Source organism: Sceloporus undulatus, chromosome 4 (assembly GCF_019175285.1).
Source record: "Sceloporus undulatus isolate JIND9_A2432 ecotype Alabama chromosome 4, SceUnd_v1.1, whole genome shotgun sequence".
NCBI classification, from domain to species: domain Eukaryota; kingdom Metazoa; phylum Chordata; class Lepidosauria; order Squamata; family Phrynosomatidae; genus Sceloporus; species Sceloporus undulatus.
The window spans coordinates 100,895,695-100,967,783 of NC_056525.1; the positions used below are offsets into that span (position 1 = coordinate 100,895,695).

General features: G+C 39.7%; 3 protein-coding genes across 7 annotated transcripts in view; 2 read left to right on the forward strand and 1 right to left on the reverse strand.

Moving 5' to 3' along the window:
• Nucleotides 1-3,611, forward strand: part of SAMD13 (sterile alpha motif domain containing 13) — a 43,231-nt gene extending 39,620 nt beyond the window's left edge. Inside the window, exon 4 of one of the 2 annotated variants that reach the window (XM_042461327.1) lies at nt 2,365-3,611. In XM_042461327.1, the coding sequence (XP_042317261.1) occupies nt 2,365-2,508 (144 nt within the window). In that variant the 3' untranslated portion in view covers nt 2,509-3,611. The remainder of the gene's footprint in view (nt 1-2,364) is intronic. The other variant, XM_042461325.1, reaches the window with a different exon arrangement.
• A 3,316-nt stretch (nt 3,612-6,927) lies between these two features.
• Nucleotides 6,928-55,670, reverse strand: LOC121930000 (uricase-like). 4 transcript variants are annotated; one of them, XM_042466130.1, is made up of 10 exons: nt 39,893-39,989; nt 36,872-37,018; nt 25,398-25,466; nt 20,872-21,090; nt 19,413-19,529; nt 18,914-18,992; nt 15,378-15,567; nt 14,414-14,537; nt 11,780-11,863; nt 6,928-9,759 (listed from the first exon to the last, which is right to left on the reverse strand). In XM_042466130.1, exons 4-10 carry the CDS (start codon nt 21,010-21,012, stop codon nt 9,619-9,621), a joined length of 876 nt encoding a protein of 291 aa, XP_042322064.1. In that variant the 5' UTR covers nt 21,013-21,090; nt 25,398-25,466; nt 36,872-37,018; nt 39,893-39,989; the 3' UTR covers nt 6,928-9,618. The 4 variants fall into 4 exon arrangements, with proteins under 4 accessions (XP_042322064.1, XP_042322062.1, XP_042322065.1 ...); XM_042466128.1 differs by lacking the exons at nt 36,872-37,018; nt 39,893-39,989 and adding an exon at nt 55,554-55,670; XM_042466131.1 differs by lacking the exon at nt 36,872-37,018 and having other exon boundaries at nt 39,893-40,015.
• On the forward strand, nt 31,870-46,332 carry DNASE2B (deoxyribonuclease 2 beta). Its single transcript, XM_042466127.1, has 8 exons — nt 31,870-31,989; nt 34,890-35,067; nt 36,483-36,564; nt 38,118-38,279; nt 38,485-38,685; nt 39,896-40,276; nt 44,164-44,264; nt 46,131-46,332. Exons 1-6 carry the CDS (start codon nt 31,880-31,882, stop codon nt 40,228-40,230), a joined length of 1,068 nt encoding a protein of 355 aa, XP_042322061.1. The 5' UTR covers nt 31,870-31,879; the 3' UTR covers nt 40,231-40,276; nt 44,164-44,264; nt 46,131-46,332.
• Nucleotides 55,671-72,089: the final 16,419 nt, after the last annotated feature.

Genomic DNA, 72,089 nt, shown 5'->3' on the forward strand with positions numbered 1-72,089 from the left:
GCGCAGCGCAAAGGGCCCGTCTGTATCAGGCCATAAACACCAAATGAATGCTCAGCCTGTAACACCAAGCCCCCTAGTCAGCACAGCTGGTGGTGCAGGATGCTGGCAGAAAGCACGAGGTGAAGATGTTGCATCTCCTTGCTCTTTTCCATACTTCCTCTAGCAAACAAGACTGCAGTTAAATCCCACAGGAAGTAACGAAGGAGGATGGATGTATATAAAGCACACACAAGACTGTAGATGCATATTTTCCCACTTTCTGGACACTGTTCAAAGTCAGATATCCAGGTTTTATCTTGCATCCTTAAGGCCTGACTGAAAATACCACCTGGGTGGAAGAATATCATGCAGCATCTGATGCCTTTGACATGAGGACCCAAAAATAATTTAAATTTCACAAACAGAATCCAATCACAGCTTTCCAGATATTGCCAGAGGATAGTGATGGATCCTTCCATCTCTTTTGGCAAAGGATTATTCACATTATGTGACATGCCAGGCCAAATGTAGCCTCTCAGCTGTGTATGACGATTCATTGGGTCTTAGTTTTTACACTCTGCTGGGAATACCAAGAACAAGATTATCAAACAATAAACAGACCATGCTATATATGACAAGATATATGGATAAGGTAAATTCCCTGCATTTAGATTATTCACGGATCTCATTCATTCTGAGGGATCCTGACCAGTATATGAAACTTTCAGAAAAATTGTCTAGTCCTATCCTTGCTAGGCTTTTCCTATGAACATTGCCATCTGTGAAATGTGTCTGAGTGGTTTGATGCTTACTGTGTAGCAGTTTCTGGGACTTCAGCAAACTAAAAACCATGCACATTTTATGTATGGAAAAAGCCATGTAAAGAAACATTTTGTGATATGATTTATTTAGTTTTGGGGCTACAGTAGTTATTTATAGGTATATTTCTTGCTTTATTAATGTTCTTTTCTCATTGACATGTTTTGTTCCTTTATGACTTGACAGCATAAATAATACATGTCATGCATGCAATCTCAAGGATCTGACCACACAGCAGTACAGGCAGGGACAAGCCTCTAACTGGCTTATTATCTTTATACAATACTCAGTTACCAGATGCAAAATGTCAGTGCCAACTTTATCCCATATGATTTTTGCTCACCATAGCATGTGCTGCCATTAATTTTAATTGGCAATATACTCAGGTATGTATCATTAAAATACATCTTGAATGCTAAATTGATCAAGAAGATTAAGGTTAATTTTAATATTAGCTGATGTCGCAGCTTTGTTTGCAAGGGTTGGGAATGTCAAAAAAGAACATGATGTGTATGTCATTGATTTTGTTATTAGCAGGCTGTTTGTACAATCTCATCTGTATTGAAGTGGTACAAATTGTGTAGCTAATGCCTCTATCACTTATGGTATCCAAAGCCATAACCCACTTTTCTTAACCAAACTTTATGACTCACAGAATCAGCCTTGGACAGATTCACTTAGGAATAAGCAGGGCTTGGAAAAGTTGCTTTCTTAGATTATAATGGCCATGCTAGAAGACTCAGGGAGTGATCATTCAAAAGAGTTAACTTCAGAATAAATTCAGGGTCTACAGTCAGAACGGTGGCAAATTGAAAATCAGTAGGAGCAGGGCAACGTTGTTGTGATGGGGAGATAATTATACAAAAATTTGCCCTGAGCAAAGTCATATTGGCCCATTTTCTTATCATGAAAGTAAGCCTGGGTCACTCTAGGTCTCACTTTTGTGACACTACACAATCAGTATGTCCGGTTCAACTGGTGATGCAGAGGAGAGGATCTCCCCCCTCAAAAATAGTCAGGAAAGAGATTTCAAGAAATCAGCTGATAAATGGTGAGGACTCTAAAAAAGTGGGAGTTGTTTGATATGACTTTCAGTTGGAACAGTCTTTGTGTTTTCCTTGATTTCTCAGCCTTTTGCATTCACAGGGCAACCCTCTTCTTTCTTTAACATAACTGGTTAAGCCAAAAGAAACAGACCAGAGTGTGTAGCACCGAGACAGGAAAGATCAGGAACTGCTTTGGAAAAAGCCAAGCAGGAAGTCCTTTATTTATAATCTCCCATACGCTTTCATAGCACCTGTGAGAATGAACTGGAACCTAACCAGTGTTCATCCCCTTAGTGGGAATGAAGTTGTGCCCATAGGGAAATATTTAGTTCTAGCCGGTTAGGAGGAGGAGGAAGTGGCATTTGGAAATTCTAAGGAACACGAGGGCCTTTTTAGTGGCAGTAGGATGCTGATTCTCTGATGACCTCAGTTCCCGTTTTGGGTTTCATACCTTGTTGAAATTTATGTCACTGCCTTGCTTTTCTATAGTGTTGTACTTATTCATTAATTTCTACCTTAGGAAATCGATGGAAAATCTTTACTGTTGATGACAAGGAACGATGTGCTGACTGGACTTTCATTAAAACTTGGACCTGCCCTGAAGATCTATGAATATCACATCAAGCCTCTACAGACACAACATCTCAAGAGCAGTTCTCTATAATGGACTATCCTACTGGGACCATGTTGTATCTCTGCTGTTCAAAATAAATAAGCTACATTCGTTTCATATTGATGGACCTTTATAAAAAGACAGTATGTGCACATAGAGAATTTAAACCAAATCGCACTGATGTAGTTAATATATGTATATCCTATTGGATAGCTTTAGCAATATGCTATATGGTGATAATTGAACTGATGGGGGAATAGAATTTCTCATTGTTCAGGTATGTGACCAGCTAAATATTCTTTTCTAGAAGAGGCTATATTTAAAGGAAAGGCAAGTAAAAAAGAAGAGTAGTACTTAATATGAAAGCTAGGCAGAAGCACTGATTTTTTAAAAAATACTGTTTAAACCTCAATATGCTAGCCGCCATACAAATTATTTTGCCCAAAATTCATTGGAACACAATATGCCCTTTCACAATTCTTCGTTATTTTAGTGGTGTTTGAGACCTATTTCACAATGGATTTTACTGTAATTTGAAAAGAGCTTTTATGTTTGGCTCAGCAAAAGATCCCGGTTTTCAAGCTACTAAAGTGATTCCTCTGGTAATATGAGTAAGAGATTTTGAATTGGCCTCCCCCATCTCTTTTTTGTAGAGGGATTCTAGTTTTGATTAAGGTTTGTTCACAGCATATTGAAATGTTTTAACATGGTGCATGCCGAGTAGGCTAGCATCTTTTGATGGCAGCACTTAAAGGTTATGGCATTCCCGCTGTTGTTTCTAGGTTGTGCTAATGTTTGTTGAATTTTAAAGGGCCTTTTGTGAGAGGTACATTTTTAACTGTTTGCATTGCTTTGTGAGAGAAAGTTTGTTTTGTTCTTGTTCTAATTTATAACTTATTGACTAATAGTTTTGCTGAAGAAGTGTAAAAATTGTAAATCTCTGCATATTTTTAAAATACAGTGTTCTGTGGTGCTGTAACAAATTATTTTGCTATGTGACTTGGCTCATGAGCCCAACACCAGTTTCTGAAAAACTAAAGAATGCTGGGTTATGACTGTGAATTTCTGTTAAAGGAAGACTCTAGTTCAAGACTTGTTCTGTCAACAACAATGTTGATATACTTCAATTAAATTTGGGTTTGAACCTTTTTTCATTGGGAAGGTTTTGTCAGTCATTGTATACTTTTTCCACCAATACTGGAGACAGCAAGAAGCACCTTAATACAGTGAACAGACCATCTCTTCCTTTCAAGAACCATTTCACATGCAGAAATTAAGCAGGTAAGATATTTGTCCACTTTCTGTGAGTCCATGTTGGGAGGAGCTTCCATTTTGAAGAAATTTACTTTGGGATTCATACTAATCAGCTTGCTGTTAAGGGTACAGGAGCCCTGTCTCAAAAAGGTGACAGCCCTGCATCTTGATCCAAACCACAGTTTTCTCAAAAGGGAATCACCAGAATCTCCTTTTTGAGTGTTTGCCAACATCAGTTTTCACGTTATTGGAATAATGATTGAAAGGACAGTCTTATTACTATGTGTGAGTGGGGTGGAGGCATGTGTGGAGTAGTGGTTTGAGCTTTGGAATACGTCTCAGTCTGGAGATCAGGGTTCGATTCCTTGCTTGGCCATGGAAACCCACTACATTGGGTGAGTCACCCATCTCAGCCCCAGAAAACCCCATGATAAGGTCCCCTTAAGATGTCCTAAGTCAAAACTGACTTGAAGGTGCACACAACAAGCAAACACCAAATATATAACTAGTGAGGGTGAATTGCTGGCATGTTAATATTCAATGTGTGTGACATTTTTGTTATATCATTGCTAGGTGAATTTGCTCTTGGTCCATGCTAAATAATATTTGGTGAAATTGCCATAATTTTAAGTTTCCCCTTCAAAATGAAAACAAGAATAATACCCAGTTCTTCAAAATGATAAAATTGTTAAATATACTTAAGGTGACTAAATGGGCAGTTATCCTCTTAATATGAAAATAGTTACCTCAAATCAGACAGTAGTCTGCCCTGCTTGCCTCCACCTTTTGTTTCTGTTTGTCACTTTTGACATTTTATGTCAAGTGTGACAAAATTTTGGTAGCAAATGTATCCCAAAAAAATCAGCAGGTTTTACTCATGTCAAGTTCATAGTAGTTTTCCCTCTTGATTTGGTGGCGTGCCTCAAATTCTGGGCTACACAGATAACTGACCCAAAAATGGCTCCTATACCTCAGCAACTATAAGAAGCAGATTTGCCATACTTTCTTCATGAAACCCTATAGATGTACAGTATTACTGACTTATTTGCAGTAAGAGATATACTAATCTAGGATTGTCCTCAAAAGGAAATGTCACAGAAGACTGCTGCAGGCCTATCATTTTCCAAAGATGAGTGGTGGGTAGCAAAAGGATTGGCGTGTTAGTGGTTAAGGAAATCTATCTGGAGAAGCTTAAATTTCCTTGAGTCTAATCAGATTTGTATCTTTGTGAAAAGGAAAGTGGAAGCAAAAGCACAACTCAGGCTGCTCCCTAGTTAGCTGTAAAGAAAAAGAGTTTTATGTATTCAAGACCAGTTTTCCATTCCATAGGCAGTAACATGGCCACATATAAAGTGGTTAGGGCTAGAATACACAAGTGGTACCTTTAGCAACTATAACCAGAGTGGGAGGCTTCTGTTCGGGGTTCCAGGCATACCCTCTTTCTGGGTACTGCATTCCACTGTCATCACCCCTTTGGTTTTCTATTGTGTTTTTCCTTTTGGCAAGCAAGGTAGCCTTCTTTCCTTGCCCAGCATGCTCAGTCTTCATCTGGTTCATTGCAGCGGTGGGACATGTTTATTTTATCTATTACAATAGTTATGTTCTTGTATACATCTGGAGATCTTGGGGGGGGGAGGGGGCGGTGGGCTAAGCTTTGCCTTCTACCAAAGTTTTTGGAGGGGATTGTACTTCTGCAAACCCGCTCTCAGTTTTACCTACACCTTTTTGGGAAGGATAAAATGAATGGGAAGCAAATTCCTCTCTGAACTCCTGAAGGAAGGCTGGGATAAAATGCAAGAAAACTTGGGAGTGCAAATCCATGGCCATTGTCAGAAAAGTTCAAACAGGAGCATCCATCTAGTGAAGTATACTCATGTTTTCCCTACCTATGGCACACCAACAAACAGAGCAAATCTCTTGTGGTGCATCAGCTTTTCAAAAAGCATTCTATAATGTGAAGACATCCTCTTCTGTCTGTGGCAAATGACTTGAAGGGGGGCATAGGATGTGTTTTCACCATATGTGCCAACATTTTGCAGATGAAAACTAGAAAACATGGGCAAGCAACATCGAAGTGTTGTCAAAATGGTAAAAGTTATTAGTGGAGAACAAACAAGGTAAGAGAGACAGCAGCAGTGTGCTTTTGCCTGAGTCTACTGGAAAGGGCAGTAGACTGCTCCCTTCTTGCCTCTCCCACCCACACTAAGTGAATTGTGTGCAAACTACTTTTGCACTTTGAACTCATTTTGTAGCAATTGAAATAAGCTGTGGACAAAGGAGGAAAGTGTAAGGAGAAGAAAGAAAGGGTCATTTTGAACATAGCTGAAAATGTGAGATGGCAGAAGATCAATTGGGACTGTCTCTGCCAAATAGGGATACTTGGAAAGTATGTTGCTATGTGCTGGGCTCCTGTGAAGGTTTCAGCAAAGCAATAGAAAATCAACGGTGTTTCTGACCTTTCCAAAGACTACACAAAGATTTTAAGTGTGAGACTGGAGAGGAAGGGTAAAGGGGTAAAAATCTATGTGATGGGTTAGTGAAAGGCAGGGAAAGATACCTAAAAGTGGTATGCAAAAAGACTTCTGTTCCTGTAGTCAGTTCCCCTTTTCTCTCACTATTTAAGAGGGTTTGTTGAAGGCTTTTGGTTGAAGCCTAGCCCAAAACCTGCCCTAGCAAGGTCAGTGCTCCTGGCAGAAAAGGACTGTCTGCATGTCTATTGTCAGATCAGCATATAACTTTAACCCCGACTATTGTTTTTATCTCTACAAGACGAGTAATTAAATATACTGACCCATAATTGTGTATAATACAGTATGTTTATATTTTGACACCAACAGAGTTTCATATTTAATTCAATAAAATGATTCAAACTGTTTTGTCTTTGCTCTTTATTCACCCCAAAAGATACAGAGAAACCTCACCACACATCAAGTCATACTAAAGAAACAGGAAATCTACAATCCTAGTGTAACAAGCAGCTTTCTGGTTGGATCACGGGATGTAATAAAGAATTGAACAGGTCAGATTATTTGGGGTCCTTTCATGCCACACAATGATGGTGCTGAGTTCACCATAACTGCCATGGTTGTAAAACTGTAGTATCCTGGAATTTGCAGTTTGGTGAGGCACTAGAGCTTCCTGGCTGAGAATTCTAAACACCCATCCTAAAACTGCAAATCTCATGGCCATGGCAGTTAAAATGCAATCATAGTCAACTTCTGATACCATCACCAAAATCAACGACACCACATATTGTCAAAAAGGCACCTTTCGGTGTAGCTTTTGAAGGACAGGGAAAACTTCAGTCTCACTGAAAGGTCAAGATTTTTATATCAGTACCACCTCTCTCAATATGGTGCCCTCCAGATGTCTTGAGCTAGAACTCTTGTCAAGTCCCAGCTAGCATGTCCAAGTCTGAAACATCTGGAAGATAGTGGGTTGAGGAAAGATATATGCAGATTTTATGTGTTTGTTTTGCACAAAGGAAACGTTCCTCAATTGCAAAGCAACCTAGGTTTTAATATAGAAAAATGAGGAATCTCAGTGCAAATGTAAGAAGTATTCAGAAGGAACAAATCAGAAGAACTAAGTGTTCCTTGCTAGAGATAGTGGTTTTATAGTGTGTGTGTGTGTGTGTGTGTGTGTGTGTGTGTGTGTGTTCAATGAACTGGACCCCAAACAGTAGTTTATTAGAAGTAATTTGGAGGCTTAAATGGAATTATGCCTTGTTTCATTGGAAAATCCCCTTTCCCCCCATTCCATATCTGATAACAAAAGGTATTGTTGTTTGGAGGGAACGTTTTCCAACCAGTCCTGTTACAGAGAGTTGAATTTATATTGAAAAAGAAAACTACTAGAATTTTTTTAGCAAGCAGACTGAAAGAGCATGGGTTATTTATATAAACTATTCTTGGAGAAAAACAAGGGACAAGATGAGGATACTGCAAAGATGCAAAAAAGAATAGTACACTAGCAGTCACATAGGAAATATCCCTTAGTATCCCTTAGAGTAGAGAATAGTTCCGAAGTGTGCATTCATATTCATTCACACACATCTAGCCAAAGTGCTCTGGATAGATTATCAGTTTGGGGATAAGATATTGAAATTTGATAAGGAAGTGGGATTGAAATTCAGGATATAACCAAATCCTATAATTGCATTCCTTTGGCAAACTGTTTAAGATCCCACAACAGAGAGATGCCATGTCTTGTAGGTTACTCTTTGAAATTTATATAAATAAATGATGAGAACAAAAGGAAAGGTTTGTTTGTTTTTTGCTGTCTTGGACCATGTTTTTCCAGACTAAAATCAGAGCTTGAAAAATGTACTTCTTGGACTGCAAAACTCGGCTGTTGATTTTGGCAGTTGTGATCCAAAAAAGGAACTTTTGTGCTTAAAGTACATGGCTTGCTTGGGAAGCTGAAAAAAGCCTCAACTGATTTTTAGTCTGCACCATAAAGGCAATTTTCAATTAATTTCTGCTGTCTTGGACCATGCTTTTCCAGACTAAAACCAGAGCTTGAAAAATGTACTTCTTGGACTGCAAGACTCAGCTGGAGATTCTGGCAGTTGTAATCCAAAAAAGTAACTTGTGCTTATAGTACATGGCTGGCTTGGGAAACAGAAAAAAGCCTCGATTGATTTTTAGTCTGCACCATAAAGGCAATTCTCTATTATTTTCTGTTTTAGATTTTTTAAAATTGCCCATGCTGAAACTTTTTTGTTGAGTCTGCTTGCTTACCATCAGACACTTTTAAATGAAGAAACACCTTTAAATGTTTGAGGATTATTAAAGAAAATCTACTTAAATCTATGAAGGTAGCTATGGCATGACTGATTACATAAGCAGATACAGTTATTGGCCTTCCCACACATGCCCTAGGGGTCTGTAAATCAGAGGAGCAAAATTCAGGAGTAGTGTAGTCATCACATTATGTAATTATCAATTAGTCAACACAAACTTGGATGTTGTTCTTATAACTAAGTTACACCATATATGCAAAATGCAATACTACTGCTCCCTTTGCCTCACTTAGCAGTTGTAGACTGAACTTAAATAGGCAGGATAGAATTTTATTTTTATTATTTATTTATTTATTTATTCAGAAGAATGTGCAGTTCCTCAGCTAGCAGAGTTCATTATAATGCGCTTTGGGGGGGGGGGGGGGTTAACATTGATTAAAAAGATTTTGTTCCTGTTCTTTTTTGGAGATCCATGCAAAATTTGTTTGTCCTGGAATATTTTCTGTCAGTTCCTAGTATAATCAGAGACTTTTTATACCAGCACCCCACGTCACTTTTATTTTAACCCATTTTAAATTGGAAAGAACAGGAACAAAATCTGAAACTTTTCAATCGGTGTGGACATACCCCTTACTGGAAGTCAAGGAATCACGCTTGTAAGTTTTCATAAACTTTCTCAATATAAATAAGAATATCTTAAGAGTAATTGCTTCCAAGAAGAAAAAATCAGGAGGCTTCACATGTTTAAAAAAAAAAACCCTGAAAGCTTAGAGCAACTAATTCACATAGGAAGCCTGCTAAACTATTGGAGCTGGATCCAAACACAACCCTGGTTAGAGAAGGCTCTTTGCAATCAATGGAATTTAAATGAATTACAACTGACTTCAGTCCCACTGGTTCCAATGATTCAATTTTAAGTACACCCAAATCCAACTCATTGTGTACCAGAGAGCTGTTCTGAACATTTCTAATTTGGATTTTCAAAAGAAGCAAAAGGAAATGCACTGTGATGTTAGCATATGGTTTCTTGTAGGCTACCTTGGAAAATGCCACTTGTATCTACATGTTGAGCTAGGGCATTATGGAAGGAAAGAGTAAATCATGCATGCTGATATGAGATCATTTTTTGCTGAATATGATGATGTATAGAGGCAGTTGGCAGCTTAGTTTTTCTGGGCTGACTTCCATCCAGCGGAGCAGCGGGATTTGCAGTCTGAGGGATCTTTGCACTCTTCTCCTGGGACCTTCTTCCTACCCATTGTTGATGCACAAGCCCCAAAGGGTGTATCCTGAGGTGTATAAATCTGTACAAGAATAACACACAGGTAAGCAGTTGATCTCCCATCACTATATTAAGAGAAAACCTACACAGGCTTCTTGGTACATAGCTCCACTACAGATTTAAACCAATTTCACAGGTTATGGCTGAGGTCATGGATTGTCAGGCATAACTGCGATGACAGAGTTCCATCATCGTGGTTATGTCTGACAATGCCACCTGCACTCCCATAAAAAACAACAACAATTGATGGAATCTTTTATGAAAGATATGCATGTGTATGCACTATAGTTAAGGTGCTGTGCTGTGATTCCCATCCCAGTCACCCCAATCACCAAGAAGCAGTTGCTGCGTTGAACAGGGGTCTGTTCCTCATCGATCAGGAAGCAACTGATTGCCATTTCCAGCCCCTCCTGTGGGCAGTCGCCAGTGCAACAGACAGAAGCAGGACCCCTGTCACAATTCCCCTCGTGCCAGAGATCACTCATGCAAGGGGAGTGGGACTTTGACTCAGCTGCTTGCTGACCAATAGTGGAACAGACTTTCATCAATCTCAGTGGCTGCTGCCTGGTAAGTGGGGAACAGAGGGACTTTAACGGTCCCTACACCATCCCTAGAGCAGTGAATAAGTAGGGATCATGCATATGAACTAATCACAAACATATAATTCTAGCTTATGCATTCATAACTTCCTTCGTGAATCCCATCCAACATCTGCAGTGCTCTTCTGTTCTTGGTGCATACTTAGAAAATGCAGCTGGAGAGACCCCCTTGCAGTTAATGTGGGGTAGAATCATGCAATCAAAGGAGATTATCACACGGTAAGGCTTCCATCCTCCTCCTGTGATTAATTCGAATTTAAAGCATCCAAAAAGTGTGATTGGGGTTCACACCCCCAAGCTTTTCTCCTGTCCTTCTCTCATCAGTAAATTGCAATTGCCAACCTCCCCGTGTGATAATCTCCTTACCGGTGTACTTGTTCAGTCAGTAAAGCATCACGGAGCCGTCATTTGACAAAAACAAGATCTTACGTTATTGCCAAATGGTAGCTCCATGATGCTTTACTGATGGGACAAGTGTGCTGGTTGTGATTTACGGACGGGAGAAGAGTGGGAGATATGCACGGGGGTGTGAACCCCAATTGCACTATTTGGATACTTTAAATCTGAATTAATCATGGAAAGAGGATGAAAGCTTTCTGTGTGATAAACTCCATAGAATCCTAGAGTTGGAAGAGACCACAAGGGCCATCCAGTCCAACCCCTTGCCATGCATGAACTCATAAACTCATCCCAGACAGATGGTCATCCAGCCTCTTCTTAAAGATCTCCAAGGAAGGAGACTCCACTACACTCCAGGGGAGTGTGTTCCACTGTCGAACAGCCCTTACTGTCAGGAAGTTCCTCCTAATGTTGAGGTGGAATCTCTTTTTCTGTAGCTTGCATCCATTGTTCCAGCTCCTGTTTTCTGGAGCAGCAGAAAACAAGCTTGCTCCCTTCTTAATATGACATGCTTCAAATATTTAAACAGGGCTATCATATCATCACCTTCTCTTCTCCAAGCTAAACATCCTCAGCTCCCTAAGTCATCTCTCTTTTTTAAAAATAATTTATTTATTTTTATTTTTAAACTACATCATTTGTACAGTTTCCAAGGCTTCTATCTTCTCTTTCTTGTCTCTAATTACTTAAATCTCATCCATCAGCTTTGGGAAGGGGGGCGTGGGAAAGATAAAGTAAATCAATATTATATTCGGCAAAAAGAAAGTATAAATTAATTGCATCTTTCCCCACCCTAAGTCGTTTCTCATAGGGCATTGTTTCCAGACCCTTCACCATTTTAGTTGTCCTCCGTTGGACACGCTCCAGTTTCTCAACATCCTTTTTGAATTGTGGTGCCCAGAAACGGGGGTCAAACTGGATTATTTCTGTAGTGAAAATGCAGCCTTAGTCTAAATCACAATTCTAATTATCCTAAAGTTTAGCATTATCACAAAATACTCTGAAATATCTTCCTATTGGGTAAAGAGAGCTGGATTTCCTCACCTCCTTGTCATTACACAATCCCAATTTTTCTAGAGGTGTCACTGAATAGTGGATGTTGGAACAGATCACTTCTACTTCAGCCACCTGAAAGGACAAAAAACATGGACCATTATGAATTCTTAAGCATCACTATAACCTTGCACAGTAGGAGAATATTTATTCTTCTTTCCTGGTTTACGTATGTATGTGACGACTTAACTAGGCGTTGCAAGAGAGAGATGGGGTTCCTGTTTCCTCCTTGCCTTCTTTATAAGACCTATGTAAACAATGAGTGAAAATGTGGTGCCCTTTCCCTATCCCACACATCAATGAGTGTCACATTTCAGATTTGTCTCACTGTTACGAAGAAGTGACACAGTGAAGGCAAAGAGACAGAGTGATGGCAGCTCATGATGTTTGAAATTCAATAAACTTATAACTGTATTCACATTTGGTTCTCATGTTTTCCCTTGGTTTTCAAATGGAAAGGTTCCTCTCATTCCCACAAGGGGCCAAGATATTAGAGGAAGGAGAGCCAAAATTTTTGCTAGTTGTCCCTTTCCTTTGCGGGATCTGGAACAGCATGTGGATTGCACAGTGGGCCTGAAAGAAGTAAAACCTCAGAATTCTGCTTTCCTCAGAATTTTTACTGCGCTGTTCCAAGAGCAGAGTTTTGCTCAGAGTTAGATCTGAACTCAAAACCATTTTTAGCTGTTTAATTTTTTTTAATATTGTATGGTCATGTTCAATATGTATGTCTCCTTGAGAGAAGGCAAATGAGAAAGAAAGAAGGTAGGCAAGAAATTAGGGAAGGAAGGAAGGAAGGGTTTGGTGAAACCCTCATGAAGTAATAATAAAAAAATGGTTAAGGATCACCTATAGAACAGAATTTAGCATAAATCTAATTACAAAACCCACTGAATCCCTGGGAATATGGCAACTAAACACTTACTAAATTCCATTGGCTCAGTTGATTTACTCTAGTTGGGATTAGCTGTTTCCCACACAAAGATTTCACATTTTGAGATATATTCTATAAAAAGTATTGGCTGAAATCATGTATGATCTTTGACTCCATGTAAATTTGCATGTACTTAACTAAGTAGCAGAGGTGCTAAGAAACGCAGTTACTAAATTGTGAAGATGCACAATGGGACACCAGCAAGAGTGCCCAATGTGCACTGGGGACGATAGCACATTGGTCCCTTTGCCAGCTCTGCTGTGTAGTAGTTACACGTACATAACAGCAGCCCACTACTGGATATGGATGTTTTGCATCTTCTCAATTCTTTTTTCTCTAGATGCAAGTCCACTTACAAGCACACAATGGAGGATATCTCACGACTGAAATTGGAAGTATAATCCAGTGTCATCCTGAACGGAATCATGCGTATTTGTGTTATTGCACAAAAGGTTACCATACCCAAACACAATCACGGGTCAACCCACAGTTAAGTAAATTCGGTGAACTAGTGAAGTCACAAACCCTATTCCTAGGTAACCTGGCACTCAGTGCTCTGTTGTTTGGTGTAATGTGCATGTCTCCTTTGGTCCTGGTTCTCCCCCACATACACACAATTTGGAGGGGGGGAGGGGTTCCCATGAAGCCACGCTGCAATTCCGCTTCAATTTTGCTTCCGCTTGTCCTTCAGCATTGCTGAGGGGGGGCTGCTGCCTGCTAATTAAGAGGCACGGACCGGGAGCTCTTGGATAACCATTATATTCACGTTTTTACATGACAAGAGTGAATATATGCTTGTTTTAACGTGAACAGAGCATGTTCTTTCAACCATTCTTCCCCCTCCCCCGCCCCGCCAACCTCTTTTGTAAATTGTGGGATTCCTTGGTTCCCCTCTCTCATTCACCTAAATATGCTATGCTCCAGTCATCTAGAGTGTCACTGAGCATGCGCAAGGGTGCCAATTCGCAATTAAGAACCCACCAATGTGATGGCTTACGTCACACAGAATCTGGGTCGCGTTCGGGGAGACCATTACAGCGAATTTAAGGTGTGATAAGTAATCACGTAATTACGTGAATTTTCAAATTGACCTCACTATCTTCTCTTTCAAAATTGAAAGCCTCCCATCCCGTTTAATAAACTCCAATGTCTCAACAAGATTCTAGCCATTAGTTTTATGTTATGGTATCATAATCCCCTCACTTTATTCCCTATCAGTTAAGAAGTGGGATTATATCTGAGTAGTAGAAGAATGATAAACAGTATAGTGGTTTGAGTATTGGATTATAACTCTGGGAAACCAGGATTCAAATCTTCACTTGGCCATGGAAATCTACTGGGTGTCCTTGGGGAAGTCACACTCTCTCAGCCTCTGAGGAAGGCAGTGACAAACTCCTTCTGAACCAATCTTGCCAAGAAGACCCCATGGTAGGTTTGACATATGTTGGAATGAATATGAAGGCACTCAACACATTCAGTAGAAGACCATAGGCCTTCCATACCAAAACACCCACTTTGACTGCCTGCCATTTTCAGTTCTTCTAGATTTGAACTAGCAGGGCCAGAAAAGGTTCCATCTAAGTACATAGGGAGCAAATACCAGTCAAGTTAAATAGCACTGAGCTAGTGGTTTGACTTGACGTAATGTCATCTCCTTGTACATTGTAATTTGCCAAAGATATAAAGACACTGACCTCTGGAATTTTTTCTAGGATGTATTCCTGAACACAGTTGACTGTCTTCTGATAAGAAGGTGAGTAATGACCTGTTTCAGGTGGTCCAGCAAAAGCATCAAGGGCACATTCATGCGCAGTTCTCCTTCAAAAGTAACATGTAATAATTAGATTTAATCAGTGCAACAGATGTCATTTTTCCATGAGATGGCTCAAGTATAAACTTGGCAAGACAACAGTCATGGGTCCTGCTTGTTTCACTCCATCTTTGAGTACCTCTTCTCAATTTTGTATAAAAGAGAGCATAAGGGCAATACTGTATGAATTTGCAGTGGCATTAGGCAAGTGAGCAATTGTACAAGTACAGTGTGCATGTGATGGGAAGGCTTTCCATGGGTCACATTAAGCATGCTAAAGAAGTGGGAATCAATAATGTGTGATGATGAAGTATTGTTGCAGCTAAGCATGTATGGATCTAGTCAAACCCTTGGAAATGGTCAGTGGTATCTCCAAGTAAGAGTAGGGTGTAAGCACAGGCTGACATAGGAGAGGATAGAAGTATAGTTGTTAGTTCCAAGTAGAGACTACCCATTTAAACAATTACTGAATGGTAAACCAACATGGAAACAATTGGTGATGCAAAGGGTCTATTCTAGATGGGATTAGGTATTGGATTGGTTAGTTGTCCCGATGGTTTGGACTTCAATTCCCAGAAAGCCCAACCAACATGGCCAGTCTGAGAGATTATGGGAGTTATGGTCCAAAACAATTGAGAAACAAAGTGAATCAGGCAGGGAGATATTGTGATTTCCAAACAGGCTTTCCATTAAAGCCTCCCTTAAAAAAAGACCTTAGATAAATATTTTCTTATTCTCTCCTTCACTGTGTTTTCATTTTTTCTGGTTACTTGACTTCTCCTTCATTTTGGATAAATTTCACATTCCATTAAATAGAAAAGGTTCCATGCAGAAGGTTTTTACTGTACCATATGCAATCAAAGTCAAGGGTTTCAGGGCATGCACCATAACACCACTTTATCAACATTTCTACAGACAGCACTCTATCTGCCCTTTCTGGGAGTGTAGTGTATTTATCCTTGAAGAAATTTTGAAAACCAGATTGGGTTGTTTTCATAATTTTCAGATCCTTGATGCCAGAAGAAACAATTGGAGGACCTGCAATTTGAGCGAGAGAGAGAAAGAGAAAATGAACAATTTACAAGAGGAAGTGGTCAGTTCTCCCTACAATAAATAATTTAAAATAATTTGGGATGTGATACGGTCCCATAGCCATAAAAATTCCTCTTCAAGATCCAATGACATTTGCAGATTAATTCAAATTACGTTCAACGGGACTTGTTCCTGAGTAATTGAAGTCTAGAATTTCAGCCTAAAACTACTTTTCCTATAGAAATTCACTGGCATCACAGTATGAATACATTTTAATAGTATATTTTATATCCTAATTTAATACATACTGTATTTATTAAACCAATATGCAAAGTAAGTTGGTAAAGAAATGCTTGTCAAATTCACTAAGATTCATTTTAAACCATTTTTTGAAGTTGGAAGCTCCCCGACTTCGAAAAAGTGTTGGCTGAGCGAGGCTTCAATCCGGGATGCAGCTGGTGGCGGCATCCCAGCTAGATAGGTGGTGATTTAGGTATGATAACATTTGGGAGCCACTGGATCCTGAATTCAAGCCAGAAGAGGTAAGGTGGAATATTTGTTAATAAACTCCTTAGGGGCTTTTACAGCCAGATCAGGATAGTTGCAACCGCATGTTGCAGCCCTGATCTGGCCTTTCCAACTCCTTTTTGCACCCTGGAAAGGGCACGATAGCTGCGGTGTCACGGCATTACGGCACTCCTTTGGCACTGCATTGTGTGGATGCAGTGCCAGAGGAGCACTGTGATACCGTGTGCTGTGTGCATGCAGCGTCATACCACTCTGGGAGTGGAGCCAGGCCATGCATTGTGTAGACACTATGTCCCAACTCCGCCCCAAAGCCAGCCTTTAAGGCCCGTCTGCACAAAGCCTTAGTTAATTTTATTAGGATCTTGAAATTACTTTGATCCAACAGCTCATATTTTTCAATGTTTATTTTAAGAATATAAGAAGAGTATTGCTGGATCAGACCAAAGGCCTGTCTAATCCAGACCTTGGAAAATTATTTTGGACTCTTCCAAGTCAGCATAACCAGATCTCTATTTGCTGGGAGATTCTGGGGACTCCAATTCAGAAGAGTAATTTTTCCTGGCTCAGATCTAAACCACACTCCTCTGTCTAAGTCTGGCCATTCACATTACTATGGAAAGCAGGACATTACAGTGCAAAGGTTTTCATCATGGAATATGTTTTTTCCTTGATCTTGTTAACTTATGTCTGTTTCAAATAAAACAACATTGGTATAGAGTTTTTCCTTCCATTAAAAATGGATGAAAACTTTTAATGGATGAAGACCTATGCTATTTTATGGTTTGTAAATGGTCTTTTAATAAAATTTAATGGCTAGAATCTTCTATGGCATTTACAAAATGTGTAACCTGGCATTACGCATGAGGATTAGTTTAGGGGCTACATAAGGACCAGGAAAGTCCCCCAATCTACACTTATCTGGAGACAGCTGCTGCAATTGACAGAGGTCTGTCTCCCTGTCGATTAGGAAGCAGCTGGTTGATGGCCCCACCCACCCCTTCGCATGAGTGATCTTCAGCCTGAGGAGGAATTGCAATGGGGTCCTGCTTTTGCTTGTTGCAATGAATGGTGTAACTAGGGTTGCCATTACCCAGTGTGGTAATATATGATTTCACCACCATCCCTGTTGACCTGTTCCCATACCACACCATGCAGAATCCTTACTAATGTTTTTATGCTAATGTTATTCATAAATCCTAACTGAATGTAATGATAATAGCTGTGACATAAACAATTAGCAAAATTAAAATTATATGTTTAAATTACAATATAATAGGTTTGCCTTAGGGTGGCCATAAGTCAGACGGCACACAATAATAATCATACACACAGCCTAAACGTATTCACATGTACTGTATATATTCATGTATAAGTCTAGAAATTTGGATCAAAAATTGACCCCAAAAAACCTGAGTCGACTTACCCATCGGTCAATGTAAGTACTGTATCTGAACTCTTATTGAAAAGAAGGAACCATCCCCTGGCGAAAAGCAAAAGAATAATCTGTCCTGGAAGCACCGACACCCCCTCTACTCTCATCCCTCCAGTCTTAAGAGTGAGCACAAAGAATTATGTCTGCTGGAATTTTGTAAGTTCTTTGACATTGTTTTGCTCTGCTTCATCCTTTACAACCTTTGCTATATGCCTCTAAATTTCACCCTTGGCTTATCCATGGGTCATAGCAAAATCCATAATTTGGACCCCAAAACTTGTCCTCGACTTATACACAAGGTTGACTTATAGTCGAGTATATGCGGTACATTGTTTCATATGGTTAAAGTGAAAATTTGGTAAGATGTGATGTTTCTACCACCCCCCCCCCCCCCCAGAGTGTCACCTGCTGCAGCCCACACCCCCTGCACCTCCCTAGTGATGCCCTTGGTTGCAATAGGTCAAAGAGAATGTATGTCAGGTAAGATCTGATTTTGAAAGCTGTGGTTTCTGCCTTGTACGTCCTAAATGTGAATATAACTGACATTTCACTCTTGCTTGTGTCCACTCAAAGTAAAGCCCACTGAGTTAGTAGGATCGCGGTCCATATTAAGTGCATCTTATCTCATTTCTCTTTTCTCAGAGAAATAGAAAATGTGCTAACAAGGAACATGTGTATAATCTTAAAAAGAACTCAAGCAAAAATCTGTATGATATTGTGTGTCTTGGGCTATTTATTTGTTTATTGAGCAAAAAATTATTTTACAATGGGAAACCTTGGGGCAGTCACTGACTCTCAGCCTATCTTATTTTGCAGTGCTGTTATCCAGTTGTCCCTCCACATTTGCAGCTTTGATTTGTGGATTTGATTATTTAGTTCTGATTAATATGTTCTCTAAAGGAATCTCTAGGTCCTCCAGCACAACTCTGCCAGAAGCTGTCCATAGAGCTGTGCTGGAGAACCTATAAATTCCTAGAGAAAACGCTTCTCTAGCCATTTGTAGGTCCTCCAGTATGATTCTATGATCAACCAGATGCTGACCATAGAGTTGCACTGAAGGACCTGGAGATTCATAGAGAGGTGTTCTTTTAAGTTAAAAAAACCAGTATTTTTGTATTTGTGGTTTATCCACATTCACAAGGGCCCTTCACTCCTAACCCCAGCAAATGTGGAAGGACCACTGTACTGATACAAAAAAGAAACTCCAGGTACACTACCAGGAGCTTCTTGGAGGAAGAGAAGAACAGTGCCTTGCTTCTCCTTTCCAGCTTCCCCACCAGCCCTTTGCTAAATATAAACTCTTGAAGAGCTGAAACTGCTCATCTCTTTCTCCAAACAGAGAATAAAAAATTAAGACAGTACTGAAATAATGGATGACAACATTTGCCTTACCTTCCTTAGTCTGTTCCACTTCACAAAATCGAACTCCTTCAGAGCTATAGAGAAAAGCATGGACATGTGGTGTACCATCCTAGAAATTAAGAATGAGACGGAACATTTGAAAGTAAAACTGCTTAGCTGCATGGTGGAAATTTTAAAACAACAGAGAAAGTAACAGTTCAATCCCACAAAATGTATTAAGTGTCTCATGGCATCTCAAAGAGTCAAGAGTCAGATTCAACTAACGGGCTGCACTCTATAAAAGCTTATGACAAATAAAAGTAATTAGCATTTAAGGTGCTACAAGATTGTCTGTTGGTTTGGCAATAACAAGCTTACACAGTGAGTACCCTGTAAATAAATATTTAAAAGGATCCAGCACCATGCCCCCTCAGAAGTAGTGTCACCTCCAACTGACTTTCACATCCCTTGTTTGCTTACTACTTGAGTGTAGCTGTAGGCAATTCAGGCAGAAACAATGTTATGACCCAAATGTCAAAATCCATTTTACCTTTTCTAGCCGGTGCCATGGCACCTGTTGGATAAAGGCATTGCAGTATATCACATGGCAGAAAGAGTTAATGAAGTGATCACAGATGTTAAGGCCCAACTGCTCTATTGTCTTGACCTAGTGAGAAAAACATTGTGTTATGCATTATCTGGTTCTTACTTGCAGAAATACTGAGAAATGGCATCCTACCTCATTTTATTTTCAGGTCTTTACAAATGTGTGGATGTCAAATTTTAAATCCACCCAATGACAAGGGTTCTGTGGGCAGGTTACAAAAAGCTAGAAGAAAGCAAAAAAAATCCCACACTATACATGTGTCCCTCCACATTTGTGGCTTTGACCTTTGCGGATTTGATTATTCACGGATTTTATTAATATGTTCTTTCTAGGAATAGCTAGGTCCACTAGCGCAACTCTGTTGTCAACTTTACCCAAAGGTCGCACTGAAGGACATAGAGATTCCAAAAGAGAACACTCCACTGGGCATTTGTAGCTCCTCCAGAGCAATTCTATGGTCAATGTCTGGCAGATGTTGACCACAGAATTGCACTGGAGGACCTAGAGATTCCTAGAGAGGTGTCCTCTCAGGTTAAAACATAAGTGTTTTTGTTATTGTTATGTGTGGTTTTTCCACATTCATGGGGGTCCTGTGCCCCTAACCCCAGAAAATGTGGAGGGATGAGTGTACAATAAAAATAGAACTGCACAGAAAAATATATGATATGAGCTAAAAATAACCCTGAACATTGGCTTTTAACACATTTTTAGTCATTAAAAAATAATGTTCCTGCTTTTCTTTTTTGTTTTCATCTTTCTTTCTTTCTTTCTTTCTTTCTTTCTGTTTCTTTCTCTTGTTTGTTTGTTTTGCAATATATTGGTGGCCAGTTTAAATATCAGACAGAAGCCTGTTGGGGCATTGAGTCTTTTGAATTATGTCTGCAGAAATTAGAAACGCATAGTTGCACAACATCCGTGTCCAGTACAGGGCTGCTGTTGTGTTGTTGTTTGTTGTTATGTGTGTTCAAGTCATTTCCAACTTATGGAGCCCCCTAAGGCGACCTTATCATGGGGTTTTCTGAGGCTGAGAGTACGTGACTCACCCAAGGTCACTCAGTTGGTTTCCATATCTAAGTGAGGAATCAAATCCAGATCTCCATAGTCGTAGTCCATTGCTCAAACGATTATGCTGCTTCTATGTTACTACGTAGCTAAGCCAGCAAGAGTGCTTGATGCACAACGGCAAAGTCAATGTTTGCCATTTGTCCATAATAGTATTCAGTATATGTGGATCAAATTGTTCTTTTTCTTTTTCCTATTTCATATGTGTTTTTTTAAATTTGCTCCAATTCCTGTTATTTTCTATTTAAGCATTGATTCTGTAACTTATAGGGAAGTGGACGATGCATCATAGTGAAATAATATATAGCTATCAGTATAAGGATAATATTTTCAAACATACCCCATGTATTTTGGCCAAAGCTTGAATTGTATTCTTTATGGTGTCCGTGGGGATGACTTTACAGTTATCAGCATGCAGGTATTCATTTACAGAATCCAGTCTTATATGTACAGAGATTTCTAGTTCTTTAATGCAGTGCATGTTGCCTTCCCTTGCAACACACAGGAGTCTCACTCCATTTTTTCCATATTCAGAATTCACATATTCCAGATCCTGACACTGTAATGAAAAACAAACACACTCATTTTTACTTTTGTCAGGGTTATCATACTCAGAAAATTGAATGAGATGACAAAACTCCTTGAAGCTACATCCACACATGATTAGAATCTTCATGTCATATTACCAAATACATTTAAGCCAGCATCTTGTTCATGATACATGCAAGCTAATCTCACCTTATGCTTGCATATGGTTTTTTGTGGGGATGGCGGGGGGGGGGGGGGTGTCATTGCAGAGATTGATATATCCTTCCTTCCACCACAACAACCCAAGCCATCCTAGGACTCACCATGTTTCTGCTATAGTTACTCCCAACAGCCTTTGAATTGGTGGTGGAGAACATGGAAAAGCCAGACACAGACGCAGTGAGACTTCTGGAGGACCCTGGTGGTTCTTAGTGGAAGATATTCTCGGGACTATATCTGGCCATAGGAACATGGCTAGATGCTTCTTCAATCTCTCTTTCCTCCCACTCTCCACCAGTCATGGAATGACCAGGCAGGCTATCACAGTGACACAGTGAACCCTATGGCTGGTGACAGGGGAGTCATGATAGAGTTCCACATGTCCTTACACTACATGTAACCATACAGGATCTTGGCCACCGAATTTCAAATCACACTTACAAGAATGTGTATTATAGAATTGTATAGTCCACTTTACTTTTTCTAACTCAACTCAGCTCTGATTCAACCAGAATACACTGACATCTGCCTCAAATTATTACACATTCCATCTGGTTTAAGGCACTGTAGGAAACCTGCTTAGCTTGTCTTCACAGACCTTATAAGAGAGGTATGACTCCTGAAGCACTGGAGCTGAATCTGGTCATCCTGGTGTTTCAAACTGGCCCTCTCAGATTCATTAGATGGCCTCATTCTTTCTCATGACATGCCTGTTGTGTAATTTCCCAATTTCTATACATTCCCTTTGCCCCATATTCCTAATGGCTGAAATACCTCTCCTAAGACTTAATTACTGGCAGCAAGAGCTTTATGCCAGTTTCCTCCACCTTTCCCATGGGTCCCTGCCACCACAAACAGAAATTGGCCCTAGCCCTACAAACACATTATTTGTGTGCACATCACTTAACACACTCCAGCTGTGTGTCCATCCTCTACAACATGTCCTCACCAGGCCATACATTGGGGTGAAATGAGGAGTCCTGTTTTATGTAAGTAGGTGCCCTATTAGGCACTATACATATAAAGCTCACTTCAGAAATCATGCATGCACACAGCTGTGCCTAAAGATCTTGTTCACACTACACAGTATGTAGCACTTTGATACCACTTTAACTGTCAAGGCTGCATTCTATGGAGTCCCTAGGGTTAGTGGTTTGGTGAAGTAATACGGTTCTCTGACATAGATTTCTAAATATTTGTATAAATACCCTAGGATTTCATAAGATAGTTAATGTAGTATCAAGAGTGCTGGTGCCTCAGAAAACTACAAATCCCAGGATTCTATAGGATGGAGCCATGGCAGTTAAAGTGATGTCAAATTGCACTATTTCTACATTGTATATGTACCCTGGGTAGAATGAAAGAGACATATGACATATGTTTACTTAAGAAACAGTTAACTACACTCTACAAACCTTGTTCTTACTGAGACAACCTGCCTAACTGCCAGACTGAAGCTGCACAGAGTTGAAAATTATATAAAGATTGATAAATGCATTGTTTGGAAGGATGTGGGCAGTTCTCAATGTGATGGAAATAATTTCTCCATCACCAGTTTCTGTGGTCCATCTTCAGCATGAATCTCATTTCTTAAATATATTAATTGCTTTTCAGTTGCCATGTTGAAAGCCAGTCATAAAATAAATGCTGACCTAAAGCCAACAGCATAATTAATATGGATTTTAATTACAGAAAATCAAATGCCCCTTAATTCAGTTTTGTACAGTTGACATTGCACTCCTCTCCTTAAATGACTGTTCTTTTAATATCAGTTGTTGAGGAGAGGAAACAGAACATCAACCTCCATCCTCAAAATGGAGAATGGATTTGGAATGATTCTTCTAAAAGCCAGATCTTATCCAGGCAGGACTGAATCAAAAGGAGAATTTTCCATGATTCATAGCTTTGCATGCCACTGGCAAAGGGCATTATGCAAACATTTTAACAAGAGTTTTGCTTTGGTTTTCCGCTGAAGGGTAAGTTCCTCAGTTAGCTGTTTTCCTCTGCAAACCTTCACTTCTGAAGACCTGAATCAATTACCTTTACTCTGTGAAAGTACTTGATTAGCTTCTCATAGTCAACAAATTCATAAAGTTATGAAGATTAAACACTATTTCCCCTAATTTGATGCCCTCCAGATGCGTTGGGCTACAGATCCCATTATTCTCAGACAGCACAGACAACTGTGATGTTGGAAAGTTTAGCGTAACATCTCTTGAAGGTGTCAGAGTGAGGATGGCTAGATTAGAGGTTATCCATTCTGAACCTCTAGGACAGGATTAAAAAAATTATATGACTAAATTGAATGAAAAAACATTTGCCTGCCACCTTTATTAGAATTAATGCAGTTTGACACAACTTTAACTGTCATAGCTCAATGCTATGGAATCCTGGAATCTGTAAGTTTGTGAGATATTTAGCCTTCTCTGTCAGAGTACTCTGGTGCCACAACAAACTACAAATCCCAGGACGGAGTCATGGCACTTAAAGTGGTGCCAAACTGCATTATTTCTGCAATGCAGATTAAACCCGCAGTGCTGATTAGTGGCACTAAAGCGTAACTAGCTTTATCTGGAATAAAGACTGTCTGTGGAACTATTAATGCTTTATCTTTAAAGTCTGGTCAGTGATATCACTGTGGTTTTAAACACATAATTATGAACCAATCTGCAATAGCTCGTTCATCTATATTAATGCCAAACCAACATGTATATGTAAATCAGCTCTACAATAACCTAGTAATCAATAGGGTCAGCTTTGGCATTAGACAGAGTGGTAGAGTGATGTTCTTAGAACATGTAACAAAATGACAGCTTTAATGACCTGAATGGGAGAGGTGCCATTTTTTTCTCAATCAATACAATGCACTGGGACATCCCTGGCTATCAAGACAGCTAGGCTTATTATAAAAGAAAGTGAAGCACGACATGCTCAGAAGCAATCAGTGACAGGGATAACTGAAGGATACACTTGGCTTTGTACAGAATGCTTGGGACCAGAAGTGTTTGGGATTTTGGAATGCCTGTATTTGCATATACATATATAATGAGATATCTTGGAGAGGGGTCCCAAGTCTAAACACACGATTCATTTATGTTTCATATAGATCTCATTCACATAGCCTGAAGCTAATTTTATGCACAATATTTTTAACAATCTCATGCATGAAATAAAGTTTGTGTACACTGAACCATGAGAAAGCAAAAGTATCACTATCTCAGCCATCCATGAAAAATTGTTTGATTTTTGGAGCAATTCAGATTTTGGAATTCTGGATAATTCTGGATCTTGAAGGTCTTCAGGAAAAGTAAGAGGAAATCTAGCTCAGTGGTAGAGCACATGCTACATGGGTAGAAGATGCCTGGCTGAATCCCCACATTTTCCAATTTGAAAGACTTTTGACAGCCATTACTGGACATAAACAATAATCGGCTACATAAATAAAACAAAACAAAATCCGACTGATATATGGCAGTTTCTTATGATGAAACCAGTTGATAAGGTATGAATTTGGTATATATAAGGTTTACATATTTCATGGAAAATTGGCAGCTGCAATATTATTATGCTGCAGTATATATTATACAATAATGCAGTCATTAATGTTATGTTTTTACAGAACCATAGCTGCACATTTGACTCAGACTACAATCACAGACTTCCAAGCCTGAAGCATATGCAAATTAATATAGATTATTATCTTCATAACACTGAAACCAACATAAAAGCTGCTATTTATTGTAACAAGCAATACATTCATTTTAGCTGTTTAGGTAATTGCAGTCATAGGCTCAATCCCAGGGGAGGGAGAGATATGATTAAATAAATGGGCAAAGTTGATCATGTTACAACTAGGTTGAGATCCTTTGATTTCAATGCAACATAAGTGTGAATGGAGTAGGAGAAGAGTCATCACATACAATATGAATACATTTCAATTCACCCCTTTCCTCATGACATTTGGTAACAGTTTTATATTAAGCAGGGTTTTTAAAATAAATATTTTATGTAATACAAAATTGGAGAATTTGGAATCATCGAGATCTAGCAAAGGGTGTGTGCGATAATCTTATTTAAGTTCTTAGTAGCCAATCACTAAATCAAAAAATGAGATCTTACTTCTTCTGAAGGGGGACACGCACTCTTCCATCGCTCTTTCCCCAAACCGATATGATGTATTCTTGGTGTCTGTGAAGCAAAATGAGATAGGATCTCAATTTGGGGGATGTAGAGGCAAAGTTGAGAGTTAAACCTGGGACTCATATTCACATTTATGGTAATTCATGACTGAGTGTGACTCCAAAGACCTACCTGGCAAGCCAGGCAGCACCCTAATTGAAAAGTTTGCAAGGTGATGCATATTGAGGTGCTGGGAAATGATGACTGCCTCTCTCTCCCAGAGGTGAGGTGTGCTGAGGCAAGCAATTGTGACAGGATCCAAAGGTCTCTCCTTGCCCTTCTTAATGTATGGGACAACATTAAAGTCATGAATGTAGAGGGAGAATTTGGTATCATTTCCCAGTGTGCCAATTGCCGCCCCTTGGAAACCCTTTGGTTGGGCTTGGTCAGACTGGTTTAAGAGGTAGGTTTTTGAGGGGTGGCATCAACAGGTGTGGAGCACTTATATCACAGTTACATTTGATGTTGATGCAGGATTTCAGCCACTATTTTCTGACACTTTGGCTATTACTAAGGTACAGCCTAGGAGAATAAATGACCACTTCATATTTTACAAACAGTCTTACTTAAAAATTGCAACGAAATAGCAACATTTCTGCATGCTTATTCAACGTTTCTATGTGACTCACTCCAACCTTTGATACTGTTTGATCTTTGTTACGTGAACATGCTTGGCAGCCGGTTAGTAAATAGCAGCACATAAAAATTAAAGGTGTATGTGTTTGTTTACATGCTTAGCCACCTTTGTTGGTGTCACTCTTTGACTTCTAAAGAGGTTACGTGAGGGCTTTGCACTGAAGTCCTATATATGTCAGCAGAATTGCCCATAAATGCTGACAATTTGTATAAACATCTCCGGGCTAGAATCATCCCTTGTAGTACAGGTTTCCCTATGAAATTACTCTCCACCTCACCTGCCAGTTTAGCTGCTTCCTAAAGGTGATTTATCTCCAGGGCAGGGTGGACAGGACTGACACCTCACCTCCAAGCAAAATTTGTGGCTAGGTAACTGGAGGCTGGGTTTCCGGATGTATCATTTCTGAGGTGGCTTGAAATTTCACACTTCTTTCCTTTCGCAGTAGGCTAGTTCATTGAAGGTGATCAATCTATGGTTAAGCTCTACCGCTACAGCAGGGAGTGAAGGAGATGGTTCACAGGTCTGAATATCCCAAACTCTCTCATATATATATATCCTTTCTACCTGGAAGTAGGGTTGCCATAATTCTCTACTATAAACCGGGACAAAATGTAGGACAAAATTTAGACCAAAATGTAGGACAATTGTAGGATAAAATTTAGACCAAAATGTAGGACATTTAAGGTTCTCCATTTTTCTTAAATGTCCTACACTTTGGTCTAAATTTTGTCCTACATTTTGTCCTGGTTTATAGTAGAGAATTATGGCAACCCTACCTGGAAGGCATATTTTGAATGTAGAGGGAGTATTTAGTATTAAGGAATATCGCATCATATGAATTCCATCTGCACACTGGAGTGCAACAGTCCAAGCCATACTTCAGTCATTTCAGAATTCCCTATGGCATCCTCCTTGTTATGTATCTCCAATCAAAACTGTATGTAAGTTGTGTGCCTTCAAGACATTTCTGACTTATGGCAGCCCTATCATCTTTTTTTTCCCTTGGCAATATTTGTTCAGAGGAGGTTTTCCATTGCTTTCTCCTGAAAGAGTGTGATTTGTCCAAGGCCACCCAGTGGGTTTCATGGCTGAGCTGGGAATCGAACCTTGGTCTCCAGAGTTGTAGTCCAACACTCAAACCACTGTACCATGCTGGAGAAAATGACAATGAGCAGAATCTCCTCACCCAAAGTGTCACTCATACTCAAAGAGGATACTTAAAGCAGCAGGCACTTGAAGATTATTCAAGAATTTTCTCAAGACTCACCTGCCTCCTCCATTTTTGACTGCCCTCTGCTGAAAGGGAAGGTCTACAACTGTGCTTAAGTGGATATGGTCACCAAGCTCCACTTGGTGGAGACTTGTGGAACACGAAACCAGAGTGGCACCATCGTTTGAATGTTGGGCTAGGGTTTAGAAAGATCAGAGTTTGAATTAGCACTCAGAGATGGGGACCTATTGTGCGATCTTGAGCAAGTCACACTTAGAAAGAAGTGATGGCAAACCGCCTCTGAATAAATCTTGTCAAGAAAACCTCAGGAAAGGGTCACCACAAGTTGAGGTTGGCTTGAAGACACATGACAAGAACAGTCTTTTGGCACACTGTAACCATGTTATTACAAGTGCAGTTACAACTATTTTATAGGTTTTGCCCTATGGGTAGATCAAGAGTGAAGGGGATGAGCATACAACACCCACCCTGACTTCCATTACATACTTATAAAAAGAATAACAAACACACACCTGAATCAAAAACACTAAAATATATGCAGAATAGTTATGATGGTAAAAATACTGCCAAGAGACATAGTGTCCAGCAGGAATTATCACAGAATATATAGCCCTCTTTCATTAATTTCACAAACAGTAAGTCAAATTTGAACATTCATTAACAATTTATTTGATATTTTAATAAATTAAGGTTAATAAAATATTTACATTTAATAATTTTAATTACCTGTATGTCTTATTTAATAGGGTATGTACATGTTGGAATGCAGTTATGTTTGGATTTGTAATAAATGTTTCATTTTAAAAAAAATATCAAAACTACAGAGCTCTCAGATTTTTAATATCAAGTAAGAAGAAAATTAATTGATACTTGGCATATAAAACACTTTGATCACAAAATCTATAGAAATTAAATTGTTCTCTCTCGCTCAGACCTACACGCATACAGGTAACTTAATATGTCAAACTGCCAGGGCCCCCCAAACTGTTTTTAAGTGGAAGGCCTCAACATTGGCAAGCAAGATGTTAATAATTTTTCCTACATGCAAAAGGAAGGCAAAGTATTTTCCCCATCCATTATCATTTGAGAGTGGTATAGTGGTTTAAGCATTGGACGAAGACTCTTGAGAGCAGGGTTCAAATCCCAACTTGGCTATGTAAACCCACTGGTAACCCTGGAAAAGCCACAATCTCTCAGCCTCATAGGATGGCAATGGCACCACCACTCCAAAGAAACTAAACAAGAAAACCCCTTTATAGGTTTGCCTTAGGGTTCCCATAAGTCGAAAATGACTTGAAGGCATACAGCAACAACAACAAATATTAAGAGTCTGAAAAGTACATTGTGTATGTAGAGGTGCCCTCCATGTATACAGCATAGCTTAACTCCCAGGTAAGTGTGCATAGGACAGATTGCAGGCAGCCTTTATTATTACTTTGTTGTTGCTGTTGTTGTGTGCCTTCAAGTCATTTCCAGCTTATGGTGAATCTAAGGTGAACTTATCACAGGTTTTTCTGGGGCTGAGAGTGTGTGACTTGCTCAAGGTCACCAAGTGGATTTCTATGTGAGCAGGGAATCGAACTGTGGCCTCCAGGGTCACAGTCCAATGCGCAAACTACTACGCCATACTGATTCTCTTATTCTTTCTAGGAGGATACAATTATAATAGCTATCTTAATATTTTTAATGTTAGATCATTTAGTTCACTTCTGACTATGAATGCCTGCAGAGGCACTGAGGATGTCTTGGTGGTCCAATTTGACCAGATAATTTCAGTGTGGGGGGGGGTGTCTCATCCCCAGCATTGTTTTTGGGGTAGCTCAAGTCCCCCCCCCCGCATTCATGCTACAAGTTCCATGCAAGCTTGTCCTCTATGATACTGATGATGAAATAGAATGAAAAATGCATGCACCAATCAAACTGAGTGCAAGATGGCTAACTTTATAATAGCCACAAAACTGGAGTATTATCCCTCATTGGGCCCAAACAGAAGATTATATGTTGATTACGTATGCTTTAAACATGTTGTAGTTATTCTGAAATTGTTCTTTTACCACCCGAGACAGATAAAGAGTAGATCTACTCACTGGCCAGGGGAAACCACTGTGTTTCCTTTATGCCTTCTTTCCATTCACCAAGGGCTAATACCTGTTATTAATCATTATTATTACCATTACTATCATCATTACAGAAGGCTTCTGAAGAGCTAATTTTAGAACTAGGGCACAATCATGCAGTACAGAATAAGATTTTACCAGAATAGCAGGTGGCAAACCTGCCAACACATCACCTCCAGAATAGCTATTAAAAGGCACATACAGCCAGCAATTTAAAATGGATGAAACCAACGCATGTCCATCATAGCATATAATCAAGACTGAGAAATGCATTCCAACAAAAAGTTAAAAGCACATGTGAAGTAAAATTAGTCTGGAAGAGAAGTACTTTTAACTGCTTTTATGATGAATCTACAGTCGCTTATGTCTTGGCTCTTCAGCACATTCTAAAAGGGGCTTCAAACAATATCTGTTGTGTTGGGGGACTCAAATATGTAACTAAATAAAAATTGAATATAGCAAACATCCAAGACACACACCACACCACTTTGTGGCGATGCAAGTAAAGGTCACACTCCTTGCTGGCCATGAGGTATTTGGGATACCAAATCAAGGCAAGAAAGTAAACCTTTTTCTCCGTTGTTAAAAATAAAGGCAGTTCCCTGGTAGTCGAGCCTGTATCTCTCCAGTGTAAGGCACCAGCCACTTTGTAGGCAAAATACATTGAGTACTTCTGACAAATTTAGGTTCAGAAAGGGGAAAACATGACAATGACAGCCAATTTCAAATTGTTTTTCCTTAGCGGAAGGTGAAAACTTCAGAAGATGGGTCCCAGTGTATAATGTGGCTGAATTTGGTATTTTCAAATTCAATATATATATATATATATATATATATATATATCCATAAGATATACATTAAAACTGTTTTATGCTGCAAATGAAACAAAGATGAAATAAAGACTCCAGGCTGATGTGAAGAGGCACATTCATTCCTGGACAACTAAAGCACCATGTGATGAGATGTGCATGTTTGAGGAAGTCAGCATGAAAGATCCGACACCACACTTTACAGATCACCTCCCTTCCCATAAAATATAACCCAGTAGAATGCATTCACATATTCAAATGTGAGTAATTGTTCACCAAATAACAAAATAACGGGAGATTAAATGAGGTAGGTACACTCCCCCACCAGTAATGTTTTGCACTCCTATAAACCACATGAAATAATCTGCTAACAGCAGCTATTTATTGATTTGTAACCTAGAGTTATTTATCTGTAACTGCTCTGTATTCAATAATACTGTGCATTCACAGTCATGGCACTATTGCCATGCCTTATAAATACCCCCAAACCATACCATGACAGCCAGCAACTGCACTGGGTGATGGAGGTCTGTTCAGCTGGTGATCAAGGCACAGGAGGATGTTCCAGCCCCCCCTCCCTTGCCATCAAGTGAGAGTGCAACAATTAGAAATAGGACATCTGTCATAATTCCTCATCACAGCCTTTTTGGCTGGCTGGAGGGGTCTGGAAAAACCATTCTGTGCTCCAACCACCACCTGAACAGAACTGCTTTGCTTGTTGCAGCTGCTGACTGCTAAGGTGGTTTTGGGGTTTTCGTCCAGGTCATTGGGTAATGTAGGATACCAGGATACATCAATATAGTACAACTTATATGGATCAGTGGTCAGTGGCTGAAAACCCATGTGCAATTGCAATGTCTAAATGTAATGCATAGGGGCAGGGAGCATTCACACACTACCCTGTGGGCTTAAATGCCCCACGGTATATAAGATGGTTCCACGAGTACAACTTTGCTTAGGCCACTATCAACTGTATATGATCATTGCACATGGTCCAAAAAAAATATCACTCCAGATGTAGTGCAACTTGTGCCTACATATGTCACTAACAGGATGCCAGCTGCTATGTATTTTCTCATTAGGATTCTCAATCAGTTTTAATATATGATAATATTTCAGCATTATTAGCTACCCTTATCCTCTATGTAAGCACAGTATTAATCCTACCAGGAGATGACATCTAGAAATTCCTTGCATTTTCTTTCGCCAACAGAAAATGGGCTAATAAAATGCCATATTGTCTATTTTGTGCCAGCTTGACCATGAAACTCTCTTTGGCAAGTCACCATCTCTCATCTTTCACAATGTTGTTGTGAGGCTATGGTGAAAGGAAGGGGATTGATGTGTGCTGCGCTGTGTCCCTTTGGGGAAGGATGGGAAATGTATGCAATAAATAAAATCCTGTTTTCCTTGCTTCTGTGTTGCATTGCTTCTGTGTTTGGAACCATGTAGGCTTTCAATTGTGATATTAAAGGAAGGTTTCAGCTCTACTTAACTGTAGTTTTTATTGCATTCTGCTATAGATGACAGTAAAATGAAACTGAATTGAATGACAGAAGGGAGAGCTTCAGATAAAGCCAATCATACCGAGTACTTCCTCTTTTTTGCGATCTGCTGATGGAGCCAAGATGACTGTCAGTTCTTTATGGAATCTGTCTCTGTTGCTACTCGGACCTACCCTACCCCTGTGGGCAACTGATATTTCCTGCATTAACCAAGATGGCAAGCCAGTTGACTGGTAAGTAAAACAGGTAGCTTTGGAGAAAGACAAAGCAAAACCAGAAGTTTTAAATACAAACAAGATAAAGAAGCTCAGACACTTGACTCTAAGTGGAAGCAGCGAGTGAACTAATATTAGAGGCTTATTAAGCTAGTCTTTGAACTATACATGTGGAAAATGAAATTTAAGTTGCTGAATCTGATTAGATCCTGTGCTATATAGCACATCATTGCAGTATGACTAATTGCAGAGCAGTGATGGATTCACAAAGGGCTTATTTCTTTTCATCAAGAGGGGAAATGGTTATGCGTTATAATTCCAAGCCTCGGGGAAGGAGGAGCATTGAGAATGGCACGTATGTGAAACTGCATCACATAGAAGAGTTTTTTTTCTCTTTCACTCTCCTACAAAAAGCCAAGACTGGCTTCAGAGAAGACAGATAGACATTTCTTGGTATTTCCATTTTGACCTAGTTCCACAAAAAGACTGATAGCATAGCCATGTTTGGTCTGAATTACCTCCCCTCTTGATGTTCCTCAAACAGTAGCATCCTTTATTCATCAAGATGGATATTGTTGCTAGTCATTCAATGGGAGTTTGTTTAAAGAGGAAAGGAACTGCTTGTTCCTGTTATTTCCTTTGCTGTGTAGCACTATGCATCCATCAGAGTTATCCACTCATTTGTCCCCCAGTAAAACACTCCTGAAGTGTCTTCTCACACAGAGCTTTCAGCTTTTTGAAAGGCAAAGATACATGGAATCAGTGCATGCAAAGGAAGGCAGATTACATTATTGCAGACCATCTCCAGTGTTCAAGACATCTTCTATACCGAAGACCTCACCAGTGCAAGCCCAAGTTAATAATAATCACAAGAGCAAGTAGAAAATCTTGAAGTTGCCCAATTACTACATAGAGAGATCAAGCACATATGCCAGCTGGTAATATTTTCCCCACTACAATGAAATATATTCTTATTTAAATTATAGTATTCATTTCTGCATCTGTATGTATATGTGTACTATAATTTCTGTCTGTGTCTTATACTATAATCACTGCGTCTTATGCTTTACAAATTCACATGCCCAAACAGTCAGCAAGTCTGTTGTGTTATCAATGGGATTTCAGCAAAAATGAATATGTTACCAGGAATGATAATCCTTGGAATGAGTTACTCCCAAACTCTGCTGTCTAAAAAGATGCCAGCTGAGCAGAAACAGGTTCAGCTAAGTTGCACTAGTTGTACACACACATGCACATACATTGCACAGTTAAAGTGTTGTGGGGAGAAGTACTAGACTTGTATTTCAAAAAGAATATGAACTCTGCAAAAACAAAAACAGGCTCAGACCCATGTTTCAGCCCACTGATTTTAAACTAAATCATAACAGTTTCCACATTTGTTTGGCTTGAGGTTAGCAGAACTGAAAGTGCTGCATTAAAAAAAAATCTTGCACAAAAGAGATATGTCACACTTATATAGTCTGGTTGAAACAGGATGCATTTCATTCTAATGGCAATACTTAACCAGAAAGCTGAAACATTTCTGAAGGTGTATTTCTTAACTGCCCCAATTACTGGCCTTCTTACATCCTCATTTAAAATAGTTCAGTGGTTCTCAAACAGTGGGGTGGGACTCCTTGGGGGGCAGGAGATGAGAGATACTCAAAGGGACTCAAACCTTGGAGGCTCTGATCTCTCCTCCTTCTGTTTCCAAACTTTTTAATTTGTACACACACTAAATAAAATATTTTTATTTATGCACTACTTTGAGGGGGGAGGGATGGTGTCCACATGTAGATGTAAAGGGGGGGTCCCAAGGGTGAAAAAAGCTGAGTACCACTGAAATAGTGATTATTAGTTTAATAAATTATAGTGAGCAGGGTTAATTTACTGTTTTGAGCATTTTTCTAATACATATGAAAACCACAGGACAAATGTAGACAAACAACATCTTATAACACCCTTGCACACACAATTAGAAGTTATAGGCACCCTAAAAGTTTGACTAACCTGTCTATATATACATGGATATGTTAGCTATTTGTAGTGTAACACCCCTCCCCTGATTTGTGTATAGTTATCCTGTTTGATCACCTGGAGATAACAGTCATTTATCACAGGAGATCAAGAAACTGGCTATCACAGTATTGTTCTATACTGGACATAGTGCAACTGTACTAGTCCTTCCCTTCACAACCCCTGCCGAGAAAAAAAGCAACAAGCCACAATTAATATACAATAGTATTCCTGATTCCTTGGATGCAATCTTTATACCTTATAGGGAGAGTCTGGAAAAGTTCCTTTTTTTGACATCCTCTATCAGAATCTCATAGGCAGCATGTCCAGTGGATATGTCACCTGGGACATTCTGCTCAAAGGAAATTGGGGTGAGGACTATTAAGAAGACCCCCCAAAACTTCAACATCTTTAAGGTTTAGACTAAAAAGCAAGAGCAGATCTGCCACCCTACAAACCTGCAAGCAACAGGCACAATCTGCCACTGCGTGGTATGTCCAACATTTTCCCCTTGAAACCCTTCTTCAACCAATGTAAAATTGCTACAATTCAGTTATTTTCATGGGTTTGCCAGTTGAATGCTGCCTATGGGCAAATCTAAAGTTTCAGCTAAGCATACGTGAAAACCTGTTCATTCTCCCTAAGTTAGGGGTAGAAACAATATGCAAAAATATCCAGAATTTGTTGGAAAATGTGCTTGTTAAGTGTCAAGAAACCCTGATGAGGAGAATCTTGGAGTGGACAGAATCTTTACAGTTCAGAACATATTCTACATAAAATTTGCTTTTAATAAAACGTTTGGGCACTGTCTTTTGATAACCCTTCCCTTGATAACCCTTATTGCAGAAAATTGGGTCGATTCTTATTGTTTTTTTTGTTGTTGTTTACAACCCCCACCCCAGGTATATTCTATATAAATTCCCAAAGCATATGCACTATGGCTCTTCTGGAACTGGGCTTCAATATATGTTTATGGATTCCTTGACTCCAGTCTGGAAACAGAGTGAATATTTCATCAACATGACAGAGAGTGCTCTTGGACAGACTCTACAGCAACTCTATCAGGCTTACAAATCCAAGGCAAGTAACATCAAATTCAAACAGAAACAGCCTGAGAAAAGACTCTAAAGTTAAGATTGAAATCAACAAGATAATATTTAGTAGAAGAGTTTGTGATATGTTAGATATGATTCTTTTTTTAAAAAAAAGGAAATAGATATGACTTGGGGTACTCCTGGCAACCACCATCTGGGCTGCTCTTCATATCTTTTAACATTCTTAGGCAATGGTATTGTTTTGTTTTTTAAACCCTCTGGCCAGTATTAATCCACTTCTGCTTTGAATACTCCAGGGCAACTGCCATGTACCTCAGACACAAATGGTAGGGGATAGTTAAATACAATGGAGTTATTTAGACTCAAGATATGCTGCTAATTATAATATGGGGAAACACAATGCAAAAGCTTAGCTTAGCACCTCCTGTACTTACATGTTTCTATTCAAAGATAATTTTATGTTCCAGAGGCTCACATTCAAAGCAATATAGCTGTTCCCCATCATGATAAAAAATACTGTACAGTACTGTATTCTAGAGCAAGATTTCTCATTCTGGGCTATATCAGGGTACTTTCAGAGTATGACATGAAGTGACTTATACAAGGATGAAAGTTTTTAGAGTGTATGTTGCAGGACAAGCATGGATTGGCTTTAGCCTTGTGCGATCTCCACCTTCTTTAAAAATGGAAACTTTGACATCCATCAATGTATTTTAAATTGACAAAGCAAGAATGTTGTTCAATCGTTTAAGCACACATTGCATAAGCAATGTTTTACATGGACAGAGCAAGACTTCAGACTGAGGATCTGTCTTTCATTAAGACAAAACTAATCAGTGTAAGTGGTCCTGACTATCTTACTTAAGAATGTAAAATAGTGTCTTGTTGGATCAAGTCAAAATCGATCTGTGCTCTTTTTAAGAATCCAAACAACCAGGCGGCTTTGAGTGATCTCAAAGAAGTTAGACAATAGTCTATTTTCTGGCAATTCCTGCTCTACAAAACCCAAGTAGCTCTTGCAAAGTGTTGGGCTATATCCTTATCATGGGGCTGTGAAGACTGCAAGTGAAGGACAATTTGTCCCTGAGAAAACTTTCCTGCTATTTACTGGTGTTCTTGTTAAGGAATCCCTAACAACTTGCAAGAAACCCCAACAATTTGCAAGAAACCTTTGAATTTCTTGCAGCATAGTTTGAAAAGTACTGGTTTACAAGAAACTGCACTCTGCCTTTCACTGCAGATGAACTAAAAGAAAACTGCAGTGTAAGGTTTTCCTTCCATTTGCTTTGGTGTTGCTGGTGATTTTGATTTTGGCTTTGATGTAGTGATGAAAGGCTCTGTGTACAGTATTTTCTTAATATGATAGGGAGAGTGTCATCTTTAAATTCTCTTTTTTTCTGAACTCAGTAAAATATTGAATGATGAGTGTGTCTTTTTTAGAAGAACAGTACTGCCTATGTGATCTACAATGATGGCCCACCTAATAAAATGAATTACAGTTGGACACATGCACATTCTAAAGGTAATAATAAATAGCTCTGAGCTGCTTTTTTGCATCTGGGGATAAGCTTTTATTTTGCTTTTCTCTCCGTTGTTTGATGAATTCACTAAGGGTACAGCCTATTTTAAAAATGTAACATACATATTTCACATGTTTTTACTTCTTATATTGGAATCATTGCTCACAAGAAAAGTTTAAACATTTAATGTTGTCTTATACATTTCTCCCCACAGCTTACACACACACACATGCATGCACACACACCATTTGGGAACTAAAAATGAGAGGAAAAACTCAATTTGAAGCAGGGATATAATTCTGCACTTACTTTCTTCTAAAGGGAAGCAAAGAACAATTTTCTCCTGCTGTGATGATGTCTTCAAAAATCACGTGGGTTTCAAAAGCCTATTTGCAATTCAGCACTTATTGTATACAAAATTCTCATGTTGTTGTTTTGCACAGAGAACAGCATTTTCTACACAGGAAACAGAACAGAATTCTCTGTTTTTATTTTCTAAGGACCTTATCACACTAACGAAATCTTGCTGAGGAACAGGATTTAAATTAGAAAAAAACACGCAAATGCAGGAAGTTTATCACATGACATTAGTGCCAAAGTGAAACAATGCGAAGATAAAGTGAAGGCAAAAAGGACAAAAATTGCAGCTTTTTACTTTCGGAACTTCCTGAAAGTAAAAAGCTGCCATTTTTGTCCCTTTTGCCTTCACTTTATCTCTGCATTGTTTCACTTTGGCACTAATGTCATGTGATAAACTTCCCGTATTTGTGTTTTTTTAAAAATTTAACTCCACTTTAAATCCTGTTTCTCAGTGGGATTTCACTAGTGTGATAAAGTCCTAAGTGGCACAGTGGATACACAAAGCTAACTACATTCTAAGGATTAATTTACAATTGTTAATGGAAATTTCAGGAATAATGTATGGAGAGAGTTCTTCAGAAAACACTATATGTTATTCATTCACAGTACCCTTTGTATTAAGAATACTATAGGATACTCTCCTTCAGGCAGATAAAGCCCTGTACAGCTTGGGTTTAGGTTATCTGAAGAACTATATTTTCCCATCTGAGCCGGACTATGTTTAGGTATCTTTGGAGGTGGTCTTTCTCTCTGTCCCATGGGTACATCTGGTGATGACACAGGAGAGGATATTCTTGCTGACACTTCTAGGCTCTAGAACTCTCTTCTTAGAAAAGTTACACCAGCACCTTCCCTGCTATCATTTTGTAAGCAGCTGAAGACCTTTTGGCAGATATTTGATGGCTGACTGGTCAGGAGGGCAGAACCTTTCACAAAGCGCTATACTGTTTGTTAGTTGTTTTCTTTTTGTTGGTCATGCTTTTTACCACTTTTAATATTATTGTTAGTTTAACTATATTATTATTTTTTGTATGGCATGAATTTTAAATCTGTACCTGTACCTTAAGACCTGGACTGGAAAAAGGAGGGATATGAATGTATGCTGTATTATTATTATTATTATTATTATTATTATTATGATGATGATGATGCTTAGTTCTGATCTCCTTGTGTTTGCTCTTCTTCTATATGGCAGGGTTTCTGGTCCTGGATCAATACCAAGGTTTTTGGGTTATTCACAGTATTCCTGAGTTCCCTCCATTTCCTGAGGATGGTTATAGCTATCCATCCACAGGGAAATACAATGGACAGACAGTGATTTGCCTAACATTCCGACGCGATCAGTTTGCAGAAATAGGTAATAATTACTATGCATATACAGTTCAGGCTCTATTTGATGAAGTGTTTTACGTAACTACTGGGATTTTAAAAATGTTTTATTAGTATAGCTGATGTAAGATCTAACCCATCCCCGTCACAAAAACTGCCTATTTCAACTGGAACGGCTTTGTTTAACATCTTGTTTACCATGGCATCTCAGAACTACTTTTCATCCTGTCCAGACAAGCAACTCTTGTGCTACAACCCAAATATTTACAACTGCTCCATCCCAAAGGCCCTCCACACAGAGCTTTTCAATCTGCAAAAGTTGTGCACTGGATCCAAGCTGCCATCAGTCCCTTGGAAGCAAAGGCTCACCAAGCTCCAGTCAGCCCAGGGAGAAACAGTCTTCAGCTTTGCTAAAACTCACAGTTATCATGAAGGTAGGTGTTTACTATATAGCAGGGAGGAGGATCATGTGGGCCTCGAGATGCTATTGGGCATCACTAGGGTTGGTGTCACCCAGTGCGGTAACCATGGTGTCACCAACCCCATTGACCTCCTCCCACACACCATACAGAATCCTTACTAATTTTTTTTGTACTGATGTTACTCATAAGTCATAATTCTTGTGTTTCACTGAATGTAATGGTAATAGTTGTGATGTAAAACAACTAGCAAAATTAAAATTCTACCTTTAAATTAAAATAGCCTATGCACAGCCTAAATGTATTTACAGATACATAGTTTAATGTGCTTGAAGTGAACATTTGGTAAATTTAGTAAGATGGTGGTTTTTTAAAAAAATTAAAAGGATAAAAATTATTTTTTTTAAAAATTAAAATTTTATTTAAAAAAAAATAATTCAATTTTTAAAAACTAGGGCTTCTCCTTTTTCCTCCCCCTGAGCCTCATCACACCAAAACACCATCTCTTTAGTGTTTTAAAGGGACACAAGAAAATGCCACTGCCTGTTTCTGCCCAAAGGCAGATGCTTGAGGAGCATTGGTGTCACCTCCATTAGGGTCTCACCTGGTGTGGTCTGAACCCCCTCCACACACACCTAGTGATGCCACTGATTCTCAGCAGTCCTAGCTAGCATAATCAATAGTGAACAATGGTGGGGTCTGCACTTCAGGAACATCTGGAGGGCTGCATAATTCTCATCCCACAGTGCTTGTTGTGGCTCACTCTAGAAATTTGTATTTCTTCGTTGTTCCTAATATTAGAAATCCAAAAATGTTTCACATTTTTCCTTGACATGAAGGTGCACCTGTTGAAAGGCGAATCAGAAAAGCTCCCATGCCTGCATCATGCTCTCCTGTGGTCCAAATTTAGCAAGACCTCTAAGAATAATCATTATGATGATGAGCTGACAAAGCTCCAAGACAGGCTTGATAAAGGGCCATCCCCATCTAAATACTCTACAAAAATCTCCCTGTTTTGTGATATTCTTACAGCTTAAGTTATGCAAACCTAATTCCCTCCCTCAAAGCCTTCATAAAGTTATTTCAAAATATTTTCACTTTAAAAAGAGTTTAAAGAGTTCAATCAGAAAAGAAACGGCCAAATATTATCCCTAATAACAGGAAGTGAAAATATTTAAGAAGCTAAACATACAATAACTTCTCAATTTCCTCCTCAATTTACCAGAGATCTATGCAGCTTGGATGGCACAGAAGCTGAAAACAGATTTTCTAATAGAATCCTGGAAGCGAAAGGGGCATGGACTCTTCTCAAATTGTTCTCTTCCTTATCACGTCTACAACATAAACCTGATCAAGATGCCATGGAATTCCTCCTTCTCTTCTTATTATGATCATTCAAAGTGGTGTGTTTCTTTGAAGCCTGAAGACCAATGGACCTGTATTGGGGACTTAAACTATGCTGCTCAACAGGCCAAGAGAAGTGGTGGCTTTGTCTGCACCCAGAATGAGCATATTTACAAAGCTTTCAGGTCATTGGTGCTCCACTATTATGACTGCTGAACTTCACGAACTTATGCATCAGTCTGGTAGCACAGATGCTGGACTTGTAAGTTTCTAGTCTACATTATTTAGAAAAAACAAAAATATCTGGGACATGATTTCCAGAGACCAAGAAATTATCCACATAACAGATTGTACCTACTATCTTGGTTTACTTCTACTTTGCTCCAAAGGTGGCCAACTTCAGAAGGTCTGGGGGGGGCAATGTTTTGCTTTGGGACTCTCCAGGAATCACACAAAATGCCCAGAGAGAGCACAAATAAAATGAAAGTGACCAAATGTCAACATCTGCTTTTGAAAAAAAATCAGGCAATTTTTGAAGTTAAGGAGTGCAGGGGCAAAGGAGTGGCACATTTTAAAAGTGTATTTTAACTCCTGGGCCTAACTTACACAATATCCTTGTCTCAGGGCTAATGTGGAGTATTCCCAAACTGGCTCTGTATCACTGGAGACACAAAGTCTGGTTTTAGCCTGAAATGACCTCAAGACCATGAGCCACACACCTTGTAATTCTAAGGAAAATTTGTTTCTACAAGGTGTAGCCACTGGGCTCTCATGCGGCCTTAGCTTACCTTAATTTGAGATATGCCAGCCTGCGTAAAGTATGAGTATCAGCACTTCCAAATCCCTTCTTGCTGTCTATCCCCACACATATGAATATGTACATATGAATATGTGCATATGTGTGTGCATGTGTCCTATCGGATGCTGACTCGGATGATATCTCTCATTCTCAGCCACCCCTTGGATCAACCCTGAATCTAAACTGGATGACAGGACAAGGCAAAAAAACAACCAGGGGGAAATAACAGAGGGTTTTTAAAATTAAAAAATGGATTGAAAGTGAACTAGGTTAGTCTATGTTATAGTCTCAAAATGTAAAAAAATTCTGCACTGCTCCTGGAAGGTTTAGAGATTTAGAGCAGTGTTTTTCAGGCTATCTGAAAGGGGGACCAGCAGTTTCTTTCTTAATATGCCAGGGGCTGGTAACATATTTGTGCCCATTGGTTACAACTATTTTTTTCTTTCCTGAAAACACAGTGGACTGAAAGCCAAATGGCTCACTGACAAGCACTGGTCCAGGAATCATGTCTTTTCAAATAGCATTGGTTTAAGCCTAAACAAAAAGCAATCCCAGGTGAGCCAACAGTCTGCTGGGCTATTATGTTCCTGGAATGCACAACTTGTAAGGGTTGCTCCTGCCCCCCAGAATCCAACCATCATCTATTCTGAAATATACCAGGGTTTCATCCTTTGTTTGTTTGTTTGTTTGTCTGAAGTCTGTTGTGAGTGGTATATCCTCCCCTCCCTGGCAATGAAAGGAGGGCAAGAAGGTTGGAGGAGAACCTATATTGCAATGGTCACACACCTATCTAATGCATCATCAATGAAACCACCCAAAAGTAAAAATAAAAGGTACTGAGCAGACATGAAAATTAACCACACTCTATCAGAATCTGCTGGGATTTCCACCAAAAGTTCACCTCCTGCCCTGTATTTCAAAAACCATGGACCATCCTGTAAATTCATCAGAAATACCTCTGGACAGGAGAAATATTATATGGATCTTTCAAAAAATTCTGACACATTCAGATACAGCTCCTGCCAAATCCCAAGGTTTTGGTCCAGTCTGGATAAGTACTAAGCTGCTTTCCCACTCCATATAAGTTCAGCCTGAGAGATTTCCAATGGAAGCGATTCACCGTGTTTTGTTTTTGTTTGCTTGGGTCATAAAAATTTTTGCAGTCAGGGCTGAACTTTCCCCACCTGGTTCTAGTCTATGCTAAAAGGATAGTATCATATAAAATTTCAAATTACAGAATTAGTCATTGTAGTAAAACATGCAAGCATGCATGATTTAAAATTTTGCTTCTTAGTACCAAATTAAAAGGTTGATGTTAGTTCAGAATATGTTATTGCCTGACATATAATTTGGAGTTATTTATAAGGCTAGCAAATACCCTGCTTGAAGTAACTGCAAGCACAAGGAAGTCATGATATAATATAGCCTATCTGCCAGTTCGTGTACAAACAGCTTGATGATGCTTCCTTCAAATGTAGCTCTATCTAGAAAAATGTCTGTCACTCAGAATAACCATGTTGTTTTAAGTGATATTTTAAAACCAGTTCTAATAAAAGCTCATTAAATGGGCCCCTGATTTCAGTGTATTTCTAAGTAGAATATGGTGTGTGTGCGTGTGTGTGTGTGCGTGTGTGCGCGCACGCGCGCATGTGTATCAAAGTTTGAAAAAGTTTATTTATTGACGATTCCCAGAATTCAGTGTAGCCACTGGCTTTTCCAGGCTTTGTGAAAAATACATGAACTCTCAGTCAATAGCTCAAATAAGGAAACATTTTCACTTGCAGACCTCTTCATGATCAAGTGTTCACCAGATCCAGCTGCACTTTCCATCAGTAATGGCATTTAGATTCCCATCAACCCAAAGTTGTGTGTGGCAGGGAATTCACCCCTATCCATTCAGAGACAAAGTTGACATCCTCTATCCCACCCTTTTCATTGGGACACAAATGAAAAGTGTGTTTTTGTTGTTCCTTTTCTGTTTAATTTTACCTGCTGAATGTGGACCTTTGACACTGGGCCACTTTTTTTCTTTGAAGTTTCCTTTTGTATTTTCTTGTGTTTTGTAACGTTTAGTTGCAGTTTTCAATTCATTAATATTTTAACTGTCACTGCAGATTTATTGTAAATTATTAGGGTTGACAAATAACCACACACAAAGAACATGTTTCCATCAAAGAGAAAAGTACATATGTAAGAATCAGTCCTCATAACTAAGATGTAGGACCAGCCTAGCAAACAGTTTAGATCTAACCTTTTAATATTCCAAATCAACACTATTGGTAATTTTAAATGTAGATTAGCATGGCTGCATCTACACTGCAGAACTAATGCAATTTGAGACAATTTAAACAGTCATGGCTCAATGTTATTAAATTCTGGGATTCTGGCATGGAGCCATGACAGGTAAAGCAGTGTCAGACTACATTAATTCTGCAGTATGGCAGCAGCCTATGCTGCCTTCCATAATGTGAAAGACCATGTTAGATTCTATTTCCTGAGCTTGGTAGGAAATACAGACTACCTCCTCTTGACAATGACACTACAAAAGCAAAATAAAATACAGTAGAGATACATCCAGCTACCACAAAAAGTTAGCAAAGACTTCCTTCTCCTTTCACTCTGAGAAATTTGAAGCAAGATAAATGAATATAACATCCTTTTGAGTGGAAGATCTCAGTGCATTCAGTGTCACTATGTCAATTACATTTCTCTCCTTGCAAAAAGAGCAGCTGTGTGGGACTACCCTTGTTCCTGAAGGAAACTATTTTCATATGAACGAAACATGTGCTTCATCAGAAATTGAAGGAAGGAGTGCACAGACTTAAGATGGGATGGGTGGGTGACAGAAGAGAAATATGATGGCATAACTAGGTGGGGAAAGCTGGGGCATTCCCCACTAAGCAGCAAAACTGAAAGCACAAGTAGCTAGGCTTCCTGGAACAGAAATCCTAGTTTATCAGAATGTGGTGAATAAATGGTAAAAGCCAGTGAACTAAACAAACTCAGTACATTGCCCAAATGTGTTAATTTTAAACAGCAATAGTTCCCTAACATGACAACTTGGCATCTAGGCAGTGATAACCTCTGTATTCTGAGTTCAAAGCCTCTAGGAAAGGTCCTATATGAACCCTCACAAACAAATATACACATAAATGGACCACCAAACAGGAAGTATCTGAGGAGAATCAGTGCCTCCGTCCCCTTGGAGACCTTACCTTCATCTGCAGAAGTTCCATCTTCAGCTAGTCCTCCAAATGTTAACACTCCTGCCCTTTTAGTGAATGAGCAAGGATGGTTCCAAAAATTTGCCATTCTTTCCTTCTGTAACACATGTCTTTCCTTTTTCACAGGCTTGGAAGCAGGATACCTGGGACTAGCCAGTTTAGAAAATATCAAGAAAGGACGAAGAAGGAGGAGAGGTGGAGGCAAGGCTTGTGAATCTCAGCAACAAGTAAGTTGTATGATCAGTAAGTCCATGTAATTCACCTGCTGATACAACTTAAGGTTGGCTGTGAGCAGAGTGATCAGTATTCAACCGTCCCATTTCAAAAACCCAGAATTTGCTCATGTTTCAACTAGAGAGTATATAGCATCTGAGCATCTATGTTCAAGTCATAGTGTCTGGAGTCAGATGCCAAAGACCAAGAATGGCTTGAGAAAAGAGCAAATTTGGTTTTTCCTCTGTGCATTCCCTTTGGCTTTTATCTGGTATATTTTCATTGCTGTTTCATTTGTGACCAAACCAGATATGTGCAGTCTTGTTAAACATGTTTAGCTATAAAATAGAGGCAGAAGGCTCATATTTTAGATTTATCAAGAACTGAGCTGAATTATTTGGACTACTAGCACCCATTAATCCAACTGAAAAGGCGTCACTCAGCAGTGGTCCAGAAATTGTTATACATTTTCAGAGCTAGAGCAAAACATCATTCCCATCATCCACCCTTTACTCCTCCTTCACACAAATGTTCCCTTCTAGATCTGGCTCTTGTCTCTCTTCACCTCAAAGCACCTGATCTCTCAGCAGTGAATAAAGTCAGCAGTTGTGTTTTTGTTCTGTTCAGGCACACTGAATGAATTCTTCCTTGTCTCCTCAGCTGCAGGCCAATATCTTCCCATCTGCACAGACACACATGTCTTCCCATATTTTTTTAGCAGGTCTGCAGTAGATGTCCTGTTTAAAAACTGTTATAATACCAACAGAGATTATTGCACACACTTTATACCCTCATTTTCCTGATGGGATACATGCACATTTAACTTCAAAGACAAGTCTTAGCACATTCTCCCACTGGCAGCCCATATGCAGTCCAGATGCAACCCAGGCTTATCCTGTAGCTTTTCAAGGAGGGGATTTTCAAGGGCCGGCTGTATACGGGCATCCAATGGAAGAATGTGCTAAGACCCATCTTTGAAGTTAAACACGTGTGTGTCCTGTCAGGAAAACAACGAGATAAAGTGTGTGCAATAATCATCTGTATGGTGCCTGAAAGCTGAAATGGTAACTGCAGTTCAATGGAAAACATATTTAATGTTTCCCTTTGGGGGAGGAAGTCCATCATAATCAACTAGAGGACTGTTGGAAAAATGCTAGTCTCATTTGGAAAATATGGAGTTTACTTGCCAAAACTTTGGAAGATTCTACATGATTGGGAAGCCTGCAAGATGCAGGGTGTGGGCAACCTTCAGTCCCTCTCCATGTGGCCTGCAACTATGACTATTTAGCACAGTGAGAGCCAATGCCCACTAAGACTGATGGTGCAAATGTGGGGGATAAGATATGCCATCAGTGAAGAGTACTGCTGCCCAAACTGGTTAGCGATGCTGCTGGCATGTACCTTTCCCCAAGGATTTTAACCCCTCTCCTCCCCGCATCATCCTCACACACAATTCAGTTCCTCTATGTGCCTGCTAGGGATGTAATTCTTCTTTAAAAAAATTCTTCTCCGTGAATAATTTTATTCATGCAATGAATCATGTTATCAACTGTTTACGAAAAATGGTTTTTGAAGACTGTTTGCAGTTCAGGATTTATTCTGTGGAAAATTTACATGTGGTATTTTTACACAGAAAACCACATTTTCTGTGCAAAAAACCAGACTGTGTGTGTGTGTGTGTGTGTGTGTGTGTGTGTATTCATTCCGGTGCAGGAAATTCTGTTTCCCTGCACAGAAAATGCTGTTGTGTATTTAAAACAACAGGCAAATTTTACATGACATAAATCCCAAACTGTGAAGCTTCTCGTCAGTCCAGAATTCTTCTTGTCAGGTTTCTTGACACTCAAGAAAAGTGTTTTTTCAACTTTTTCCATTCCTAGTTTTGGTTTGTCTGGCTGTCTATACACTTCATCAAGAGGAGATGGAGACTGCAGGGCAGCACCCACTGTTACGCTAACAGCCAGCTGTCTCTGTCCCAGCATCTCCCATAACTTCAAGTCACTATTCCAAGGAGAAAAAAGACCGCCTAGAAGGCAAGGAGACAAAACACCACACAACAGGTAGAAAATTGTTTGACTTTAAGACTATTTCTCTAGGCACTGCACTCTGTGGTTTCTGCCTTATTGTGTTGCTGCAAATTTTCTTCCAGCTGCTCTGTTTCTCATGGGCAATGACTTTAAAGCTATGGAAGCTGCTGGGAAGGCATCTAGAGAAACCACATTAAATAAGATAACTTTTACAGAAGGGTATCTGCACCACAGTTCTAGTGGTTTGATACCACTTTAATTGCCAAGCCTCCATTCTGTAGAGTTTTGGGATGTGTAGTTCATAGAGGACTATGTAGAAATCTCTAGGGCACTTCCTGGAGCAGCTAGCAGATAATTCAAAAGAATGGATTATACTACAAATCCCAAGCTTCCATCTGAAAGAACTATGGCAATTAAAATAGTATCAAACTCATATAATTCTGTAAAGAGAAGAAGAGCCCTTTGAAAGTACTGGTCTGACAGGAGAAAGAAAAATCAGGCAGAGAGGAAGCAAGTACAAAGAGAGGGGTGACATCCAGACTGTTTAATCCACAAAACAAAATTACCCCACATACAGCTTCATCAAACAGAAATGGGAATGAAATGTAAATGAAAACTAGAGAGTATAGTATTTATTATTTGAAAAATAGCAGGGCAGTCCGATCAACTCTCAGTATCCACAAGCTTATCATCCACGGATCCAAGCATCCAAGGACAGCAAGGCCGCATTTTCCCCAATGGCGGCAGGTGTATGTGACCATGCCGCCACTAAGGACAGTCCCCATGGTACAATGGCAGCACATGCATGTGGTTGCACCACCATTAAGTTTCATTGTCCCCAGTGGTGGCATGGCTGCATGCACACCCAGCCACGGGACAATGCAGGCTTGAGCATCTGTGGATTTTGGTATTCCCAGTGGGGGCCAGAACAGTTTCCCCCACAGATACTGAAGGGAGAACATACATGCTACATGTGTGAAGGACAAAGACCTGTTAGCAAAGGAGAAGCTTGAGTCAGGGATGGGTTTAGATGATATTTTTGAACGAAGAGCTAAAATTTGCACAATGGAGACCAATACAGGATGACTCTCCCTCATCCAAAATGCTTCGGACCAGAAGATTTGGGGTTTCCGATTTTTTTGGGATTTTGGAATATTTGCATATACACAGTGAGATATCTTAGAGATGGGCCATGAGTCTAAACTCAAAATTCATTTATGTTTCATATATGTCTTACACTCAGAGCCTGAAATTAAATTTATACAGAATTTTTTTTAAAAAAAATTGTGCATAAAACAAAGTTTGTGTACACTGAACCATAAGAAAGCAAAGATATCAGTATCTCAGCCAACCATGGGGACAATTTTAGATATTGGAATATTTTGAATTTTAGAATTCCAGATGAGGGAGACTCAATTTTTATACAGTTTGGAATTAGAGATGAACTGAGATGTGCTGAGACCTTAAGCTATGTCAACTTTAAGAGGGCTCATAGTATTACTTTTAGAAAGTGTATTATACTAACTGGTGTGTAAAACTAGACATACAGGCCAAGTTCTTGCACCATCAGCCATAGCTACATGGAGCTGATGTCACCCCCAACTCCAATTGCTGTTATATGCCTTCATTTCTGACTTATGCCAACCCTGCCTCTTAAGCTAGGTTAATACCAAAGAGTTCCTGAGCACTGGGAAATGATGGCTGCAGCACTCTTCTGGTCATGGAGTGTATTGAAACTGGCAGATGGAGAGACTTCCTCAGGGTCTTACCACAACGTCTTGTCTGAACCCATCCCATGACCAGGAGAGCACCACACTCATCATTTCCCAGTTCCTTGATCTGCAGCGTCTTGGAAACCTTTTAGGTGGGGCACTGCCTGGTATAGGAGGTAGGTTTGGGGGGGTCATGTGAGGTCATTAACAACCATAAACATGAAGCTCAAAAATTATGAGATTGTAAATCTGGATTATGAGCTCATAAATATTGAACAAGATGGTAGCTATAATATTATTTATTTATTTATTTAAATAAAAGCTTACATACCTTATGCATAAATCTGGCACTGATTGGAAAACAGACTTTCTTTGGACTCCACCTGTCTGTGAATTTTCAATGCTGTCCTCAGCTAAAAAATATGTATGTCATAGGAAATACTATGGAAAGGTGTGTCTATTAATGCAAAGTGAGTGGGAGAAATGTGTACACTGGGGGAAACTGCACACAAAAACATGCTTGTTAGGGAAATGCGTACAAAATAAATGTGGAAGTTCTTGGGTTTTTAAAAAATGTCACAGAAGGATGAGGACTCAAGATAGAATGGTCTTATAATGAATATGTACAGATCTAAGACATATTAGATTTAGAATGATTTATTCATCCCTAGCTGGGGATAAAGAGTAAAGATGAAAAAATGGTACTCCAAACTATTCAATTGTTGTTGCTATTGTTATGTGACTTCAAGTCATTTCGGACATCTGGCAAACCTAAGGTGAACCTATCATAGGGTTTTCTTGGCAAGCTTTGTTCAGAGGTGATTTGCTATTGCCTTCCTCTGAGGCTGAGAGAATGTAACTAACCTAAGGTTACCCAGTCAGTTTCAAAGGCTGAGTGTGGGTTTGAACCCTGGTCTCCAGAGCCATAATCCAGTGCACCATACTGGTTCTCCCACTATACATAATCCAGAAACAATTTCATTAATATGCTTGATATTCAACTACCCTAACAGAACTTTACAGTAGTACCACAAAGCCCTTTTTTGCTCAGAGCAAGATTTCCATGTTAACTGAAAAGAAGGAGTGCTGCATTTTTCTTTTTTTGGCTTGGAGAGGAATCGACTTGCTGAGGGATTCTGAAGAATGGCTAATTGCAGTCATGATTAGTAGCCAGATTATCACCCAACATTTGCTTCCACAAAGTGGAATGATGAAAAGGGAAAGAGATCAGCAGCTGAAAATAAAAGGCACAAAGGAGTACCCACCTTCTTTCTTTGAAGATTCAGTCAAAAGAAATTACATACAAAAACAATAGCTTGTTAAACAGGTTATGCTGACCCAAGTTTAGGTTGCCAGGTGGCAACCTAAGAGAATATTTATCACACTGCAGTATGAGAGAGGAGGGCATCGGCCTCATCTCCTATTTGATCAGTGTGTTTCAAGTTAAATTCATGTTCTCCAATTGCAACTTGGCAACCACAACCACAACTAAATTACAGCAGTGACACAGCAGACCACTGCAATAAAAGAAGACTAGTCATTACTAAAGATCTGAAGGCAGTCCCATGTTATTGCACAACGTGTTTTCTGAACAAATGTGCCCTTTTAAAAACTGTAGATGCTTGGGAAGATGATGTCTGGCAGAATTTTTACTTCCTTCTGCCAGACTAATTGGATAGAACCCATCGGGCAAAAGTCACATTTGAAGATAACAATGCTGGCCCAAGTCTTGCCACAGATAGCAAAGAGGAATTAATTCACATATTTTAGCTCTGAGTAGAGCTGGAGTTTCCAATATTCTGACAGTGCACAGGTTCTTCTCCCTTGAACCAATACAATTTGCTGGTTAATTATTGCAGTTCTTCATTTATTATTGTCTTTGATGTGTCCTTTCATACAACATTGCTTAGGGATATACATCTAGGCAGGAAAAAAGAAATGCACAAATAGAGGGTGGGTGACACCCAGCTTGAAAGCAGTACACATGAAAAAGATCTAGGGGTTTTAGTAGACCACAAACTAAAAATGATTCAACAGTGTGGCATTGCAATTCTGGGCCGCATCAAAAGGAATATAAAGTCCAGATTGAGCAAAGTAGTAGTGGCTCTCTACTCTGCTTCAGACTTCGCCTAGTAAACTGTGTCTAGTTTTGGGCACCAGAGTTCAAGAAGGATATTGACAAGCTGGATTGTGTCCAGGGAAGGGCAGCCAAGATTATCAAAAATCTGAAAACCAAGCTTTATGAGGAACAACTTAGAGAGCTGAGTATGTTTAGCTTGGAAAAAGGAAGATTTAAGATGTGACATGTGGTTATCTTCAAATCTATGAAGGGGATGTCTGGTAGAAGATGGAACAAACTTGTTTTCTGCTGCTCCAAAGACTAGAATGTGAATCAATGGATTCAAATTACAATAAGTGAGATTCCACCTAAATATTAGGAAGAATATTTTTCTGTAAGAGTAGTTTGAAATTGGAATAGACTGTCTTTTGAGTAATTTATGTAATTTGCTTTTAATTTAATCACTTTAATGTTGTTGTCATGTGCCTTCAATTAACTTAACTTATGGAGACCCTCTCATACAGGGTTTTTTTTTTGGGGGGGGAGACAAGATTCAGAGGAAGTTTACCATTACCTTCCTCTTAAATTGAGGAAGTGTCACTAGTTCAACATCACCCAGTGGGTTTCCATAGCTGAGTAGGATTCAGACTCTGAGCTTGTTTTCTTGAGTTCTGTTCCAACACTCAAACCACTAGACCACACTTGCTTATTGCTCAGCATTTTAAACCGGCTCAAGCCTCCCAGGCTGGCGCCAGGACACGGGATGGCGGCGGGGGTTATCGCTCACTAAATCACCACTGAACTGTTGGCTACCATCAGCCTGGGTCCCAGCCGCACTCCACCAGCAATACTGTGTCACACCTTCCTTATTCTTGTTTACAGTACATAGCTGAAATACAATTGTTTAAAAAGTAAAAGCTCTTCAGACTTTGAGCTCTTGAAGTAGAGCATAAAGGTGATAGAAGATCCATGCATAATGATACATAGAACCATAAACTGTGTCCATGTGGAAGAGAGCAGATACTAGAAAAAATAATCTTGAATGTAGATGTCTTCAGAAAAACAAACCATGTGGGGTTTGCTGTGTCTATATTTGGAGAATCTAGTACCTTTTACAGTGTCTATGATATATTCATGATGAGTGGTTTGATTTGAATTATTTGTTTCAATTTATCACTTGAGACCAATGAGACTTATTCCTGAGTGCCTAGGACTGAAGCCTTAGTCGGCTTAGTAATAATTTTGCTATCACATGATAATTATAATAAGACAAGATGAGATGAGGTAAGATGGGATGAGATATGATAGTCACCTTTAAATATCTTGAGGGCTTGAAAGAGTAAGCTTGTTTTCTGCTGCTCCAGAGGATAGGATCAGAACCAATGGGTTCAAATTACAAGAAACCTATTCTATTGTATTAATATATGACAACAGTATTATAATTAATATTGTAATAGGCCACCTATTTGCTACTGGGCCAGGTTTTCAGCTTCCCTGTTCATTTATAAAGCCCTAAACAACTAGGGACCAGGTTACCAAAGAGTTTGTTTTCTGCTATTCTAGGAAACAGGGGACTCAAGCAATGAATTACAAGAAGGACATTCATATTATACATCAGGAAAAAACTGATGTTTGTTTGATCTGTCGAAGAGACTACCCTTAAAAGGTGGTGGCCTCATCTTTATTGGAGGTTTTTAAACAGAGGTTAGGTGGCCACCTCCTTGGGAATGGAATACTATTCTGACATTGGCATGGCATTGAGGTCGCTTCCAACTGTGTGATTCCATGATTCTATTACTGTATTTTCTGGCGTATAAGACTACTTTTTAACCCAGGAAAATGTTCTCAAAAGTCAGGGGTCGTCTTATACGCCGGGTGTTGTCTTATAGGGCTGAAACTTCCGAGCCGGAATGGAGAATCTCCGGTCGCTGCATATGGTGGGGGGAGCTCAAAAACGGCAGTGGCCGCATACCCTCCATATGTGGTGACCATATGAAAGCAGCAAGGGCGGCGCTGTACAAGTACGGTAGAAGAAAATCTTGGAGACAGGGAGGGCTGGGCAGGCAGGGAGAGCTGACCAATCCAAGCAGGCTTTGTACACAACAAGTTTTCCTGCTAAGTACCTGCCTGTCATAAGCATTTGAATTAAAATTACCATATTGAAATCAAATCTGATGTTTTTTAATTTTTATTTGGTGTGCGTTGGAAGAGGGGTAGTCTTATACGGTGAGTATATCCCAAACTCTATATTTTAACTGGAAAAGTTGGGGGCCGTCTTGTACGCCCAGTCGTCTTATACGCCGGAAAATACGGGTATATTAAAATATAATAATGACAATTGTGATAATAGGCTGCCTATTTGCTACTGGTCCAGCTTTAAGGTTTGGCTGTTAGTCTATAAAGCCCTAAGCAACTTGGGAATGAGTTATCTAGTGCATTGCATTCTCCCATATAGATCCATTTGGTCTTGGTAGTGGCCTCTTGCTCCCGTCCTGAGATTCACTTGGCAGCCACTCAGAGCAGAGTACTTAGTGTGGTGGCACTTTCTATGTGAAATGCTCTGACCCTAGAAAATCAACATGTTCCAAAATTCTTAGCTTTATACACTACTTAAAAATGCACTTATTTATGCAAGCCTTGATGGTTAGTCCAACATAATATCCATTTCAAAGATCATCTAAAACATATTTCATTTATATGCTGCAGTATATTTTTACATAATAAATTGAATGGAATACTATTGCAATAGAAGATTAATGGGCAAATAGAGGAAGTCAGGGGACAGGTTTTTGAAATCCAGGATTCTCTGTAGGCTGCACTCAGCTGAAAAAAAATGCTCCAAAACTATTAAACTAAAACTGGAAGTGACTTCTGCTTTTACATTTTGGACATTTTTCTGCAAGGGGTTGGGACCACTGGCCCCATCAAACAAACAAATACAGAAGGGAAGGATCTCAACATCAAACACATGGGCCAGAAAAGAGCATCACAAATTCTTAGATTTAACTTGAGAATGCATGCTTATGGCAGCTAATCTGTTGTGCCTACAATTTGGGGTTGCTTGATATAGCAGCAGCAGATTAGAATTTGTACGACTGCAAACTGTTATAGTATTAATTTATTCTGAGCTGACTTCTTTTGTCTTATTATGTTCTGAAAGTAGCGTTTCATATATTTTGCTTTTTATGTAAAACAAAACTACTGATCTTGGACACCTCCAGGAATGGAAGATCTGCTTTGTCAGTGTTCAGTGTCATTGGGGGCTACATGCATCCTTTTGCTCATCTCGACTTTGCATAACAAGTTTCCTGATGAATCAGCTCATCTAGCTAACATCTTTTTTCCGTAGCCAACCAGACACCCCTAAGAAGCCTACAAGTAAAACATATAGGGATCAGTAGGGGAGGGTGATGTTGAAACTAGGTCCTTCAGGCAGAAGTTGCCCATCCCAATTTAAATATTTTAACTAAACTTGGTGGGGGGATTGAAACTGATTCACAAAATTGGCACTTTTGTCACTCAAACACCATTATACAGTACCTACAAAACACCTAGTCTTTGATGTGGGGATGGTAGGAACTGTAGTCCGATGCATCTGGAAGTTGCAGGTTGGGAAAATAGGTTCTATTACAGAGGTGGGAAAAGGTGTGGCCCATGGGCAACATGGAGGCCCTGGGGGATAGGGGGCAATTCTGAAGTGTATTTTGGGGGAAGCTGGCTTGTTTTAGACCTTTTTTTTAAACCAAGAAACAAAGTGGAAGTTGAAACCCAAAGTAATTAATTTATTCACTAATGAAACAGGAGGCCAAGGGGCCTATAACCACGACAAACTTATTCTCCAATAACTTTCCATATCCCATAGAGAGCCTGAGGAAATGTCTGAGTTTTACAACATTTTAAAGATTTTTTTTTAAAGGATGGGACACAGTTGGGAGTGAGTCACTGAAGTCTGGTGAGTGGCATTTACAGCCCCCAGAAAATGGATAGTCACCCATCCTTTCTTTATTATAAATGATTGATTCATAAGGTAGCTGCCCAGTTTGGGATACTAGGTTTATTCAGACCTCTCTTTAAAAAGACAATATAGAGATCCTTTGACTTTAGATTTTCTCTTTTGACTACAGTGGATGATAAAAAGGAGGATCTCCTGCATAAAGGAATCATTACCTTCCTACTTATGGCTGCTTACATGGAGATATTCCATCACTTAATTTTCTAAAACCAAGATGTGTACATTCCTAGTACCAGTGTGCCTGGCAACTTTCTTTATTAGAAAAATTTGCATAGCAAATGTGCCTATCCCAAGTGTTTCGTCAAACCAGATTCCTTCCACTCTATGTGGCACTTTGGTATGCCAATAGAAATTCTTCTAATAAGCAATCACTTCCCGTCCAAGAATTGTATGTTTGATGCATCTTAACTTCTGCTGATATGCTGAGCGGGGAGGACTACTGTGACTTCTAACTCATGAATGATTGCCTACAAGATCTTTCAATTTGCCTTTTGTTATTGGTTTACATTATATTTACAATTATGTTTCTAAAAATTAGTCATAATTACATTGTATAGAATCCTAACATTAAACACAGAACATGAACATGAAATTTATGCCATTCATGCTCATGGCACAGAGCAGGGATGATGCCTAAAGTAAAGCTACTGGTGACCAGTAAGACATCCATAACGTGAAGTTAATGGCAAAAGCTCCCATAGGATCTGAACAACAGCATTACAAAATACACATCTCATGAATAATAGCTTAAGAAAGCACTACTCAGAACTGAGGGTGCTCAAGAATTTTGTTCACTCTGCATTTTGAAGCACAGAAACCTGATCCACAGTTTATGAACTAATGGGCCAATTGGAAAGCAATTATCCATTGGATTTTACTGCTCTCTAAATTTTGTGGTATTCTTATAGACTCACAAAATGTACTAAATACACTTTAGGATAAAATACGTTTACAAATCTATACTTTAATAGCATGTTTAGAAATTTATATTTTGAAGCAAAATGTGTTCAAAGGTTTTTTTGTTTTTTAAAAAACAAACCAAAAAATACACATTAATGCTGAAATTGGATGGAATGGAGTTCCAAATGAACACATGTGAAAATGACACATGCTGGAAATAGATTGATCCGTCCCTGTTCTAAACACTCCATTAAGGAAAACCTTAATAATTTGAAAATTAGGATGGAAAGATTTTTAAGATAACAAACACATGCGATCGCTAATAACATCTCAAAGTGCTTACCATTCTAAGCTGAAAGCTACACTCACACACAAAACAACAGCTTCATTGGAGTCAAAGTTTAATATTCCATAAGCCACATATGTTTTTATACATATACAGATAGATAGATATAGATACACACACATATTGTGTCAAGCACTAAGAATAAAATTCGCCTAGCACCAGTGTGAAGCACATCTCTGTGTTCAAGGGTAAATGTGCTCATCTTCCCACTTCACAACATTTTTAAAAAGTGTGAATTTAGACTTACAGAAACATGGCATCCTGTAGGCCTCTGCATTTTCACTTTTTGGAGATGGTACAGGAAAGTAATAGCGACTCACACCGACTGCTGGCTACAGCTCTTGCTCCTGGTGCTTTATAAAAAGGTGTCATCTTCATAATGTGTAAGGTGGAGCAATGATTGAGGGGTTGGCCTGACAGAAGTAAACATTGCACAATTAATTCAACTGCATTGCATTTTTTTCTGCTACAGGCAGAAATTTTAATGAAGCACATGGGGAGGGGGGGTACATGTAATGACAATGGAAGTAGAGAAGCAACCAGATGGTTCCTTAGGGGAATTTACCATACATGTGAATGGTAGCAGGACTTCAAAGGCTAAACAATTTCCTAGAATGAAATAAATTCTATCCTTAACATAAATTAACAGCATACATTCACACTACGGATGTGAACAGGGGCCAGACTGTTCTTACAGTGGTGCCCCAGGGGCTGGAAAATGTTCTTCACAGCCTAAAAGATCTTCTCATAAATGGCTGGCTTCCATAATAAAGTTGGTGCTCTCCAGCTCAAAGTGATTTACAGTAATGGTGCACATCAGGGGTGTAGCTACAGGCAGGCACTAGGGTTGGGGTCACCCAGTATAGTAACTTATGGTGTCACTCCCCCTTTTGACCTCCTCCCATACCACACCATACAGAATCCTTAGTAATGTTTTTCATACTAATATTACTCATAAATTGAAATTTCCGTATATCACGGAATGTAATGGCAATAGCTGTGACATAAGCAATTAACAGAATGAAAAGTGTATCTTTAAATTACAATATCATATGCACAACTTAAATGTATTTACGTGTACATAGTTTCACGTAGTTGAAGTGCTCATTTGGTAAGATGTTATGTTTTTAAAGAATTTTTAAAAACCCTGCATAGCCCTGCAGGGAGGAAGGCAAAATGAAATGAATAAAAATTCTGCTTCCTAATGAAATTTTCCTTCAGTTCCCAAATTCCTAGCACTGCAGAGAGTGAGACTCTGAAGACCGTTCACACTTAGAACTCTTAAATTTATTGTGATGATATTCACACGGTCACTTTGCCTGCCCCTTTTCTTTGGATCCCTAAACATTATTTCTAAATGCTCAGCTGAAGTTTTAAGTTCCTGCAATAAGTAGAAATTTGGGGACTGAAGGGTCTGGTGGGGCAGCATTCAGGGGAGGAAATTCCTGTATCCCGCCACCCACAGCTGGTGCAAATGCATCTTGAAATGATGATGATGATGATGACATGCTATCAGTATGGCTGGTGTGCTCCACAGTCCTGTTGATGAACAATGTTCTTCAAATGCATAAGTATGAATGGAAAGGCATTTGAACTGTGCAGTTGTGCAAATAAGTAATTTTTTATTATAATATTTAAAGTATAAGGAATTTGGGAGACAGGGGAGGGAAGGGTTGCAACCAGTGAAAGGATTCTACTGGTAGGACTTCAGAATCTAGCATAACTGACATGTACGTAAACAATCCTTCTTCTAAGTACCCCCTCAGGCATCCCTAAAAGCAGATGTAGACATCTGGGAAAATATCTGGAGCCAAATTCTGAGCAACACAGAACACTGAAAACAATGTGTGTGAATGTGAGTGTGTGTGAGATGTTTTCCTCTTGCGTAGGAGTGGTATGTTTTCATTTCATATGGATTGGTATTGAGATCTATTGGAGGGACCCTCCTCCATGCCCATCAGCAGGGGAAATACATTATGGGAGGACATGGGAGAAGGCCTTTTCTGTGGTGGCACCCCAGTTTCAAAACTGCCTTCCCCCAGAAGCTCAATTAGCACTAACTTTGGAATTATTTCTATGCCATATTAAAACCTGGCTTTTTATTAAAGCCTTTGGGCCAAAGATTATATTCAGGTTGCATACCTTTTATGAATCAAGATTGTTTTAATAGGTTTTATATTGTCTTTTTATTAATGGAGTAATAATTCAATATATATTTTAATTAAAAAAAACTTTTGTAATTATTTCTTGTTTTAAGCTGAAGTTATTGTAAACCACTCTTAGATCTTTAGATATAGGGTGGGATATATTTGAATAAATGAATAAATAAATATTTGGAGAATATAATTTTAATGATACAGAAGTCTTAAAAAATAAACTGACATAGACTGTCTTCAAAGAGTAGGGAAAGGAGATTTTTTTTCATGCTTTAATTATACTGACTACATGGCAGGCAAAACTTACATCAGGCGTTGGTTGTTGTGCATTGTTACACAATGTTTTGCAAGACTTTTCATTCCAATATAGGAATGTTTGGTCAGGAAATCTGTGTTTCATAACTATTTTTAATCGTTTAATTCTTTACATATAGATAGATGAATAGTAAAAAAACAAAAAACAGACCTTGTTGAGTATGACTCTGTTTAACCATATTCCCTCTCATTCTGGGCTAAAACCAGAAATTTGACAGTTGAGAAGTTTAATCATCTTAGAAAACCCGGTGAGAATTGAATGGCATATTCTGGAGAAGGGCATAGCTGACTGGCAAAGTGGAACTTGGAATAGGAGCAATCCATGCTTCATGTTGCTGCAGGCCCCACTTGTGAATTAATAATGAACTGGAGTTTGATGCAGCCCTACTTAGAGTAAACTCATTTAAAATCTGTGTAACTTAAATCAGTAATGATTAATTATTATTGATTGTTATGGTCTTCTTGAAGTTATGTCTAACTCTATATCCAATCCAAAGTTTGTAAGAGCATTCTGTTGAAGGTAACCCTGCCCTTCATGGGGGACAGCTCTGACAAAGGCTGCTGCCACACTGCAGAATTAGAGCAGTTTGACACCACTTTAACTGTCATGGCTCCATCCTATGGAATCCTGGGTTTGGTAGTTTATTGTGGCACCAGAGCTCTCTGACACTGAAGGTTAAATGTATCTAACAAAACTATAAATCTCATAATTCCATGGCATTGACTCATGGCACTTAGAGCACTGCATTAATTCTGCAGTGTAGATGCAGTATTGTGATGCCCAATGCTAGAATGCAAGAAGCATGTCAGATTTATGAGGGTGAATCTCTACTCCCTCAGACAAAGAAATCCTATCAACCACAGACCTTTGGAGATATTACTGGTTTGCACTACAGCTCTCATAACCTCCCAGGCAGCATGAGCCCAGAGAGCTGCAACTGAAAAATGTCATTTCCCCAAACTTTGATCATTCCTATCAACCTCCAACAATCTGACATAAGGACTGCAGCTTACGTATTTTTTGCCATTTCCCCCTTCCTTAAGGCTTCTGTAATTTTACAACAGTAAAAGAGGAATAGGATGCAGTCTCTGAAGACATCAAAGAACAAGGCATGTTGCCTTTTTTTATTATATTTCAAAGTAATGGATGTCTTGTATATGAAAACACATGCAAAGATAATGATAAAATGGTAGTGCACATAGATTTTTCAGAAAGTGACCACAACCCACAACATAGCTAGATGCACTTAAGCTCACTGATTTTAATGAACTTAAACATGCATCATTCTGCTATTAGTGTCAGGTTCTTTCATGATGCACAAGCTTTCCTGGAACAAATTTTACAGTCAATGGGTATTCTCCCTCAGTTATGGCTTTGAAAACTGTTTTAAAAGTAGCACACATATCTCAAATCAAAACCCAGGCAGGCTGGGAGAGGCAAACACTTTCACACGTCGGGAACAAAATCCAGAATCATTCATTTCTGCAGCCAGAAAACTGTTAGTTTTGTTGTCCGTTGCTTCACATATTGCTTTTTATCATGCCGTACGGTTCTTTTTGTTAAAACTGTATTATTTTTAAAGACACAAAAATCTTTTAAGTTAAAAAAAAAAGCTCCTAAGGCTATGGGTGCATAAAGTTCCTTCATAATTGCAACACCACTCTTATTTTCATTAGATCATTAGAGTACAAATCTTGGCTGAAAGGGCACTTAATAAAAATACTGGAATCCTCTATGGCAGTTACAAATTCATAATGTAGAGTTGCCCACTTGTGACTGTTATGTATTCATGATCCCAATGTATCCCCTCATTTAGGGGCAAGTTAGGGAATGTGAATGTCCCTTAGTTCTCACCTACCAGGCGGCAGCTGCCAGTGGTCAACAGAGGTCTGTTCCTCTGCAGGGTTGGTGTCACCTGGTGCTGTAACTCATGGTGTCATGCCCCTATTGAACTCCTCCCATACCACGCCAGACAGAATCTTTAGAAATGTTTTTGGCATTCATGTTGCTCATAAATCATAATTCCTGTATGTCACTGAATTTAAAGGCAATCATTGTGACATAGACAACTAGCAAAATTAAGATAATACATTTACATTACAATATCATATGCACAGCCTAAATGTATTTACATGTGCATTGCTTCATGTGATTAAAGTGTAAATTTGGTAAGATATGATGCTTTTAAAGAAAATTTAAAAAATATTTTAAAAATTAAAAATTGTTTAAAAAAACAAAAACCCTGAGCCTCTCTTTTCTTTTCCCACTGAGCCTTGCCCCCAGTCACACTATCTCTTCAGCATTTTAAAGGATGCAGGCAAACTCCACAAAGCCCATTTCTGCAAATAAGCAGATGTTTTGGAAGCAATGGTGTCAATCCCCTTTAGGGTGTCACCTGAACCCCATGCATGCCCTAATGATACCCCTGTTCATCTGTTGCTCATGGGACAGGGTGAGAACATCAGTCAGCTGCTTTCTGCATGACAGGAGAACAGATTGGAGTGGCTACTTTCTGGAGTAGCTACTTTCTCGTAAGTGGCTATTTCAGAGATCAGAATAGGATTTACTGCACAGTACCATAAATATGGTGCTTACAGATACATAAATCCCATACATTCCAGTCACCACTTCCCAAGGAATGTTTGATCCTTGCTTTTGCTCTGTTCATGAGTCTTCATGTACACTATGAACCTGGTTTCTCAGACAAAGTCTTCAGGCATTTGTGAAAGCTTAAGCATTAGTAAAATTGGGAGGGGGGGGGAATAACCAACAAAACAAGAGATTCCTGTATTTCTTTTACAGGTGAACCATTTTTTCAAGTGTGTGTCATCCCAGAACTCATAGGGCAGGAAAAGAGCTAGTTATTGTAAGGGTGTCCAGAATTATAGCTTCAGTGTACATTGGGAAAAGCTGCTGCATGCTTTAAAATAATTAGCAGGAATGGTGGAAGCAGTGATCATGACCTCCCATTCTCTGACTGTACTGATTTAAAAAGAAAGTTGTTTGAATGGCCCAAACTAACAAGGAAGCTGTCTTGAAGTAAGAAGAATGTTACAAGGGGGACACCCTGAAATATGACTTCATTTTCGTCTTGTCCTTCATCCTTTCACAACACTTTTCTTGTTGTATCTAGCTGTGGGGATAACTGTGGGGTAGTAAATCCATTGCAATGTGAACTAAAAGGAGTTATCAAAGCTGTTTGAACCCATTTGAGGGGTAAGGGTCAGTATCTTGGGTAGTGCCTTCAAAATTCAAGTTGAAATCTGGAGTAGGTTCACCTCCCCAGTGACATAGGAGCTATCAGCTGCCACTTCTTGTAGCCACAAAAAGTAAAAACCACAATGTATTGTAGCTGTAAAGAATGAGTGATAATCCTCTTGGTGCTGAAAGTCATCATTTCTTGGTTGCAGTATAAATAATGGAAATACGATATCAAAAACATAGATGTGGGGATGTTCACTAAGTGTAATGTTCAGAGAAATTATATAGCTTAAGCAATGGCTGAGTGATTCACCTTATAATTTAAGTGCTGAACTCCTCACAAATGGAGATTTCAAAATGTTGTAAACCTGCTGTGTGACTGTTTTGATAATGTGTCCAAATTTGACAACATCATACCTTCAAAAAACATTAGGATGCATTTGAAGAGGTGACAAGATGCAATTTTTAACGTTTATTGATTTATTTTTTGCAAGATGACTACAGCACACACACTATGTTCAAATCTTCCAACATGTTACTTGTATTGCTACTGTCTGGGTCAATGCGCTGAAAAACATATTTTGAGAAGACGTAAATGAGGTGGACAGGACAGGATGTGCACATACTTCAGGGAGCTCATTTCCATTGTGTGTAGGCTGACTTCTGTCATGCTGCAAAATTCTGCACTGAATATTTATTACTGAAACTGATGAGAGGAAGTTGTGCATTTTATCAGATGGGATATTAGGAAAGTGTATGACACAATCTTGGAGGGTAGCATTAACTAATATAATGAGCATTGAGATAAATAACCTAGATGTAGTAAAGATGTGAGTCTTAAGAATGCTGGTAAAGGCTGATCTCTGAAATGAGTCATGTACCCGACAGTCAATGTTACATGAGTGCACTGGCACCTAGATCCATTTCAGTAATATGCCCCACTTCTCATTTAAAACCATTGCCAAATAAAATACGTGTGATGTAATCCTATCCCCTTTTCAATAAAACCCAGGTTTGCTTGGGAATTTTTATGCGTAATGTCTTCTTCTGCTACTGGTGGGTAGGGATCAGAGCATGGAAAAGTTACTTTTGGGACTACAGCTCTCAGAATCCCCAGCCAGCCAGGCCAGTGGCCAAGTTGCAGTCCACAACTCCCCCTGCAAAGGTCTGCTGTTGGGTCACAGCCTGATCTACAATGAGTGGCTATAGCAGCACCAACATTGTGATGAAAGGTTTTAGAAAGAGAGATAGAGACAAGAGATAAGAGACAGAAACAAGAGATAGAGACAGATACATTCATAGATAGAGATAAGTCCACAAATGCCTGCTCATGTCTAAAGGTGGATCTAGAACTGAAAGGCTGAAGATTAGTAGTTTACTGAAGCCTTTACTCCCTCAATTAGTAACCTGGGGTTAGTGGGGAGAGTATAGCTGTCTGCCCTGTGTGTAATAGTTTTAACCCATTTTCTCCCATTCGGGCTTCCAAACTTTTCTGGGAGTGGAGTGGAGTGTGGAGAAGGAATAGGAGAGTGGAAACTCTGATTCTGATCCAATGAATGACGAATGACAAATGAATTTGGAGAATACAAGACAATCTTTTCTTCTTTTCCTTTCCAAATAGCTTCCAAATGAATGTTGTCAATCCAATTTGACACATGTATTTACAGTAACCTTCAGTTTTACACTCCAGTAAGGAGGCATACAAATCACATGAGACAAAGTGCAAAGATGTGTGCAGATATGGTATGAGAGAAGCCACTGTGGGGAGAGAGAAGCCATCACTGCCACTGGACAAACACACCAAAAAGTGGAGGCTAAGCTGATTGGCTGGTTCACAAGGCTGGCTCATGAAATTTTCCCACTTGAGGCATGATGGCATAATGCCCACTCCATGTAGTATAGGTAGAAGTCAAATGGATGATCAGTTGGAGTCTAGTTTGGATGATGAGCTGAATGCATGATCAGCTGAATTCTAGTTTGGATGAGCAATTAAATAGATTTTCCCACTTGAGGCATGATGGCATGATGCCCACTCCATGTAGTATAGGTATAAGTGAAATGGATGATCAGTACAACAGATGATCAGTTGAGTTCTACTTTGAATCCTGTTGGCTCGTCCCAAATAGAGCAAACCCACTGAATAAAACACATGAATAGTGAGTCAATAGCTAGGTAAATCTGAGTTAATCGCTCTTCTGTACACAGGACAGGCAACAGAATTTAGACTGGAATGTGATAATCTGACACAACATCTGAGGCAGCAATTTAGTTTTGAGGACCCAGGTAGGCTGTATAGCCCAGTGCTCCACAAAGTGGTGGTGCCCATACTGTTGCCAGTTCCTGAACCATTGGTGGTTGATGCCTGGAAAGTGTGCAGGAAAGACAGAAACAATTGTACTCAATGAGCTCAAATTTAGTACCAGTTCCTGGTATAAGGGGGGGGGGGGGGGAATAGTACCCCACATCAAATAGCCTGAGAAGCATTTGTATAGCCTGCACAGCTCTGTCCTCCAGTGGTGGGAAACAAGCAGAATTCTCATGAGATACAATCATGAGTCTGTCACAGCTGTCCTTGCGTATTGTACACCTGAGGCATTATCTCACTCTGCTCACTCTAACCACGCTACTTCCAAGCAATTCTGACTCCAATTATGATGCTCCTCTTATGCACAGAACAGAGAAACAGAGTACAGTGGCTGGATCTAATCCTTGTCTGCCTGGATCTAGTCCTTAACTTCTCACAAAGGAAATTCATCAGACCAGTAATTAGACTAACTCCACACTTCATAAATAGTAGAAACAGATATGTTACTATGTTTCATCCTAACTCCGTTGTTAGTAACGCAAATGCAGAGGGGCAAAAGTCAAGAGTATAAAAGAAAAGAATATATATATATGCACGCAAAAATGTGTGTTGCCAAATGAATGCATAGTTGTGCCATCCTGTCACAAGAAGAATACTGTTTCCTTTGTACGTGATAGGTGTAGCTAGAAACGCCTATTGGCTGGAATTTTTTTTAAAGCCCTTACCGATGCTGTTCTGTGGTTGCATTGAAAAGAAATAATTAGGAGTCTGGCGTCAATTTCGTATGATAACTACTGCTTTCTTAGCACAGCTTTCCTAAGCTGGTGAGACCAGTTTGTGCAAGCACACACATACATACACACATACACACCAGTAAGGTTATTATACTACAAGCATTACATCACCAGAGCAAACTGTTCATGGCTAATCAGAACCCTGGAGGGCATGCCAGCTCAGCTTCCTGGCACACACACCGGCTGAGCTTGACAAATTAATACAACACAAGGCAAAAGATGCTTCTCAGAGGAAGTGTCTTTCATTGAAGTACATTTCCTTGGAACTGAGCCTCTGATATCTCAGAGAAAATTACTCCAAAAGAAATACACTTTGCACGGCTGGAGTCTTAAAGCCCAGTCCTTTATCTCCTTTTTTGCTTGAGAACTATTCCCGTGGAGTTCAAAGCGAAGTATTACTTCCCAGAAAAGGCAGAATTAGATTGAATGATAAACACAGAGCTGGTGGCAAAAAGAATGCTTACTATATACCTCCCCCTCATTACTGTCACAATCTGACATATAAGTGACATTTAGTTGTTGATGATGTTCTTGTGTGCCTTCAAGTTGTTTCTGACTTATGGTAACCCTAAGGCAAAGCTATCATAAGGTTTTCTTGGCAAGTTTCTTCAGAGGGATTTGCCATTGCCATCCTCTGAAGCTGAGAGTCTGTGGCTTGCCCAAGGTCACCCAGTGGGTTTCCATAGCCAAGCTGGGATTCAAACACTGATCTCTCAGTGTCCTAGTCCAATGCTCACCCCACCATGCCACCCTGGCTCTCCTCTTGGTTGGTGACATTGTCTTAGAAGATTATCGCACTGGGTTTAAAATGTTCCCCAGTGCGTTCTAACAGGGGCGAGCACGGAGCATGACGGGAACCCGATGGGGTCCAGAACGCTAGTTTACTGCACAGCGGAACGCCGCCAAGCGTTCCCATAGGGTTCCAGGGGATGCCATTTCTGGGGACGGTTTCAAAGCGTCCCCAGAAATGGCGTCCCCTGGAGCCCGATGGGAACCTGATGGGAATGCTTGGCGGCGGCGTTCTGCTGTGCAGTAAACTAGTGTTCTGGGCCCCATCGGGTTCCTGTCATGTTCCGTGCTCGCCCCTGTTAGAACGCACTAGAGAACATTTTAACCCCAGTGCGATAATCTTCTTAGTCTGCTTTTCATGACTCCACCAAGCCAATGGAAAACATTACCAAATTTATATTTGACTCAGAGGCAAGAAAAGTTTCTACTTTGTACTAGAACGCCAAGAGTTGACAAGAAGCTATTGACCCATTGATTCTGGAAATATTTTTTTTAAATCCAGATATTGTCTGGGAACAACCCCCTCCCCCCCCACAACACACACTTGCTCCTGCAATTTTCTCCACCCAAGCTCTGCTTCCACTAGAGATGCAGAGTGAGGAGAATTCCACCTGAGCCTGCCATTTTCAGCTTCAGACTGTGCCTGTCATCACATCCATTTCCACCCCAGGGGTAAACTACTTCCACATACCACTTTGTGTAAGAAAGCCCAACAGCTCATTACTATGCCAGGAAAGGGCACAGGAGGAAGAGGACAATTTTCAGGCAAGAAACGGGAGAGAGAGAATTAACTTTTCCTCTTCATACAATGAGCCCTTGGTATGGTTCCAGGATCCATGGATGCCAAAATACATGGATGTTCAAGTTCCATTAAATACAATGGATAGTAAAATGTCCCTTATATAAAAAGGCAAAATCAAGGTTTGCTTTTAGGAATTTATATATTTTAAAATTATATTCAAGCTGTGGATGCTTGAATCTGTGGATAAAGAATCTGTAGATACAAAGGGCCAACTGTATTACCTTTTATGTTTCACCACTTGTCTTCTTAAAGCTGCTTCCCCGCTCCATGGGTTCTGGAGCCATGTTTGAAGGGATGAATGTGTATCTGAAAGAACAGTGTTTGGTGGCCAGAACAGCTATGGCAGTTGCAATGGGAATGCAACAGAAAGGAAGACAATTAAGCATCACCTTCCCTGATCATGATTTCTTCATAGAAAATACCTCCCCAACAGAAGCTCATTGTCATTAAACAGTACAGTCAGCCCTCCATATCCACGGATTTCACATCTACATAGGGTTGCCATAACTGTCAACCTCCAAAATGGGACAAATGTAAAAAAAATGTAGGACAAATGTTGGACAAAATTTAGGCTCAAATGTAGGACATATTTTTTAAATGGAGGACACGCGGAATTTTTTTTTTAACGCTTTAATATAAACACATGTTTCTTAGGCTTGCTCAAAACGGAGGACATTTTGGCATTATTCCTAGACAGATGGCAGAAATGTACTTCCTTTTCTGGCCAAACAACCCCCCCCTCCATTTCAAAACACAACAGCGCATTTGGGCATTTAACATGGCTTTATTGAACATGGCCTCTTGCATATTTCAGAGGCTTATTGCATAACCAAACCCTTTGGGTTTAACACTTAACATGGGTTAACATGGCTAAGCATATTTAACATGTCAAGGTGGTTTAACAAGAAGCGGATTTGCCTTTGGTTTCAGGTTTCTTACCCCAACTGTACTTCTCAGAAGTGTGTACTTGGTCAAGGGACTTTGATTTTTCTTCACTGCTCTGAGTTTGTAAAAATCAGAGCAACTGATTTGCTCTGGACATGCCTTCAATATCAACTCGTTGTCATCATCACTTCATTGTCAAAGGAAGGCAGACTTGTTGCATTAAAAGCACAAAAAAGAACACAAAATGCACTTTGGAAAGTCACAGACTCTCAGCTTCAGAAAGCTGGGTGTATATACAGTATCATCATCATCATCACTATCATTTTTAAAACAAGGCAGACCTGTTAGCATTAAAAACACCAAAAATACACAAAAAAAAACCACTTTGGGGGAAAAAACTTTTGGAAATGGGCACCTACCCTCCTCCTCCTCCTCCTTCTCTTACTTCTTCCTCCTATTCTTTCCCCCTCCTCTTCCTCCTCCTCCTCCTCTGTCTTGGCCATGCGCCAAGAAAGGGCACTTTCCTCCCCCTGGCTGGCCCAGAGGCTCACTCCTCCTCCTCCTCTTGAGGCTCCACCTCCCTCTGGGCTGGCCAGGTGGGCTGGGGCTGGAAACAGCCCCCCCCCACCCTTCTGCCATTGTCCAGCCAGCCTGAAGGGGTGAGCGTCTATATGGCCCCGCGCCAAGCGGGGCAAATGCGCGGCTGTGCTGGCCACAGCCCCAGGGAAGTGCTGCGGGCGGCGCAGCCGCGCAAAGGAGGGAGGAGGGGTAGGTGGGTGTGCGCCGCGCATGCACGCATGCAAAAAAGGGAGGAGGAGGGGAAGAGGGCGGGCTGCACAGCCACGCGACTGCGCAAAAAAGCGGAGGTGGGGGAGGAGGTGGGGGGTGGCCGCTGCGGGAGCGCCAGGAGGAGGAGGAGGAGAGGAGGAGGAGGAGGAGTGCCACCCGGCCTGCAGCAAACCCAAATCCGGGCCCCAACCCCTGAATTGGCAGAACCAGATCAGGACCGGGCCAGTTCCGCCAAAACCGGGACTGTCCCGCCTGTAGGCGGTTATGGCAACTGTAGTTTCTTTACAAACAGATTTTATTTTTGAGACCCTATGACTTTCTTGAAATATTCCCTGGGAACTCCTTGAATTACCAAGGCCTTTTCGTTTCTACTTCCCAGGTTATCTTAAATTGATTCAGCCTTTTCCAAAATGAAATCTATCTCTACTTGCTGTCTGTTGATATTATTCCAGAAATAGCTAGGGATTATTCAGACATCATTTTTTTAGTACAACAATGTGAATAATCTCCATCATGCATTTCAGTTATGTTGTTCATACTATGGAACTGCCTCTATGGTGCATCTCTGTGAGTTCTGTTGCTCACATATATCAGCACTCAAATAAAGGAGTCACTGATGCGGATGTATTCGAAACCCATTCAAGGCATGAAGAGTTTTATCTTGGTTTATCCTGGGTCTTTCACATCGTTAAACATACAGCCAAGGATGTGAATTTTTAAAAAAAAAAAAAACCTTATGAAAATACCTGAGATCAATTATCCCAGGTCAAGTGAATGGTTTTGCAGCCCCAAAAACCTAATCGATGCATTCAGAATGCATGTGAACAATAAAGATTCACCCAGTTCTACCAGGATTATTTTCCCCATTTGCCTAACCCCTAAATTGGCCACCATCAATAAACACGTTATTTCTCCAAGACACAGACTCAACACGGATCAAGCAAGGGAATAGAATGTTTGCACCAAAACAAAAATGATCCTATATTCAATGAGTGTATATTGTTAAAGTACTTTAGTAGTTTTGACTATAATCTCGAATAATAATAATAATAATGAAGGGCAAGCAGAAATTGGTAAAATTCAATTTCTGAAATGTCAAATGAGTCTAGATGTGATACAAGATCAGTGTGGGGAGAAGTGGAAGAACAAAAGGGTATTTCAGAAAGAATTTGGATACAGACCTGGGAATAAATAGATAAAATCAAAGTAACAAAAATGGAAACCCTTGTACTTCTAGATAATTTCCCCTCCTTTCTGGATGACCTCATTTTGGGCGGAAAAGCAGAATATAAATAAATAAATAATAAATAAAACAGCTTATGTTACTTTTGAAATGTGTTTGCCCTTGGTACCACAAGTAACTTATGTGCAGGTGACATGTCACCATTCTATGTAGCTTTTTTCACCACTGACTCAAGCTTGCTAGTGTCAACCAGAAGTGACTCACTAGAATTAACAATTGGATTTAGGCCATTATTTCCAAATTTTCATTTAGCATAAGATAGGAATTGTGTGCTCTTCCAGCTGTTGCTGTCCTGCATTCCCACAGTCCTAGTCAGTGTCAGCCCAGTGAGAATGATGGGCAGAGTTCCACTGATCGGAGGACTGCACATTCACACACCTACTTTAGCATATTTGTTGTTGTGTGCTTTCAGTTATTGCCACTTTAGTGACCCTAAGGCAACCTGTGATGGGGTGGTTTTCATGGCTGGTTTGTTGGGGGGTTTGCTTCACCTTCCCCTGGGGCCGGAGTTGGGCTGCCTTAGTCAGCCCGTGGCTTGTGGCGCCGTGGGTGACCCTGGTCTCCAGGTCCACGGCCTGTTCAGGCCTGCTGCTTCGGTCCACAGTGGTTGGTGTTTCTGTTTGCGTCCTGGTCCAGGTCGCCCCCCGCATGCTCCCGCCTGGGCGTGGTTGGTGTGGCTTCTGGACTCTTGGACGCTGCTCCTTGAACCCCCTACCTCCACTGTGCTCGGCGCTTTATTTTGGCTGTCTGTCGGCCCTCCCTTCCCCTTGCTCACCTGAGTATTGCTTTTCCCTTTGGAAAGTTATTTTGAAATGTAGTATGTTCTGTTATTCAATACAGAGTTTAAAAGTAACATGTTTCTGTTATTAATTATGCTGTGGAAAAAGGCGGGTCATTGCACTACTTGTTGCATTGCTTCTTCCTTTTCCATTATTTTCTATACTTTTAACTTTTTTGAAGGGAAATAAGTTGGAAATAAGAGAATGACATAAACTTGAAAATGCCTGTTAAAGTGCCTTTTAAAAGCCCTAAAAGGTAACTTTGGAAATATTAGAAACTTGTAAATTAAATGACTTTGCCCTTACTTGGTTATGGCTTTTAAAATGGAACTCTGCTACACCCCAGTTAACCTCAGCAACTAGTTTACTACAAGTAAATGTCAGCCACCAGTTCTAGTAAATAATCAGGGGGATCTTTATCCGTCTAAAATGCAGCTACAAACCCTCCAGCTATGGCAGGGACAAGGACAATTTGTCAGGAAGAAATTTATACATACCTTAAATGAAGCCATGATAGTCTGCCATGCTTAAATCAAGAAGATTAAAACCTAATTGAACAAAACTTATATATTGTGTGAGCAAAATGGTAGATTCTTTGGGTGATTTACAGTAAACCAACAAGGCATAGACAAGGACATTTGGAAGAAGAAATTATACATACCTGTATAATACAGTCCTAATTAATCATCTGCCCCACTTCTTCAGCTGCTTTTAAACTGTCCCATTTTCTCTCTGTCTTCCTACTTCCCCCCTTTGCTCACAGCTCTTCAATTATTCACACAGTTCAAAGTACAAAAGTAATATGTACTCAGTTAACTCAAAAGAATGGAGAGGTAAGGAGGGGCAGAACTTTCCTCTTTCCAGTACTCAGGAAAAAGCACACTGCCACAGCCTCTGCCAGCTTGCATGTTCTTCATCATAGTAACATGTCATCTTGACCATACTTCAATGTTGTTCATTCACACATGTCCTGATTTTCATTTGTGAAACGTTGTCGGTTAGAATCCCTAGTTCATGGAAGAGCTGGTAATGCAATGGCGTGTGGTTCCATCATTGTGCACCACAATGGGCTCACCATACACGGTGTTGTTTGGTCCATCCTGTTTACACTGCAAGTTTGTGGTCATTGGTTCCTTCTCAAATCCAAATCTATTATGTATTTGCTTTTCGTATGCCCAACATACCTCACAAACACCTGCACTGGGCTATAGCAGGATGATAGGAATGCATGGGCTCATTTGTTAGTCTGAAATCCTTCGCTGTCACCTTTCCAAAATGGATCACTTGAAAGAATACACCAATTTCTCCATACCACAGAGTGATAGTGACACTTTACATGTTTGTGCTTGGAAACTAGATGGAAAAATTCTTCCGTCTTTTCACAGGTGTGTGGTGCGCACACATACGCACACACACCTTAAACTCGCCTTAAACCTTAAACGTTTTTGTGGGGGATCCATTCCAGATGCGCACACACTCTGCAAAACGAGACTTATAGGCTTGAATGGGGTGCAGCCCACAAGCTTGTGGTGGGGCATGCGCTGCGGGGCATCTCATTGAAATAATGGAAGTCACCCCTCCACGATATTCAAGACCACAGACCTCAAGTTCGCAAGAAAGGAGAGGTGCTATACTTTATTTACTTAAACTGGAATATCTATGCATTATACACAGGTGAAAGAATCCTTACAATTAACCTCTTCTTGCAGGCCTCCTTTGAGCTATAATTTCTCCAAATTTCAAGGGAGGTTGGCATTGCCGGGTGGGACCCCCAGTGCCTCCCACCTTTTAGGGTTAAAAAAATATTCCATCCTCATATTCATCATCACCTCATCCCACTTTTTCCTATTCTGGGACTCAAGGTGCCTTATAAAAGTTCAGACATTTACCGCAACACTTTTACATATCATACAAAACTTAAAAGTATAGTTAAACTACAAATCAAATTAAAAACATAATAATTAAAAAGCTCAACAAATATAAACAGCACACCACATGAAAGATCCTTTCCCCTTGAGGTATGAGCCTTCAAAGGCCTGCTGAAACAAAAAGATCTTTATCTGCCTAGGAAAGGGTAGTAAGGAAGGAGTTGCTGTAATCCATACCTTCCAACATTTCATAGATGAAAACTGGAACAGATGTGGCCAAGCAACATCACAGCGTGGTCAAGATGACAAAAGTTATTGAGGATGTACACGCAACCTAAGAGAGGCTGCCAAAGTTTGCTTTTGCCTGAGCTTACTAGGAGGGGCAAAATTCTGCCCTGGTCTCCTCTTCCACCATTGAGGTAGTTGAGCGTGAACTACTATTCCATTTTAAACTCTGTTTGGAGCAACTGGAGTAAGCTGAGAAGAAAGGGGGAAGATGGGAGGGGAAGAGACAAATTGGGATATTTTAAAAGCAGCCCAGAAAGTGGGATGGCAAAAGGTTAACTTGGGACTATCCTGCCAAATCAGAACAGTTGGAAATTATGGTCTAACCCAGTGGTTCTCAATTGTTTTTAACCTTGTGACTCCCTTTACATCTACATGTGGATGTTGTGCCCCTTCTGTTCAGTGTAGTATATGAATTAAAATATTTTGTTTGTTTAGTGTGTGTATTTTCATTCACACATTAATGTATATTCATGAATGTATTCATGCCGCAGTGTCTCATCCCAAGAACTGGAGCAATGATGGGATGGGTGAGGGGGGCGAAGAAGTGATGGCTTCGGATGGGCCCCAC

What these genes read in the sequence shown, in the direction of transcription:
- DNASE2B (XM_042466127.1), top strand. Translation starts at nt 31,880, where the DNA reads ATGACTGTCAGTTCTTTATGGAATCTGTCTCTGTTGCTACTCGGACCT. An exon ending in GACACATGCACATTCTAAAG is followed by an intron (nt 36,565 to 38,117) that starts GTAATAATAAAT and finishes TCTATATGGCAG; the next exon opens with GGTTTCTGGTCCTGGATCAA. An exon ending in CGATCAGTTTGCAGAAATAG is followed by an intron (nt 38,280 to 38,484) that starts GTAATAATTACT and finishes CATCCTGTCCAG; the next exon opens with ACAAGCAACTCTTGTGCTAC.
- LOC121930000 (XM_042466128.1), bottom strand. Translation starts at nt 55,583, where the DNA reads ATGCAGAGGCCTACAGGATGCCATGTTTCT. An exon ending in CGTGTCCCCCTTCAGAAGAA is followed by an intron (nt 21,091 to 25,397) that starts GTAAGATCTCAT and finishes TTTTCATTACAG; the next exon opens with TGTCAGGATCTGGAATATGT. An exon ending in TCCTAGAAAAAATTCCAGAG is followed by an intron (nt 11,864 to 14,413) that starts GTCAGTGTCTTT and finishes TTGTCCTTTCAG; the next exon opens with GTGGCTGAAGTAGAAGTGAT.